We start from the raw sequence: 71,416 nt of genomic DNA on the forward strand, positions 1-71,416 counted from the left end.
TAATCGGAAAATAAATCGCAATTTGAACACAATTTCCAAATCTCAGAGGCTATAAGTCCCAATATTGGTGAAAACCTTTCATCAGACTCAAACTCAGTAAATCCTGCACACTGACATCTATTTTTTTTCCCCACCAAAATCACTTTTCTTTAAACAATTTAAAAGTTCTAAGAAAGTTATGAAAGAAAAACTTGTGATGATATGAATGGCAGCTTAGATCGCAATTGCAATATTCTGTCAAATAACCGCAATTAGACTTTTTCTCCACATCTTTCAGCCCTAATCACAGGGCCGCTCGGACATTAAAAGACTCCAGACTTCACATTATGTTAAAGTTCCTTTCACAGGCCAAACAAAGGGACGAAATGAGTGGAGCTTTTAGTCTTTAACTCAGCGTGGGCCTGTAATAAAAATGAGTTGAGGCATGTTCCTGCTCTAACTAGAGGGCAAAGAGCATTCAAAGAGTCCAGAAAGTGCTGATAGCTGGTCTGTCTTTGGACTCCAGCTTCAGTCACAGGCCTGGGAATGCATCAAACATCTTTATTAGCACCAGAGAGGCCGGTGGATTTTGGCGGTCTAAGAGAAGACTTCCTCTTTATCGCCGTGATGAAAAGGCCATGTGGTCGAAAAACGTTTGGTGGAATAAATTAACCACGAAACTAAAAGGAAAGAGAGAGAAAAGAGACTTTAATTTTCTTTGTAGGTCTAAGAGAAGGCCAACAAGCTGCCAACTACTATTTTCTTGCGTGATTTTGAAAATCTTACAACACCGGACTGTACAGAACGGGTCTCACATAGCGGTTCAAGAGTCTGCAGGTTTTCATTGAAACTGAACGCTACAGCAGCTGATTTCCCTGATCAGTTCCTCCTCTCTCTCTGGGTGAAGGTGGTTAATCAGTAAAAAAAATCACCTGGTGAGTGTGGGAAATTAAAACCTGCAGACTCTTGGGCCTCCATGGTACATGAGAGAGAAGCACTGGCCTAGGAAAAGTCGTGGAGGGACATTTTGAAAGCTGATATATATTTCAATTTCAAGATGCATAACAGCAGTCAGTTGACAGCAGCTTGGCTTTTCTAATGTTAAAGCAACTTCAAGCAGAATGGAAGCAAAGGTAGATTTAAAACTGGTACCAAAAGGTCTAAATCATGAATGTTGTACGTCAGAAAGTTGTTTTCTAGCTGTGATCTTGAAAAGCTTGAGAATTGGAAAGTTGTTGAAAGTGGAAAGTGAACGAGAAACTCTGTCTGCTCCCTCAACAACTTGAGCAGTGAAGCTCCCACATGTGAACTGTTGGTCCAGGATCAATTCAATATCTTAAAGAAAACTAAATATCTAGGACTTTTCAATGCAATATGGTTTTAATAGGATAAAAACTTGGTAAGAGCATCATGAGTTTGATTCCTATAATCAGTTTCAACTTCAATAAATTCAATCATTCCATACAAATTCAGAAAACAGAATTTAAATTCAGTCGTCCGCTGGAACAAATCTCATCACTTTCAATCTAAGTCATTTACACAAACACAAGATCTCAAGTCAAGACTTTAGAAACCTTTTCAAGTCATCAAAGTACAAGTCAGAGTCGAGTCCCAAGTCACCAGAACCCAAGTCAAGTCAAGTCTCAAGTCTTCTCTTCATGCATCAAGTCAAGTCTCAAGCAATTAAAACTGGGACTCGAGTCCAAGTCATGTGACTGGAGTCTCCACTTCTGATGCTCAATCGAAATAAAGAAATCTTGACTGTCGAGCGACTTTGCATCCAACCGTTTGTGAGTGTGCGAGGAAAAAACAACATGAAAAGCCACTAAGACCAGTACGACCTGCTAAACTGAACGCTCTCAATCCCCGAGACGGATGTAAACAAAAAGTCAGCTGAAGGCCAGCGCAGTTGAAGTCGAATTAACTTGCCAATCATAAGTAAGCAGGAGGCCGCAAATCTCATCTACAGCTTTAAAAGGAGCCAGGAAATGAGAGGGGAGAGCGACCCCCCCCCCCCCCCCCCTCTCCTCCCCACCTTCCCAAGGTACCAGTCTTTATATTTTCCTTTGTTATCAGTTCGGCGGGGAGCCAAGGCGTGTGTGTTTGATGTGGAGGGATCTCTTTGTTGGCGCTGGCGTAATCCAAGCATCCTGGGGGGTCGAACGCAGTGGAAAAGAGGGTTTCGTGTTTTTTCTGCTGAGGGAAGCAGCGGCGCTCAGGGAGGGATGGGAAGGTAAGGAGGGCCGAGGGGAAATGAAGTCATCGACAGGTCGGGTCTGGCTCCCAACGTGTCCCACCCCCCCGCCCCCCCCGAGGCTAACATCCCTCCGCCTGTCATCGTCAGCTTTATCTCACAGGCCTCCCGATCCCTCCGTCTCCTCACAGTAAAGGTTAACAGGCCAAGGTAATGAGCGCCGAGTCAAAGATAATAATACCTGCTCTCGTAAAGCTCTCTGACAGACTGGCACACCATTATGCCGCTTAGCTTAAATCTCAGGCAATTATACAGCGAGGCTCGCCGTATCGTGGATTTTGGAGATTTATGCCAATCGTAAGGGTAAAGTACCGGAGACGGATTAAGTTAGACACTTGATAATCTATTAACAGATAACCTATTAATGCCTAGGCTCCTACCAGAAATTCAAAAGACTGTCAATTAAAATTCTGAAGATACTTAAAGTAATAATCTGTGACATTTTCATATAAATAAATGTCCATTTTGCTCCTCTCTATAGCCGAATAATATATCCCAACAGTGATCCAACCTCTATCCAGTTCATAAATCTTCTCCTCTGTCTGTTCTAAACAGCCGGTGTCTGGTCGCTCTTTCCTGGGAAAAATCCTCTGCTGCACAGGAAGTGATGCGTTTTACGTTTCCGGTTTGTTTGGAACAAACAGAAGAAGAAGAAGAACTGGGTAGTTAGCATGAGCAGTGATAGCCACCATGGCTGAACAGACAAAGAAAAGAGAAACTCAAACTGCAGCAACAGAAAATCCAAGCTCCGCCCCCACACTGTTTGATTGACAGGTGATCTGTGGGAAGTGCAGTGCAGAAACACCACAGTCAGGCTGAGTGACAAAGATGGAGACTAAATATAAAAAAATGCAGATTTTGTGAATTATAGTTTAACTCCTGACATTTCCTATAGTTTCCTTCACTTTATTCATCAATAATCCAGACAGTCATGACCATGAGCTCCCAACAGCAGAAGGTAGAGAGAGGAGGACTGACTAATTGATTGATTGATTGATTTTACTTGATAAAATTAATCTAAAAGAAGCACATAAGTACAGAGACAAGTCTAACACAATGAAGCCTTATTTCTATTGTGGGAGGGTAAACAGGGCGATGTGGGTAGAACCGAGGCAACAGCGTGATAGTCCCCCCCCCCCCACACACACACACACACACACCCTCCACCCCCCCCTGGATCCTGCCAGCACTCTTCAACACCGTGACATCTGATTGGACCAGGGAGCCGGTGAAGAGCCACGGGATCCTTCATGTCAGATCAGAGGCTTCTCACGCTGGATCCAGCGGTCCCAGCTCTGCACGGAGAGGCGTGATGAAAAACATCCACTGAGAAACACACACTGGTTCTCAACCTGGGGGTCGGGGCCTCCCAGGGGGGCCACGGTGAGGGGAGGCAGGTGGGGAGGTGGGTCGCAAGATGATTTATGGAATTTGGACTAATACTGCTGATATATGAATGTTTTCTTTAACCTTTATTTTTCCAGGAAATATCGAGCATGTTTGCCCTTTTGCAGCATCGCCCGGCTTCATTTTCACACAGTATCTGCCCAGTGAAACCAGTGTCTCCCACTGTTCTCCCACTGCAGCAGCTGGGGGTTCGCTGCCTTGCTCAGGGGCACAGCAGCAGTGGTTGTTGAATTGAGGGAAGAGCGCTACTGCTTCACTTCCTCCACCCACACTTTCCCTGCCAGTCCGGGGATTTAAATCGTCAACCTTCTGCTCACAAGCCGCCCACACATGTATAAATACAGCACACAGTATACAATGTATTGTCACGTCTTTAAGCTTGAATCCTAACCCTGAAATACTGAATACTTACAGACTGTAGGCTTCTTCTAGTAATAAATCAACTAAATTGGCCAGAAAAGCGAAATAAAAATCTTTATTTGGTGTCAAAATTAAAAATTCTGATCATTTAAGCCTGCGAGTATAGGCATCGTTTTTAGATTACTGTCGTGTTTTACCCACATGACCAGAAAACACTTAATTCATGTCTTCTTGTGACATTAATTTAGCTTTTAGTTCAATTTATTCCACATATAAATTATAAAACAAAGAACAATGAAGAAGATGAAAAAGCCCTTATGGTGCAGAAGAGCTAAAGAGACTCTAAAGGGTTTATTAAAACATTTAAACCTCAAAAGAATAGAAAACCACATGCCAAACAAGGAAAATTGGATATTTTTTTACACCCACTGTTGGAATATTGGATGATGCTCCACTGATTAAAATTGTGAACTTTCTGGTAATCTTTATAATATAATAAATACAGATTGCCAAATTTTATTGCCAATAAAAGTTAAAAAAAAAAAAAAAAAGAAGTGTTAATAATAGTCAAGTTAATATGACTCATTTAAAAATATATATATATATTTCTCATGGTGTTTCTTTGACAAATGAATGAGATTTCAGCTTTTACAACCAAACACTGAGAATCTAAATCAGAAAATATCTCCAAAGAGAAAACTCCCTCGTGTTTCTCTCCCTCTTCATATATTCTGTTTCAGCTGTTTGAATTCCTTCATTCCCTTTCTGCAGAAGATTGTGCTTTTAATTTTTCTTCAGTAATTTTTTAAGCAGCTGTCCCTGAAGATGCTCTCCTTCCTCCCGCTGCATGCAGGAGAAACAACAGGAGGGGAAAGTCAGTTTTATTTAGTAGGAGGAACAAAGTCTCCTGGATGGACGGCAGGTTTGGGATCTGCAGCATGTGGAAACACGGCCGTCTGAGCCGCCGGGGACAAAAGGCCTGGCTTAGTTTAATGCTGCTCTGTCTAAACACTTGTAGCTCGACGGCCTGAAGGCACAGACGGAGAGAAAAAGTAGAGCAAGAAAGCAAACCAGGGCTCGGAGGCGAATTCTGGTATTTACAGATAAGAGGCAAACCGGCTTGAATGGAGAGCCGGGAATCAAACACTGCGAATGAGCTGGGGAGACAAAGGCCGGCGACCTCGCAGACCTTCAGCGATGAAACTGTCAAAGCCACCACCGGATGGGGGAGGGGGGGCGGGGGGTAATGAGAAAGGGGAGCGGCTAGCTTGTTTGTTTGCCCATTAGCCGAGCGGCTGGGTGTTTGCCAAAGGTTGCACCGCTCCACCCCGGTCCTCTGCAGCCCGGCCCGTCTGCGTGGAGCTTAGTTCCGGTCGAGGAAGCATGGCAAGCGCTCGTTTGAGCGTGGGACGGACCCAAGCAGCGGTTCTCAACCTGGGGATCAGGACCCTCCAAGGGGTCATTGAAAAAATAGGTATATTTCCAATGGACAAATTTATTAGCATGTTTTTAATGTTTTTAATCAATTATTTTTTCTTGTTAAATATCAATTTATGCAAGTTCTAGACGTCCTCCGATATCCAAAATGCCTTCACCAACACTGAAAACCAGTTTAAATAAAATGGGACCTAAATATCTTTCTGATATCAGTTCAGAACAGTTTCCAAAGCTGATTTCAGATGACTTTTTACCATGCCATAATATCATATTGTGAAACTTTTGTGCTTGTTTGCGTTGATGCTGAACTTGACCACCTCCTTCACACCGCTGTCCATTAAATCCTTACTAGGTAACCGAGTAAATTGGGCTGAGAAGAGAAAATAAAAGTCAAAGTCCACAACTGTGTGCGTACGTCCTGCAGCATGTTGCAGGGTTTGCTTCTTTCGGGAGTAACAAGCCAAAAATAGTTGAGAGCCGCCGCTCTTAACTAACACGCTCTGGTCTAATGCGGCAGAGTGTATCGGCGTTCTGTCTCATTTACGGAGAACGTGTCATGCAGTCTTGTTCCCTGATTAAAGTTTAAGAGTCTTGCCTGAAGGTTTAAAGCCACTGATTGAGCCAGCTCATGCCTGAGGAGCGTGCTGCTGCGAGCGAGGGGAAAACGTTGCGTTCCTTTAAAGGTTAATGAGTGAAAAAAAGTGAGTAGTTAAGCAGACAGGAAGGTTTTGTGTTCAACCTCAGACTGATTATAAGGTCACTGTTTCCAGGTCAGCATGTTCCTAACGGCCAAGAGTTGACCTGAGAGTGACTTTACCACCAAGGAAGACACTTCTTTACACGTTAAGCATCAATGCAATCACCTCCAAGTCTGAAGAATCAACAAAGTCACACAGAATTTTGTGAAATGAGCACAAACTCTGACATGCAAATGACAGAGATTGTTGTGGGCAACAATAATGTTTCAGATTACGTTCCTTCACTAAATGATTATATAACAATACCAGGAATGAGACACGTTTTCACCTGTTCATCATGTGAAAGGGTTAGCTAATAGTCAAGTTTAGGCAAGTTAAACAACTTTAGTTAAGGTTTGGGTTTTGGTTAAATAAGAAAAACTTACTGAAAATAGTAGAAAAGTTGTTTCATTTTTGCACATAAGCATCAATGCAGTCACCTCCATGTCTGCTGCACACAGTAATGCTGGATGTCGTAGAATCAACTCACAAAATTTAGTGAAATGAGCACAAACTCTGAAATCCAGATTGTTGTGGGCAACAATAATGTGAAGATTACCTTTCTCTACCATGAAGGGATTATGTGATAATAACATGAATTGCACACATTTTCACGTGTTCGTCATGTGAAAAGTTAGCTAACAGTTAAATTTAGGCAACTAAAACAACTTGGGATAAGGTTAGGGTTTGGGTCATGGTTAAATAAGAAAAACATCAAATGAAACCTCCCAGTAAAGTAAAGTTGTTGAGTTGGGAATTGAACAGAAGTCGTCGGAGTTGAAGATAAACGTATTCGCCCGTCCACTGCGCTACTTCAGTGTCAAACTACTTCCTGTTTCCAGCCGTGTCTCCTCCATGTCGTCCCTTCCTGGTGGGGAAACGTTTCTCTCTCACTTTTCGTGCACGGAGCTCGTTATTTTGCGATTTAAGACATCGTGCTCATTTCACGAAATTTCATGCAATCAGGCTGCACAGGATTCAAACCTGTAGCATCCGGAGCTCGCTTTGAACTTTTCTGTTTGCCAACTAAAGGAAAACAGGATGAACAGAACAAACGGAGAACTGCAGCTCTGCCTCAAAAGTCTGGAGGAATTCGAGATGCAAGAAGCAGTTTAGCTTTAAAAGCGTCTTGAAAAGAGCAGCGACTGTCGGCACTTCACAGCCCCGGGCCGCTTAATAATTCAGATGTGGGAGAGCCACAAATGGCGAATGTCCTCGAATGATCTATTTCTGTGTCCCGGGCCGCAGCGTTTCTGAACAGACTCTCGTCCTGACGTTAGTGCAGGGGGGGAGGGGGAGGGGCGCTCGCTTCGTTATGTCCCGAACTAAACTGAGGGCCACCGAGCTTTCAAGAAGTTAATTCAGACTCAGAGAAATCAGGATTCAGGACTATTTGGATCGAACAAATGAGGCTTCCCGCTGAGCCGAGTGGGAAGAAAAGTTCAGTTTTTGGGGTTTGTTTCCGTGACTTGACTGGAACAGCAGCGGTGGGCGGAGATTCGGCACAGCTTGTCCCGGCCTGAACTTCACTTTGTGCTCGAAGCTGTTTTTGGATGTTGATGCTAAGTACCAAAACAACTTCCAGCTGAGTAGAAATGATGGAGTTTCATGGCATGGAAACGATACAATGCAGGTATTTAGTTCATTGGGTCTCAATATGGGGGCTGAGACCCCCTTAGGGCTCACAAAATGCTGTTGGGGGGGGGGGGGGGGGGGGTCCAAAGATGATTTATGGAATTCAAAATAAGAGTTTTTTAAAATACAAATCTAGTATCATTCTTCACCTACATGCCTTTTTTCTTGTCATATACTGGATATTTGCAGCCCTGATGTTTCTGGAAATAATTAATGACTTAAAGTGATAATCTGTGATATATTCATATAAATAAATGTCTGTGTCAATAAATCAACCGATATCCAGTTCATGAAAGCTTTTCCATTTCTTGCTCTAAACCTCTGGTGTCTGGTAGCTTTTTCCTGGGAAAAAAAATCCTCTGCCGTAGAAGAAGTGATGCTGGGAAGTGCGGTGCAAAAAAAACACCACAGCAATCATCGCTTCTGTCAAATAAAAAGAAAAATACAAGGATCTCGCACATTTCCACTTTAAGATAAAGCCTGAAACGGTAAATAAAATCATCGGTCGGTGTCAAAGTTCAGCGTTTTCAACTGAAAAGGTTAGGAACCAACTGATCCAAGTTGTCAAAGTCAGAAGTGTATCCAGGAGTCTGCAGTCGTCATCCGCTCCCTTGCTGACTCCAGGTGATTCTACCTGTCTGGACTCACTGATCAGACGGAGAGGGGAAAACGCTGACTGTGGTCTCACAGGACCGGGGTGAAGCTCGGTCGCTGCTGTCTGCTTCTCTCTGGACTTTGTTTTGTCCCTCACTGTCCTTCCTCATTTCATGTCCTTTAGCTTTTTTTTTTATTCCTCTCTCTCTTTTCTGTTTTTCTGTTTCCCCCTCACTGCTTTCTCCCAGCGTCTCTACTTAGCCATGTCCTCCTTTTCTGCGTTTTTTTCTCCTTTCCGCTCCCTCCCACAGCCTTGAAGTGTGCCCGCGGCGCATGTCTTATCCCTCTGGGGGACGCGAGGTCTGATCTGGCTTTTCCTCTGATCACATGGGCGGCATTGAGCCACGGGAAGGCCGCAGCGTGAACACCAGTCGGCGGCGACCGGGTCGTCACAGGGGAATTATCAGCAGGGCTTTAGCGTTAATCCGGCGAGGGGCCGTGGAAAAGGCAGTTTCCTCTAATATACATATTCTGTCCAACAGCCGTCAGATCCTATTAGCGCTTTTAATGTCACTATACTTCAGCGCCAAACCCCGCTGGGCACGGTGTCGATGGATATGAATCCCGGTGCTAAGTTTCCCTTGGCATACGGGAAGACAGCGATGCGCTCTTTTGAATGAGCTTACTCGCCTTTTAATCTGGTTTTCATGTGAGTTTGAGCTGAAGTTGTCATCAAACCCGAGCTGCAAAGCGTGTCGGGCAACAACAGCAGTCACAGTTACTGCTGAGATTGTTTCTCTGCGACTGGAATTTACAGCCTGTAAAACCGCTCAGGATATTTCCCTGAGAGATCACCTCGGTGCGCCGCAATCATCTGAATCTGTGATGCCTTCAAGTTGCTGCAAATTATATGTAGAGTGTTATACGAGGAACCGACGGCTCAAAGGTACTGAGATGAAGCTGGTCAGGCGTGGTTATTAATTTTACCGTTAACAACATAATTTTTCATTGCAACTTTGATTCGAAAACCGGCATGGTACAAACAAAAAAATGGAGCAAAACAACAGTTTGGTTTAGTTTGCGCTCATACAGTCAATGCATAAGAAGAAGAAATAAATCGAACACATGCAACACTTAGATCTCAACCAAGCGGCCAAAACCTCGGGTGAATTTTGAAGCCGATCCTGAAGTGCACTAAGGTCCGCTAGAGTCCGGCTCCAAAAAGACTCCAAACCGCCCGACTCCATGAAGTCAATGGACCACAACCCAACTTCTGATAAATATATAAAGTCAATACATTTTTTCCACAAGAGGTTTTGGCCTCAGTAGCTAATTTCAGTTCTTATAATGTGTGTCCTTATGGCGATTTTCAAAATAATTGTGTCATTAACCCAAACTCCGTCCTTCGCCTCTCTTTGGCTGCTCCGGCTCCAAAAAATGTCAACATGGCGGCGACCGTAAACACAATCTCCAGGCTTCAAAACGTCCCTTGTGGGTGACGTCACACTCACTACGTCCATCTGTTTTTACACTATGATCTCAACACCACGCATCTGTCGCTGAAAGATGCAGCAGCAACAAATGTGATCCGTAATGAACGAACCGATCCTGATGGAGGGGTCTGGATTGGTCCCGACAGACACCGTGACACCGTGTCTCTCAGCCTCAGCTCGGCGCACCTCAGCTAAACTCTTTGTTAAATCCTCTCGGTGTTCCCGTCCGGCCCTCTGTCCCGATGCTGCGGTTCTCTAGATGCCCTACATTTTGATCACTACGGGGATTTGTGACTTGCAATGCCAGGAATTCGAGCCTTGAGGCGCGGGTGATATATTTGGACATGGTGCTGCATGTTGCCGTGCGCTGCTGTCCGTCACTCCGGGCTATATGATGAGTTTCAGCAGCATGTCGCCGGGCGCTGTGTAGATCTGAACGCAGCATACGTTACCCACGACTAGAGCCGGGCGATATATCGTACAAGATCGATATCATGATAAGAGACTAGATATCGTCTGGGATTTTCGTAATATTGTGAAATAACTTATATCTTTACAGTGTTACAGTAAAGTGATGCGACTTATCAGCATGTTCTGGCTGGAGTAAAATGAACAACGATTGGCTTCACCTGCTCATCATCATGTCTCATAGTAGCCTATGTGGGCATTTTTATGTTGTGCAACTTTTATGTCTACTACTTGAAGGGCAGGTTTGTAAAAATGAGCATTATGTAGCCTATGCAATAATCAAATATTGTTATAGGTCCCCAGCAGTCGGAGCTCTAAGGTCATATAGTCGGTCATTTAGTAATGTTTATGCTGTTAGGTCTACAGTAAGCTGTATGGCTGCACTGAGCACCACTCTGCCTCTAATGCACAATTGTCTTGATATGTTTCGGAACATTTTCCCTCCACACCGACTCGCGGGAACACCGACCGCTTGGTGTTTCCGGGACCTCATCATTTACAAATTAAGCACTGGCTGGCAGGATGGAGATGTTTCAGACGACCTCAGGGTAACATCATTAAAGACCTGCGTCCGCCCAGGAGACACACACACACACACACACTCCTCTCCCAAGGCCTGATCTGACTCATCGGGTTACGAGGCTGCAGGTGGGAGACTAAATGATTCAGTGAAGACGCGGAGGGAGCGGCGGCCGAACACGATCTCTCGAGGCCTCGGCGGCTCGTCGGTCCGGACTCGGCCGAGGAGCGGTCTGAACTCCAGCAGCCGTTCGCTCTCTGTACGCTCCTCTGTGGGGAGACGGAGAGGGTTTGCTCATCTCTCTCTCTGTCTCTCACTCTCCAGCCTCCATCTCATCTCACAACATGTAAAAGCAACTAGGCATCGATCAATATGGATTTTTTTTCAAGGCCGATGCAAATATTTTAGTAGTGAAGCTGCGGAGATGTTGTTTTGTGTCAATATTCAACAAGGATTCAAGGTTTACCCCCCAAATTTGATTCTTGGCAGGGTGGAAACAGCATTTATACCATCAAGTGACAGTAAAACTCTCCATTAAAACCCATATTAAAGAAGTGGTTTTAGGTGGTTAGCAGCTTCTCAAAAGAAAATAAAGAAAAGAAAATTGTATTCCAGGTATTACAGATTATCTATGGCTGTTGTCAGGGAGGAACCTCCATCATATTGATGCTGGACGTCATGACTGGTCGATATTCGATATTCATAAAATGCCAATATCAGCCCAATATATTTGTCTAACCCAAAAAGTGACTGATTCTTTGTCCAGGGTTCCTACACAGGACTGGAAGTGCATGGGAAAAGAATTTGGTCATTTACAGGTCTTGAAAAGTTTGGAAATTGCACAAAAAAGTTTGGAAAAGTATGGAAACTTTTACTTTTACAGTCCAAATATACATACAACTACATATTTTCTGTGGTTTTAGACCTCCATCATCCGACACATATCACTGTGAAGAATAATCTTCATCCACAGAGCCGGTAGGGGCAAGACGACTGGTGACGTAAATCATCCCCGAACGCCAAAATCTTCAAATCAAATCGAGACAAATGAAGGAATGGAAAAAGTCTTTGAAATTGAACCTGTGCAGGAAGCCACTTTGTTCTTCTTTGATTGTTTTCCCTGCAAAAAGCAACGACCAGAGACCTGAACGAGTCCTGAGGGCTTCCATTGTGACTTACACTTTAATCTGTGTGTGTGTGTGTGTGTTTTTTTCCTGTGTTCCCACCTCCCGACCACTCCAGGTGTTGGTGGAGGGAGGGGGTGGGGGGGGGGGTGGGGTGGAGGTCTTCACTTTGAACTCCAGGAGGGCCCCTTCCCTTCCCCGACTGTGTTCGAACACGCTGGGGCCTCCCACCTGTCTCCCTGCCTCCCTCCTCCACTTCCCACAACCCCCCTCTCTCTCTTTCTCTCTCTCTCCTCCACCACTCCCACCTTCACCTGAAACACCGCCTGAACCGTTCCCGTCTTTTACTTCCCCCGCTCCAACGATTATCCGCCCTGATGCGGGCCTTCAAAGCAAAAAAAAGGGGGAAACGTAACGATGGCGGCGTTTCACAAGAGGTCTGTTCCCGTGCGTTTACAGTCGTGTGTGTGTGTGTGTGTGTGTGTGTGTGTGTTAGCGCTCGCTGTTCTGAGCTTTACTGTAATTACACAGCTAGATAACACAGCAGCACAGGAGCAGGAATTTGTCATTATTCGCCTTCGAAGCTGCCTGGGAACCACAGCTCTTCCCCCGAGAACCGTCTTCAAGGCTTTTAGGAGCGATTACCAGTTGTTCCCCGAGACAGAAGTGGTGTTTTTCTAGTGGTTTTTGCATAGCAGCGCAATTCATTACCTTTTACTAGGGTTCGACCGATACGGGGGGTTTGAAGGCCGATACTGAAGCCTCTGAAACATCATTCAGACCATCATGGGACACTAAAACTCTCCACTGAAACCCAGACTGATGAAATTCTTTTAGTGTCAGCAGCTCTTTAAGGCAGAGAGACATCACACCTGTTCAATGGTAGAGAAACTCTGGGAGACATTACTGCCTTTAAATGAAGAATTAAATTACAAAAACACATAATTGAACAGTTAAATGAATTAATAAAACGTCATTGCAGGTTTTCCAGACTGTTTTTCTGTAGCTGTGGTCAGGAGGAACCTCCATTATATCAGAGTCGGATGACATAACTGGCCAATTTACGATATTTAATAAAACGCCCAATATCGGCAAACTGATATATCAATCTAACTCTATCTTTTGACAGCTGTGAAGTTCAAAGTAGCAAATGTGTGTAAATTCAACCAGAGTTTCAAATCACACCCTCTGTGGAGAAACAACACCACATCTCGTCTGTCGTCGCCTCGAGCCGAACTCGACGACTTTAAAAGCTAAAATGAGTTGCGGGGCGAGACGTGAAGACGCAGCATCAGGTTCTGAAGAAGATAAAACAACAGACAACATCTTAAAAGCGAAGCCCTGGGTGTCGGCCGAGCCCCAGCAGAACAACAGGAACAGAGACCATCACAGACTCGCGTCTCACTTTTAAGCAGAGCGCGTAACCCTTCTGCCGAGTCGCGGCGACCGCCTTCCAGCCGAGCCTCATCATACTCTCTCATCGCCATTATCATCCGCAAAGTCAGCGGCCGGCATGCATTATTGATGAGACGCATCTTCTCGGCTACGTCTCAGACAACAGAGGATGTGCGGCAATCCCCCCATTGATAACTCGCCCGCCTTTTACCTCCTATCTCTGCCTGCACACACACACACACACACACACACACACACACACACACACACCTCATGACTTCAGACCTTCAGACGTACTAACTTGGTAATGTCCCCCGTGAATAATACATGAGCAAATACCCATCAGGCTTTGCAAACGGACTCAACATCCTAATTCCGTGGGCGGGTGGGATGATCCGAGTGAAAACTTTAACCAGTGATATTAGAGCGGTAAAATAGGATGAGAAGAGGGGGGGGGGTGTACCTACCGCATACAGCGATCCCTGGTAGACGCAAGCTCCTGGGATGATGAAGAGATGGGGGAGGGGGGGAGGGGGGGTGGAGAGAGAGAAAAGGGGGGGTTAGGGTCATTAGCATCAGCAAGTCCAGTCATGATCACACGGTTGTACTGACATGTTATGAAACCGTTATTTGCCCGGGATTATGCAAATCTGTCGTTGCCATTCCCGGAGACGCTCGGGTCAAGCTGCAGATCAGACTCGTGCATGATGGGAAATCGATTTCCCTTTTCCTACTGTCAAACTCCGTAAGCGCTCGATTCGTCCGTCTGCCCCGCCGGGACGGATTCCTGCGTTTGACGAAATAAAATGATTCTGATTCCTGACAGGGGGAATAATCCAGGGACCAAATCTTCAAAACCCGCCCCGACTCAAAGCTGAAGCATTACACTTTAAAGGAATTCAGATTTCCCTCCGTTTATATGCATATATGATCAAAGATGTTTAATGAAGACTTTGTTAAAATTTGATTTTGTTTGAGTGGTTAAAATTAAAGTTGTTGCATTTTTAAAAATCCACTCTTTTAATCCCAGGCAGTTTCAGACTAACTCCAGTAAACACATCACAGCTGGACTTGGTCCTGATTGGCTGACTCACTACAGAATGACTGAAATAGGATTACTGAATTAGAGGAGTTGCTGCTGTCGGCCAATCAGGGCCCAGTATTGTAACGACTTAGTCTTCACATTGATTCAGTTTAACTAATTCAAATCAACTTTTAATTACATATTGTCATTCATTTGATTAATTTGCATTCATTTTCAAAGCATCATGAAGAACATTCTCATTCTTATTCATTCTTATTCTTATCCTGAGCCTTTCTATATGTGAAAACAAAGTCATGAAAACTGAATAATATGGCACCTTTAAATGTAAACGACAGGGTGCTGATGATTATCTCTGCTCAGTTTGGAGGCTAAATGTTAAGAAAACAGACTGAGACTGACGGACAGATGCCTCGGCGAGCCTGAGGTCGGATTCTCACAAAAGAGGGCTGGAGAAACCCGATACGCCTCTGGGGAAAGTGTACGAAGAGCTAAACAGATTTACTATAATGGCCCAAATGGGAATACAAGAGTACAGTTACAGTTGTGCTAATATACAAGATGCCTGAGAGCGAGTCTGTTTATCCCACTGCTTCATATTGGAGCAACTTAACTCCGAGTCCTGCTGTCGTCTCGTTCTCTCTTTGCACAGGAGAGAGAGAGTCGGGTCAAACTGCATAACAGAACCCGGGGGTTTAATCAGTTCAGGGCAATTCAACAAAATGGTAGAATTCAAATTGCAGAAAATTATTTAAAAAACAATGAAGTGCTCTGATTTTAGATATTTATTAAGATCATGTTAAGAGTCTCTCTAAGTCCAAGGCATTATTTGAGATAGTAATAAGTAAAATATATACAAAATCAACGACCAAACACCTAAATTTCAGTTGGTAAGTGATTAAATGTGCATGTAATTTCATCAAATTTCATCAGATTTTACAGCAAGAAAGATTTAATTTAAAATTTAATAAGGTGAATGCATTTTTTATTTCACATATGACACATTTTGGAAAAGGAAAGCAATTCCAGAAAATTCTGAAAATAAAATTTGAAATTTGACTGTACGTTTAGTAGATATGTGAGCCACAGATATGGTGTAACATATGTATGGTCAAATATTGGGGAGAATAGAATACAAATTTCAACTTTTTTCCAATTTGAACCATTTCAGTAGAATCACCCTTCATGCTGCCTTGCTCAGTCTTCACACCTCGCAGAATCTGACTCAAGACTTTTTCCAAATTGTTAAAGTCCTCTCCTCATTTCAGCAAACATCCAGTCCAACAAGCAGCACTTCTGTCAATACAGCGTAAAACTTTTAGAACTATTTCGCTCTGCTTGCCAATGCCCCCGCACCGCACTGCCTTTTGGTGGGAGAAGGTCAAGGAGCAACTCTCAAACCAGTTTTAAAAGTTTGAAATTTATTGAAGTTGGTGCTGCTGGGTGGATTGGAAGTAAACCGAGATGAGGAGAGGATGCTAATGACTGGGAAAACGTGAAGTTGTGTTCTGCTGCGTACATACAGGATCTCTGCAAGGCAACTTTAAACCGACTGACTTCAACATGCAGCTTGACTTCTCTCCCATACAGTGAGAGAAAGGGGGATACGTACAACTTTAATTTCAATGTCCCTGAGTTTGAGTTTGATATCACGAATGAAGTAAAATCTTGATCGGATCAGTTCAGTAATAGGTGCAGAACCTGCTTTATTCCTGTACCTGACAAAGTTTTGCATTATAAGTCTTTTGATGGGAATAAGTGCGCATAGGTAGATCTTCTTAGATTTGATGTTTGCAGATATTTACATGCATGCAAGCTACAGGCTGCAAGAGATTCACAGATTTTTTAGATATTTAAGAAAGATAAAGTTAAAGTTAAAATGGACAACATGCCAGATTGAGACTGTCTGACTCAGTCAAGTCGACAACAAGTTTTAAATTCCTTATAGTCTACTAAGAACAGCAGACCTAATTTTGACCCAGTTGTGGCTGTAAGCATTTGTGCAATTACAGATGGAGCAGAATTGTCCTTCACCAAACCAGATTACAGGCTCACCTTGGGATTATTGCTGGTTGGTGAATAATGACATCCTGAAAACTCAATTTAATAGTCAGTGCCTCACTGTTGAGTCAAGTACATGATGAACTTATTTCAGCCTCGCTGTTCTTTCAATCAATAAGTCCCCAGCAAAAAAATGAATAGTTGAATTGCACTTTTATGTCAATCCCTAGAAGTTAACACAGTGAGAGAATGTATAAATCTGACTACTGTCCCCTTAACTACAGCATAAACCGTTAGATAAGTCTCTACTAAACCTTTTCTAACAACAAAAATCCTCTCAGATGGATGATCCTCAGACAAAATCCAGTCAGACATGGCTCTGATGTGGATCAATTTGGGGATCCTTGCTTTAAATCTTGCCACTTCTCTTTTTAGGCAAATCCTGCAAACACTATAGCTGGAATCACGCACATTTCTCACTTAAAGTCACTTCTGGACACTGGTCAGTTTTCTTTGCTTGTAACCCTGGGAAACAGTAACCCACATCAGTGGTTCTCAAAGTGGGGTCCTGGGCCCTCCAGGAGTCCTGCAGAGGGTTCCAGGAGGTCCTCAGCAACATGAGGAATAGTTTGATTCCACTGTAACTTAGTTCAGTGGAAATTATCCCAATTAGAGAATGCATAAGACTATTTTAATCTCAGGTTTCACTCCCACCACTTCTCTCTCCCTGTGTTCAGTGTAGATAGTTTTACATTTCAATACTAAATCAGTTCCCATATGGGTTCCTGGGACTAAATCTGATCAAAAGGGGGTCCGTGGCCCTGATGTGAGTCTATCTGGGGGTCCAGGACATGAAACCGTTTGAGAGCCACTGACCTACATAACAACCTGAACAACTGGCTTGTCTAAGAGACCAAAAATACCAACCATGTATCCCACGGGGGACGGTGAGGATCCCGGCCAGAGCGCCGACAAATATCCACCAGCCGCCCATGGTGACAGGCAGCAGAGGCTTTAAATCCAACAGAAGGAAAACGCGGTGTGTCTCTCTAGCTCAAATCAAAGCAGTTCTCACATCGCATTATTGATTTCCCGATGTGCCAAAAAAAACATCAATAAACAACCAGGGGAACGTCCGGGGTGTTTGATGAAAATGACGCGCAGGAGAGCGGACTGGGCGGCGGGAGCGCACCGGCTCCGACGCGCTGCGCTCCGGCAGGAATGCGGTCCAGAAAAACCCCCTAAAAAAAGTGTCCCGTTCTCCGCGGTGACGGGCACCAAAACTCTTCCAGGAGCAGACGCAAGGTGGTTTTCTCCTCTCTCCAGCCCCCGGACGGCGGATTTAACAGCCGTAAAGCATGACGACAAGAGGAAACCGTGTAATTACAGTCCAACTTCAGAGCGCTCCCGGAGTTCAACGCTGCGGTGTTTGAAGTGACTTCTGGCGGTGCGGTCTTGTTCCTCCCCAAGCCCCACTTCTTCGTCTTCTTCTTCTTCTCCGTCTCCAGGAGGACGTCCCACCTCTCCACCCCCACCCCCCTCCCTCCGTCCCTCCCTCTCCTCCCTGCCCGGCTCTCACCTCACTCTCCGGGTGTGAATCCCTGGTTATGTATAATTATCTGAGATGATGAGGACGCTGTTCCTGAGGGATTAAAACATTAGGAGTGAATTATAGTTTTGGGGAAGAGATTGGTGGTGAATGTCAAGGAGGAGAGGATTGAAATATGTTGGAAGCAGCAGTTCAAACACGCTTACAGCTGGAGATGTGTGTTTTGCCAACAGGGAAACACAGTTCTGCTCACTGAGACACTAAAATAGATAAAACAGGTTATTCCTATAGAGGCTCACCGTGTGTCTCTGCTGCTTTATTTTATTTCTATCTCCTATGATACTGCTATAGTATTCCTATAGTGTACTATATGTACTTTATGCTATCTATTTTTTCCCTCCACAGTCTCTCTATAATATTCCTATAGTATTCCTATAGGGACTTATAGTATTTCTTGAGGTCAATAGTACATTTATAGTTACCTTATTATACTTTCTTTGGTATTTTTTCCTATGAATAATCCTAATATTCCTATAAGAGCTTATAGTGTCTGTTGTGCTCAATAGTGAATTTATAGTGACTTTATCACAGTTTGTATCCCCTTTGATAACACTATAATATTCCTATAATATCTCTATAATATTCCTATAGTATTCCTATAGCCTATAGCATATATTTCTATATGTGTAGAAGAGTATATATAGTGTATAAGATCTTATAATGTGTCTGTTGTAGTGACTTTATAGTGACTTTATCACACTATTTGTATCCCCTATGATAACACTATAATATTCCTATAGTGTGTCTGTGGTAATCAATAGTGACTTTATCATACTTAATGGTATTTTTATTGCCTATGGTATCACTTTAATATTCTTATAATATCCCTATAGGGACTTGTTGCGTGACCTATGGTACTCAATAGTGAGTTTATTGTAGGCTACTTTATGGCATTTCTACATTTTCTATGGTATCCCTATAATATTCCTATAATATTCCTATAGGGACTGTGTCTGTTGTAGTCAATAGTGAGTTTATAGTGACTTTATTGTATGGTATTTTTAGTATGATAGCCTACATTTTATTTCTATCTCCTATAGTATCACTATAATATCATGTAGGGACTTTGTGGCTCTCAGTAGTGAGTTTATAGTGACCTTATCATACTTCATGGTATTTTTATCTCCTGTAGTATTACTATAGGATTTCCAGGGGATCATATTTTATCAATAGTAGCTGCATGATATGTAAAGCACTGCTGTGATATTTGCATAGTCTCCCTCTATAAATGTATTATAGGATTACTACAGCTCTTTATATATAGCTCTTTTTCTGATTGTAATGTTAAATGAATAGGAACGCAGCGGCTGAGATTCCTCAGTGTCACATGGCAGCAACCTGATCTCCACTCAGCCCTTTTGTCCTCTGCCAGAAACAGGGATCAGAAACAGTTTTGCCTTTGAACAAGCTGCCCGCAAAGCTTTCTGCTGGAAACACTCCTGACCGGTGACACAGCGCCGAATAAAACTGTGGCTGGACTGACCTCTGACCTCCGCCTGTGATTATCATGAGGTATCAGGGCATCAGGTTATGCTTTTCCCCTTTAACCTACAGCAATTTAATGCCAAATTCCTGTGGAGTGAACCATGAATATCAGTCAAAATATTTATTTCAGCCTAAAAAGGAGAGTAAACTCTATTATGCAAATAAGAAAGTGGGTTCATCCCTGGTTACAGCCTTAGACAGGGACTCTAAAAACTTTTTGATGTCAGTAATAATAGTAAGAATAATAATAATCTGATACTTTATTAATCCCCAGTGGGAAATCCCCCAGTCAGTTGAGAAACATCAGGAGTTTTTTATAAGTATAATGTAAAGTGATACTTAATCGAAATTCCCCATTCTGTCCTAAGGAAGCCCATCAGACAGGAGTTTTTCTGTTAGATGTAACATAATACAGTTATAACTGTCTTTACTGAAGGTGGGTGTTAACCACAGTGAGAGGAGGGAAGAATACGATCAAAATAATCATCAATACGTTCTCTAATTGTGCTTATTGCCTATAAATTAGTCGAATTGAACTATTCCTCATTATGTTTGGGGACCCTGGAACCATCTCAAGGACCCCCGGAGGCCCCAGAACCTCAGATTGAGAACCACTGGCCTAAGAGTCAGTATGTTAATATAATGGACTACTTTTTGAAGCTGAACAGAAAACTCACTGAGGATAATTTATTGTTTCTACTGTTCTCGTTGCATTGTTTTTATATTCTATTTGCGTGCCTGTATTCTGTTTTCTTTCCCGCTGCTGAATCCTCTTCCTACTAATTTCCCCACAGGAATCAATAAAGTTTCACCTCATCTTAACCTTCCAGCCTGCTGGAATATCAACCCACCCAACATTATAGAGAAAGCATGGATTTATTACATTATTAATTCTGCACACACTCTTAAAAAAAAATGATTTCAACACATCGGTCTGTCTGGTTTTAGACAGCATGCACTGACAGCAGGGCTTCATACACTGGAATAATCATAATGTCGTGTTGAAAATGTGGAATCCCAAACAAAATGTGTTGAAAATGACTCAGCCCTTTTTTTCGTGAGTGGTGAAACAAAGTTGCGTCGGCTTGTTTGAGAGGAAAGGTTGAACTCTGAGGGTGTGGAGAGAATCTGCAATGGGTTTAAACTACTGAAAACACCAAGACATTAGAAACAAGTTTGAATTAAAGCAACAACAAGCCGGCTGTAGCTCCAGGATCCAACAGTGAAATAGAGGAACAACAGGTAGAGGAACCAAGTGCAGGGTTCCCACACTCACTTTGGACACATTTAAGGACTTTTCAATGGCTTTAAAGGTCGTTTGGTGAAATTCAAAGACTCAAAATTGTCATATTTTGGGGTAAGACATCATAGAAGTCAAGAAATCCTGGTGAAATCCATTTTAAAACTGCTGCTGCTGTATCAAAACACAAACCTCCATCAGGGTTTTCCTCAGGATGTGAAGTGTCGATCCAGAGAGCTGAGGCATACTGATGGATTCGGGTGTTCAATTTTAATTTTAAAGAAAAAAAAATTAATAAAAAGTATCTTCAAGGCCATCCATGCATTTGTCAAAAACTTGTAAGGACTCATTTGATCTAACTTTCAATGCCCATAGGAAGCAAGTAGAGACGATCACAAGTTGGCTTACGGAATATGAAAAACTAAATTTCTAACTTACAAATCAATAAACATGTAAATCTTTGGAATGAATACCAATTTTCTCATTAAATTTGTATGAAATGAATGAAAGTATATGAAATCAGAGTATTTGTAGCCTCCAGGCTTCTGACAATCATTATTCAAGTAAAGTTAAAAAGTAAAAAAAATGGGAAAATAAAACTTTTCATTTGGTGTCAGAGACAGACAGGCATCAATTCATTTCAAGGGGGGGGTCACAGTGATCTGAGCTGTGTCCACACTGCCACCTGCTGTTCAGAGGGTGTTGCTGCACCCGAGGAGGAAAACTTCACAACACTCAGGAGCGGCTGTAACTAATGAACCATGAAGGTGAAGGTGAAGTAGTGTGACTAGGAAGCAGCAACACATGAGTAGGCATCAGGATGGGGAAACTGCAAACTGTCAATTTAGATTAGAAGTTAAATTATGAAGTCTGTCTGCTCTACCAGCCGCTCTGCCATCATTCTCATGCAGGTGAACTGAAGACTCTTAAATCGTCAATAGGCTTGAGCACGTTTGTGTGTAGTACAGTATGATGTAGTGTATGTGTATGTAGTATGTATATGGTATGTTAAGCCTTTTGAGACACGCTTGTGATGAACATAAAATGACTTGACAGCTGGCACAATGTTTCATAAAGTCGAATATAAGAGTTTTTAAAATGCGAGTTACACCTGAATACAAGACCAACATTGTCTCTAGAACAATATTGATTCACAGCAGAAACACAGCAGACACAGAAACAAGGACATTTTTAAGACTAAAACTGAATTCAAGCCTGTTTTCAGCAGTATTCAAGGACTTTTGAGGCTTTATATTAAAGACATTTTGCAGGTTATCTGCAGGTTTCAGAAAGCTTTTTCAAGACCTTTTCCATGCTGCCTGGAATAGAACTGAAGATCAATTTAAAAAACCAAAAGTAAAGAATCAAAGCGGTCGAAACCAGCCTGTTTCTGACTGAACAGCTAATCAAACTTCTCAATCTATAAATGGGCAGAATAAGAAAAAGAACAGCAAATTAATTAAGTGACATGAAGTCCAACTGTGTTTAGTAAAGCTGACAGGATGCAGATTGTTCTACTAACCTGTCTGACTGTATGCATCTAAGCAACCCGTCATTACACAGTGAATAAAATAAGACCTCTAATAGATTTAAGACATTTAATTTTTCATTTAATTTGATTTAATTCATCCTCCTTTTACACTGATAGGAAACTCTGCTCAGAAGAACTCAAACCAAACTCGGTACAATATTTTATTCAACACGGCGATTATATACATGAACACATCTTCAATATGAAAGTGTGAGCTCATTCTTCCTTCTCCTCCTCTGGTTTGGACAAAACTTCTTCGCTTTTGAACCACAGAGATTCACTGGTCTGACTGGAGATGACGGCCCGCTCGATGAAATGACCTGAGGTGGAGGAAGAGGAGGAGGAGGAGGAGGGAGAGAAGGAGGAGGAGGAGGAGGAGGAAGAGAAGGAGAAACAGAATAGTCAGTAACATCCAGATAAGTTTAGTAAACATACAGTATCTTCACATAATTTCAGTGACTGTGATGAAATTTGACCCGTACAAATCTATCATACCATCATAACATTAATATGGGTGCTGACTGACTGAATTTGATGATTAAATACAAAGGAATTGGTTTAAAACAGTATTTCTACCTATTCAAAATCTCACGCTTTTATTTTGAAGGCTAAACGGCCAAACCGGAAGTCTTGTTTCTGCTAATTGGAGCTAATCGAGGCCGGGGTGCTGCACACGTGACATATTTTGAAATAACAGTGTTGATTTCAGCTAAATAATGGTGTAAATGTCTTTTCAAGTCACTTTGGGATCTGTTGGCTTCCAGAGACTTGGATTATCCTGTGAGAGCTGCATGGAGACATTTTATGGTTATTTCCCGTTATTTTTTTGAAGTCTGAAGACAGGTCTCCAGCTACTTCAGTTGTTTTGGAGAAGACTGCTACAGACTTCAGCTGCAGTATGGACTAAGAAACTTTACCCGATTTTCTACTGGCATGGGGTTGAGTAGATAACGACTGAATTTTCATTTTTGGGTGAACTATTCCTTTAAGGCAGAGTGACCCACCACCCCAATTCAATGGTACAGAAACTCTGGGAGACATTACTGCCTTTAAATCAAGAATTAATTTACAAAAAAAAGAAAAAACTTTACCGAACAATTAAACGAAGAAATAAAACAAGCAAAGAAAAAAAATGTCATTGCAGTTTTCATGTAGCTGTGTTCAGGGAGGAACCTGCATCATGTCGGAGGTGGAAAACACTGACTGATCAATATCCGATATTCAATAAAAGGCCAATTATCTCCCTGATACATCAGTCTCAGCCGAGCAGAAACCTGATCTCTATACAAGCCTGACTGTCTGCAGGAACTGATGTTAAACAGCAGTTCTCTCCCTGCATCTGGACTATTTTAATTTATTCCATTTCCCCTACTTATTATTTTACTTCCCTTAATGACTTATTCATGCATATTGTTATTTTGGTTTCATTCTCCTTGTCGTCATTTGGTTTCTGTTGCCTGTTTCTCCATCGTCTCTATTTGTCAGCGTTTTTCCTTCTTTTTCTTTTGGCATGAAAACTTCTCATAAGCCCCCCAGGGTTTCTTCTCCTTCTTCTTCTTCTTCTTCTTCTCACCCACACAGAATGCTCTTCCACTCTTTTTCTTTTCCTCCAGTTTTTAGCATTAGTATGTGCAAAGTTTCCTCTCATTCTGCCCATTCTGCAGCCATTAACTTCTGCTGAAAACGCATTACTGTGACTGAACAGAAAAACGTGTCAAGGACGTTCAAACGACTCCCGCTGCGACACCAAACCCCTTAACTTGATCCCTGAAATGCCCTTAATTACATAAACATTAAATTATCCATTGAAAATAACATCGTTTTAAGAAAGTAAAGTTCGTGTCATGGGTTTTTAAGGGATTTATTCATGGGTGGATTTACAGAGACACTAGTAATTAAGGGATTTTTCATGCCTTTTATGCAGGTTTACAGGTTATTAATGAGTTATTAAGGGAAAGTTTCTCTCTGCCTGAATTTTACATTAAATTAGAAAGTAAGGAGTCTGATTTTTCATGAATTAAAGGGTGAATTAATGTAAATGTAAGGTTATTTTAAGGGATTACTGAGTCCTGCTTTTCACGCAGCGAATTCAAGCAAACACAAAGTATTCCAGATATTCAGCTCATCTGATCTGAGGTAATTAAATCATCTCTCTGGCGTTGGGAGTCGACCCGCCGCGTGACGCTCGCTGGCACCGGATCAGAGGCGGCTCTTTGCTGACAGAGTTCAGAAACGCCCGGGTGGCTTCGCCGCCGAATCCCGAGCGAGGGACGGAGCGAGCCGCTTCAAACGAACAGCCGCCGCGGCGTGAAGGACGTCCTGCGGCGCTGAGCGGGCCGAGCGCGGCGTCGACACCTCCGGGGTCAGAGGTCACGCTCCCACCGGGGGGCGTCCGCGCTAAAAATGTACGTGGTGCTGTAAGCGCTCAGTATGAGAGCGATGACACACACAGTTGGTTTTCTTTGGTCCAAACCAGAGTTGAAAAGTTCACGTTACATTTTTGTATTTGGTTCGTTTAGGTTCACACTGACCGATTACAGGCGAACCAGAGCTTGTAATCTAAAGTCACATGACTCACAAGTCGCTCGTTTATTGGACAGAGGTTTGGTCGCCTGTCATCCTGCAGGTTAAAGATTTTGGCGGCAGGGAGGAAGTTAAGTTTATCTAATATGATGGACTTGTCTGTCTCTTCTTCTGTGGTGTTCATACCAGTTAAGAACACATGAAGAAGCAGCTGAATATGAGCATCAGTCCAGACTTCATTTTGTTCTGCTCGGCTTTCCAAGCATGAGGAACCTGCATCCGTCTCCTTCTACCCATAATCCCTTGCGTTTTGGGGTGGTTTCCTGTAGTTGGTTGGATTAACGAACCGCACCGCAGTTCTCTTGTTAGAGGACTGAGACTCTCTCGTTATTCGGTGCCACCAGAGTTCAAAGGTCACTGTTCTCACCTGGTGAACTGAACTAAAGGAGGAAACACTGCAGAGTTTGACTAACTGTTCAGAACCTGCTTGATGTGAACGCAGCCTAAATGAGCGTCTCCCACAGGTTTGCAGTTTACTTCAGCGGTGACATTTCATTTAGCGAGCTCAGTATCAATTACTTTTTCAGTTGCTCAAGTCTCTCACTCGGGTGTAACCTAATGAGGCTACATTAGCTCACCATTACACCCCCATCCTGTTATCGCCTGTGTTGTGAAGCAAATGTAATTTACAGCTGATTACAAACAGTTCACCTCCTCAACACATAGCGGAGGCTACGCTTCTCACTTTGCCTCCGTTCAGTTTGCGTCGGCACAGGAAGAAGCAACGATCGTCTGACCGAAACCATCCGCTGCCAATGATGATAGCACAGTTTCATTCAGTGTTTGAATGCATTAAAGCTTGTTTTTTGAAAGCTACACTGACGAGAAAGGCCCGGGAATTGAAGGCCAGTTTCATGCATCACAGCACCAAAATGAATCTGAAACCAAAATTTACTTGGGCAGCTGTTAATTTACCGGACGGGGTAATAACTGCATCCCCTCCTGCCCATGTCAGTCACTTCTTACCCCTTCTCTTCAGCAACATTTGGATGAGAACATGGGGGGTTTTTCAGTCAATAACCTCTGATAAAATTCCCAAATCTGGAACTACATGAACCTGCTGGCTGAGGATCAAATCCCAAACGCTTTCTCTCCTGCGTTTCCCCTATTCTGTCTCCTCTCTGCTCTTCTGTCTAAACACATAACAATACTAAAACCAGGAAGGGAAATTAAAACCAGCCATCAGACAAATGCTGGCAAATCTTAAAAGCTTTTCCTCTCTAACAGCCACTTTGGCAAATAAACAACTATTAACAAACAGTGTGCTCCTCTATGCTAAAAAGCTTATTTAGCTGGTAAAACTGTCAAAGAGGATATTTGGCAATCCATCAAAAAAAACTTCCTGCTCTGAGCTCAACCAATGAGAAACCATGAAAAGTCTGTTCTCTCTCCTTTTTATTAGCCTAGACAAGACATTTCAGACAGTTTAGCTACAAACATCTTTTATATTTCAACTGAAGTGTAATTATGTTAACTGCACAGTCCCTGTCAAATAAACTACTAAATAAATAAATAGATAGTGTGTAGGACGAACCCATGCTGGCGGGCCGGTGGGAGCACACGTCCGTCACGACAGTCTGCAGGTTGGCGAAGATGTTTTCATTCGGCATGTCGAGCTGAAGAGAGACAAGACAACCATCAGTCACAGTCACATCAAATCCTACAGACAAATCATTTATTTTAATGCTATAATAAAATATCTTTTGTCCCTCCAGATTCATTTGTGTCACCTCTATAGATTCTTTTATCCGCTTTTTTCATCATTTAAACAAATAACACCTCGAACTTCCGAAATTGGCCAGCGGTCATAACGACCGAAAAAATTGCAGTGAGGCAAAAATATTTTCTATTGATTTTGCATAATAGTTGGGAGCACTCTGTCGATATTATGCAGCTACAATAATTCAAAGTGCAGATTAAGCTGCGCAGAGCATTTCAGAAAGTGTGACTAGGCACCTTTTATATTATGAATATGCTTTGGTGCAGACAGCCAATACAGTTCAATGGTGTAAACATTTCATTCCCCTAAAGGAGCCTCTGATCTGACACTGTGCTGCAGTGCTTTGAGATGAGAGAGCGTCCTGTAAGCAGAAGGCCACAGGTTTGATCTCCACATCAGTCACAACATCTGTCAACGTTACACACTCCACATCAGCAACACATGCAACAACGCAAAGGTGTGTTTCTCGTGTTCTTGCATAGTAAAATGTGTCAGCCAACATTTGTAAGAAACTGGGAGAGATAACGAGATTTATTTTATGTTCTATTGTCCGGCAGATGTTGATCTAAGAAATGTGTTGTATAGCAAAATGACTGTTTTTATGAATTTCCTTTGGCTACATGATTATGAAAAACTTGTGTTTTACAAAGGGCAGCTTCCATATTGCTCACTTGCTCACAGGGAAAAACGGCAGGATATTTTGTTTGTGTGATATCTGAGTTTCCTCAATCTTCTTCCTTTATTATGTTGAACACCCATGTAACTAAGTGATAGTGTCATGTCAGTCCATGTGGGCCGGGCAGCTTGTGTGCATGACACTTCAATAAACTAATCAATCATGTAACACTATGGCGATGGAGACATATCACTGATCCACTGAATGTAACTGTACTTAACATTGCACATTCGGTATCTGTACATGACGCACTGCACACATTTTTTATTTTTTTTATTATTGTATATATTCTTTACATTTTTCTTATTATTATTAGATTTTATGTTGACACCTGCACCGAGAGAAATTCCTTGTGCATTGTACTTGGCGAGTAAAAAAAAGTTCTGATTCTGAGAATGTATAAAAGTAAATGCAGCGTTACCTCGGACAGAGCTTTATGAAGCTGCTGGACGTGTGTGTGTGTGTGTGTGTGTGTGTGTGTGTGTGTGTGCTATGTAAGCAGACCGCTGTTACAGGTCAAGAACTTGCGTTAGCGTATGTATGCGTTGTGTGGAGTATGTGTATGGTATGTGTGGAGTATGGTCTAAGGTTTTCTTGAGCAAAACACTTAACATTTAACCGCTCCTGGCTGCCCCTCCACTGCAACAACCTCTGGTGAAATGTGAAGATGTTCTGGTGTATCAGAGAAGGATGTGAAGAAACTCATTAATCTGTAACTCCCTTGTGTGTAGAAAGGCGACTGAGGGCTCCCAATTTTAAAATAAAAACGTTCCTCATCCTCAGGCTGTCATGTGTTTGGACAAAACTCAGGAAAGCAGCGGCTGTTAAAGTGAGGTCACACACGCCTGTCGGGTATAAGGATCATGATTGGACGAATACATCAGGGACCGGCGACGGACTGAAGCCATCACCGGTGGAAATTCCCTTGATGATTTTTGCCGATTTAAAATGACCTTGATCTTCGGCAATGTGAAATGTCACCTACGATGCTCAAGTTGATTTAAAATGTTTAAAACACAACCGACGTTTCCCAGAGTTTCCCTCAGACTCTGCTGGTTTTGTCCCGTTTGACCGTCTTGTGTTATCGCTTCCTTTTGGGAACGCGCCGCCGCCTCGTACTGCTTCATCAGTTTGTTTTCTTCACTGTAAAGACTTGTACTCAAACTTCACACGTCAAAATGCCTCTTCCTTGTGCATTTAAAAGCTACATTCAATCGGTTTGGTTGACAGGAGGATGTATTGTACACTGTCGGACGCTGCCTGACGTACCGTGGCTATTTGGGTTCGGATGTAGCAGTCGCTCTCCACCAGGTACTCATGACCCGTCGTAAACAACTGAAGCATCTTGGGAATGTTCACACCGACCGAACCTGTGAGAGAGGGAGAGAGAGAGAGACAGAGTGTGAGAGAGAGAGAGAGAGACAGCACTGATGTCTTTAGTCATGAATAAATTTATGTTTTAAGCATTTACGGTGTTTGTCATCCTGAACGACTTCCATTGAGTGCAACAGTAGAATAGACATCAGTTGCTAGATCACCAATATTACAGGCGATCAATACTAATGATGGAAACAGTCAAAGCCGCAGCACCTTGACAGCAGATGCAACTAAATGTTCCTGTGACCCTACAGTGATCATGCAAGATACAAAAATGCTAGAAAATAAAATAAGAGAAACAGTTAACTTTGCGCAGATTGCTATAACACAATAATGATTTTATATTTGTGAATGAAACTGGGTTTTGATTCATAACAACGCTTCACAATTTGAGCTGATTTATCCTTTAATCCTCTTCAAGAAGAGCTGCAGATGAAAGGGAGATTAGGATGAGGAGAAGAGGATGCACCCTAAAAAGTAAAAGGGCTTTGAGGAAAATTTTAGGGTTTTTCACATTCCAACCACTGGGGAACCCCAGAAGGTTCCTCGAGGAACTTCTTCACAACAACATGTTCATGAACCATGAAGGCACTTCCACAAACCTCTAACATATGCAGGTTCTTCAAGGAAGCCTACAGGAATATTGTTTCTAGACAGGAACCCTAAGGTGCTCTTTTTTTTTTTGTATATACTATATGTATATACAGTATATGTGTGTGTATTTGTACAATTTGTACTGTTGTCCTATGTTTAAGTTTTGTTTTTATGTGAAGCACATTGAGTTTCCCTGTGTGGAAATGTGCTATATAAATAAACTTTTACTTAATAACTTTTACTTATTGGCTTCCCTTAGATCCAAGATGAAGCCCCAGATTTTTGAGTGTATAGTTTGGACTTTTCCTGAGGTTTGTGTCATGCATCCATGTGTTATACACATGCGTATCATCACTAATTAACTCCTAGTTTTTCAGAGTGTTTTTTAGAGTGTCAGTTTAATCTGGGGCAAACACAGTAGCTGACAAACAAAAAGGGACAGGGCCTTCAGCTTACCTCTCTTGCTCTTGGGAAACTTCTTCCTCAGTTTGTTTTTCAGAGGCACGAGTTTAGGAAGCATATCTGGCACCGCCACATAGAAGTCTGCTGATATCTCATCATCTAAGATCTGGAGTAGAAGAGATCAGATCAGATTAAACTTTCATGATTCCTGTGGGGAACTGGGTCGTCACAGCAGCAGAGAATGAGCTGCAGATAAGAATTAGACAGAGACAGAGAGCACTGGAGATGATACAAGTAGTTATAACAACTGAACATACAGTATTGAAGATTTACAGAGTGAAAACATGCACAGGCAAAGGGCGAAATTATAGAAACTAGAAGGCACTCAGAGCACAAACGTCCACCGATGCTGAACAATTCTCCAACTTGCAAAGCTGCAGCCTCCATTGATGTTTGTTTATCGTTTGTCTTTGATTTTCCCACAAAATAGTATGCGAGTGCAGTTCTGTTTAGCAGCCGACTTGGAAGTCCCAGATGTCGGACCTTCCCACCAGCATGTGAACGCAGCATAACAGTTATAACTAAAAACATTAATTGTCTAATGGTGGAAATCCCAGATCAGCACCAAATCCATTTACCCACAGTTTGCTGTCTTGAACTTGATAAGGCTCTACAGGTGTGATGATGTTGAGTGTTTGGTGCAAATACAACTCAAGCCAACCTTTCATACATTTCAATAAACAAAAACAGAACTTTGCAAATTCAAGCAAAATCTAAATAAATGTTACGACACGGCTGAGAACTGTGTCTCTTCTACTACGATCTCTCCTGATTCCATTAGTTGCATTTATCCTATTAACTGTCTTGGGTAACACAGGCAGCCACTGGGTGGCACCATTCATTATGCTTAAAATTTACAGAAAGACAAAGCAAACAGACAACTGGCTCGAACACTAATGGGTAGAGTCATGGAGAGAGTCGCAGAGCCAATTAATTCAAACTCAAAATCTGGACGCTCTCCTCTGCCTCAACACCAAACAAGCTCTTCAAGTTACTTTTTTATGGTTTGGCTTTTAACTGATTTTACATTTGTGAATTTGTTTTTGTCTGTTTTTCTTTGTAAAGCACTTTGTAAACTGCTTTTTGAAAAGTGCTATATAAATAAAGCTTATATCACCAAGGTGTCTTAGAACAAGGCATTTAAAGCCCCCAAATATATGTGTTGTATGTACTTCTGCATATGGTGATATGGTGTGTATAGTGTATATTTGTATAATTGTATAGATTGACATGCAGTATTTTATCCAGGGAGTAGCCAGAGCACAAGTGTTTCATTGCATTGGAATGTTTTTAATGCATATGACAATAAACTACTTGAACTTGAACTGCACCACCAGCATCAGACTGTGTTGTACTGGGCAGCTCCCAGTCTGAATGTGTTCAACTGTGTGAATTTGAAGCAGGGTGATGCTGAGAAACAGCATGCACTCTCAGCAAATCTTCCCTGGAAAAATAAATGTTGGGGGGAAAAAAGTAAACTTCCTAACCGCAGTGTAACTTGGTTCAGCAGCTCACCTTCTGTACGAGTTCCGCTCCTCCGACAAACACGGCCCCGTTCTCCTGGGCGACTTGAGCTTGATTAGCATTCTGCAGAGAAAAGCAGAGACGACGTTACTCATTTAGGTCTGATGGGGGCGTGTCAAGAGTCCGGCAGACCCAACCGGTGTCGTTCATTACGGTTGTTAACGTGCAGGTGTGAGTTACGGCCCGTGACCCGCACCGCTCGGCAGGAATTTTAAGCAGAATCTGCCGGTACGTCTCCGTGATGAAGACAGATACTGACTGACAAGCTGACAAATAAAAGGTGTCGGCGTTGCACATCTGCAAGACGTCCAGACGTAATTAAAACAATGCATCAACAAACCGACAATCAATTGGCTATGAAATTAAAATTCAGTGATGCCGACAGGGAGGGAAGGTGAGGTAAAAAAAACAAGATTACCTCGGTGAAAACTAAAACTTTGTTCAGCTCTGTCTTGAAGGGGTGCAGCAGGTGCACCGTGCTGACGAACGGGTCCACTCTTTTCTGCAAGGGGAGAAGCCAGTTATCAATAAACAGCAGACAAAAGAGAACAGATTTGGGTGGAAAAAAATAAAAAATAAAGAATGAAGATATAAAAAAAAACAAAAAAACACATCCACAATCTTAGGCATGTCACTCATACATGGCTAGACCGAGCTCGTTTAATCAAGTATTAAATTTATTCCGCCACCGGTTTAATTTTTCATTTCCCAGGAGTGTTCTTAATTCATTATGCATCGCAACATCGGTTTTGCATACTGAGCATGGAGGCACGGCGGTGTGTTCTGCACACACAGCGGAGAGAGAGAGACCGGTCTGGGAGGCGAGCCGGTCTCTCTCATGTGGAACGTGCGGCTGTCAGAGGAACGCTGTGATCCGAGCTCGGGAAACAAACCGGCTGCTGAGGTTTTTATTCTTTGCTGCTGTATTTAGCCAATTAATCAAAACTGCTCATGTTGAAATGCAAAGTAGCAAAATATCCCGCAGGTTTGCAGAGGCGAGGTGTGATGTGATGGTTACAGCCAGGGTGGGAAATTACCATCAGCCAACTGCTGCCAAATGATAACTGTTAAGCAAGTTTGACTGGTAACTGACTCTCCACCAGACACTTTGGCAGCTGATCAGCTTTTATCAGGACGTCCTGTCCTATTCTGAGAGTCTAGCCGGCTGCTAAATAGTGACAGTGGCTGGTGATTTTCAAGACGCACAAGTGGTTACAGCCCCCATTTTGGTGAGCGAGACCTGTTTTCCCCTCAGTCGAGTTCAAATCTCCTCCCTGAGTTCTGCTTACAGCGCTGTGATCCAGAATTTAGGAAGAAAAACTTTTCCACCCACTGGACAGCGGCTGGTCCATCCTAAACTCACCAGACAGTTTAACCAGCCAATCATGATGTTTAGAAGAGAATGAGGCCTCCCAGTGACGGCTGGCTACCTGCCAAACTACCAGCCTATTTCACCCATTGTTCAAAATGGAGAATGGATTCATCTACAAGCAAATAAATATTTTACCATCCAGAATATTGTTTGAGAGCAGAACCAACAAAGGTTGACAATTAACGACCAAAATGGCCAAAAACACTTGACAACGTACTTTTTTATCTGTCAGCATTTAACCGGTGTTCATTTCGCACCCAGAATTTCGAAGCCATCCTCTTCTAGTCAAAGCTGCTAAAACATGTCGTCCCCTGAGAATGATGCAGACCGCCTCTGGGCCAATCAGTGACAAGTACATCACCTTTGTTTTGTAGCGCCCCCCCCCCCCCCCCCCTTGGGCCAATCAGTGTAATTTTGAAAATGCTGGAACAGAGCGGTGAGATACGCTGCGTCCCAGAGTTTTTGTCAAAATGGGATGACTGGAGTCTGAGATATTGCGTGACACATGGAGGGATGAAAGAACGATGTGGCATCATTCCCCCAACTTTCATCAAAACTTTTTATCAAAACTCGAACAGCGTGAGATATTGTGTGAACGAAAGAACGAACACACGGAGACCGATTCAAAATTAAATTCAGGGTGGGTGGAGTAAAGTCCAGAGTCCAGTTTTAACCACATATGGCTTCCACGGATAACAAGCATCACCTCAAATTTCTTTAGCTGGAGAACTACAGCTCTGTGGCGTTGATGCGATTACCTTCTTCTCCAGCTTCATGTCCAGCCTCAGGTCGATGTAGACGGGCTGATGGAGGGGAGTGAAGTCCAGCGCCTGGAAGCTCTTCAGCAGCTCGATGGCGTCCGCCGCGCCGTACGTCGTCCTGGGATAGAACCGCCTGACGTACACGTCGTCCACCGGCGCCCAGGCCGTCTTGCCGTAGGGCTTGTGTCTGTCTTTGTCATCGATGACCCTCCTCTCTCTCTTCACCTCCTTCGGCGCTTCCTCTTTCTTGTCTTTCTTCTGCGCCCTGACAGCGGGGGGAAACGACAAGGGAAAAGTTTAACTGAGAAAAACAGATGATTACGATGATCCTCATGATCGTAGGGCTGGGCGATATGTGAGAAATCAATATCTCACGTATGCAAAATCACATGTTTAACAATCAAATCAATGTTCATCCGATTAAACCGAAACTTTTCAAGTTTTCAAACAATATTCCTACTATACCTCATTTTGTGAGAGTTTTTAAATAAAATTAGCTTGTCATCATCAGTTCAGACAGCAGAATTGTGTGTCTTGATATCCCAAAATCACCAACTCATCACGATACGATTCCACTGAAAGACGATAAACGATAATATGGAATTATCGCCCAGCCCTATATGATCGTGATGCTGATTTCAACCGTATCGCCCAGCTCTAGCTTTAGTAAACGGAGGCTTGGTCAACTCACTTGACGGCTGCAAAGGTCCTGACAGGCAGATTCCTGGGCACAGCACCAGCGTTCAGTAGCTGCCTCTGACAGCCTAACACTGGAGGAGGGGGTGGGGGGTGGGGGGGGGGTTGAATATGAAATGAAAACAAACAGACACAGGATAAGGATGACGACCACACTGACAGATGCTGTTCTCTCTTTCTGCAGGAGAGAACATCAAACATCAAACTGCATGCCAAAACTTCAGACTTTTTCCACACTTCAATTTAGCATAAATCCAATCCACCAAGAAGTACCTGTTTATTCCACCAAAAGATGCTGTGAGAGGTGGTAGCAAACATTGTGAAGCAGTTTTAACCTGATTTAAATAAGCGCTGATTGGTGGATTGGACTTAGAGTGACCATAATGATTTAGAGACAGACTTATGCATGTTTTACAGTGAAGTAAACATTAAATTGCCAGATTTCTGCATGGTGTTTAACATTATGTTCTCTCCCATACAGAGAGCAGCATGTTTTGGAGCTGATCCCTACCTAACTGTAGCAGATTGCAGTGAACGTTTGGCCTATTTGCAAAAGATTTGACTAATTTGCTCATGTTTGCCTATGGAGGCAAATCTGCTGCAAGCCTTCAAGCCTGTGTCAATGTTAACTTATCCAATTTGTCATTTAATTACCTGTCAGTTGGGTAACTTCTATTGTGTGTGAGAATGTGTGTGTGTGGAATACATGCATAGAACATGACTTAAAACCTTTTCTAAATCATTATTTGCCACTCTTCAAATCGGCATACAAATGATCCACCAAGCAATACTTTATTTACATCAAATGCCAACCTTTAAGAGCTCGTTCACGCTGTTCGCCACCGCCCACCACGGTGTATTTTGTTTGAAGGCGACTGGGGGAACCGATCGTAAAAAGTGACATTTTATTTAAGTACCAGCTGCTTAGTATATGGGATCTTTGCCGAATTAAAGAGTGGGTCCTAGCATTTCAGAAAAGGTCTTAAGTCTTGTTGCCCCAGGTGTGCAATTTGTCAATAAGAAAGGCAACATTAAACTGACAGATTTAACAACGGAGTTTGGCGTGTGACACTGTTACCATACAAGAGAGCTTGCTGAGGCACAGCTAGCCAGCTAACCGGCTCTACCGTTAATTTAACCGTTTCGTCGTGTCTGACAAGCAGAGTAGAAGCCACGAAGCGCCGACATGCACGTCTCTTAGCAACGATGTGACCTGCATCTTTACTGTCACTCTGAAGAAAATAAATTAGACAAAATGGGACTGACCTTTCAACACAGTCCTCGTGCAAGTTGCCATGTTTGCAAATTAATACCGTTGGTCCGTGTGAAAACAACGAAAGGTAAAAACAGTTCCGCCTGAAATCAGGGTCTCTTGTATGGAGAGAACATTACGCTACATTTCACTAAAAAACAGTCAATCTAATGTGGCCTTGCTTATCGGCAAACGTACAAATATCGTATAACAATGCTTAAGAATGTAAGGAATTGTTAGGGTCCACTCTTCAATTCGGCATACATCCCATACACCAAGCAGTAGTTATTTCGGTAAAAGTTCAACTTTTAGAAATGGTTCGCCCGTTATTTCCACAATCTTATTCCAGCAAAATACACAGTGCGGGCGGCAGCGAGCAGTATCAGCCAATTCAAAAAGTTGAGATTTTGTTGAAATAAAAAGCTACTTGGTGGATCAGTTGTATGCCGAATTTTTCAGTGGATCCGAGCTATTCTGAAAAATTATAAAATGATGTTGTTCGGTGTAGGCATCTTTGTCGATATGCAAGGAAATATAAATTGTTTATACTTTTGAATGGCGTCACGTTCCAACAAAATAAACAGTAGCTAAGTGAGATTCAAAGAAGGAATTATTCACACTTAGGACAGTGAATGTTTAGTCAGTGTCAAAGTCAGTGCGGTACAACGAATTGTTAGGTTTAGAGAGAGAACACAAATCCCTATGAAAATCAAGGAAACAATGCAAACAAGCTTAATAAGTTACTTAGGGATATTAAAATGCAATTTGTATTCTAACCTACGTGTTTATATGTAAAGATCTCATTTGATGACGTGACGTTATGTTTTGAAATATTTAAGTTTAGTTTAGTTGCACAGTAATAAAACAACTGACAAGTGATAAAATATGACGATAAAAAAAAAAGAAAGATGACATGCAAATTTGCGTAAAATTATTAGGGCCACGCGCGAACAATGTATTCGAGTTTGTGTTTTAATTAACGTTAAAAATCATTTGATAAAACTTTGGGGTGACGTGCGCGCGGGGAGGGAGGAGGGAGGGGAGCGTGTAGACGGACACGAGCGGAAGCCATGTTTGTTGTTCTTCCTTCTGTTTCCGAGACGTTCAGGGTCTAAACGGGTTCAACAGCCGTGTCTGCATGTCTCTACTAATTCCGTCACCAAATCTTCTTCTACCGCCCCCGAATGCAGGTAACGTGATTTTTGAGCTTGTGTCCGTGCTGGGGAGTGGTTGTCCCGGTTGTCTTGGGTTAAATTTCCGTGTTAAATCCGCCTGCTTTAGTCCCCCCCCCCGAGCCGTCCGACACGGCGAGCCCAGACGGCGTGCGCTCTGCAGCCGCTAGCCAAACAAATCCAGCCCCGTGCCTGGCTCGAGCCCGCCGGACCGTTAACCGGCCAATACCTTTTCGGCGTGGTTTTAAACGCCGAAACTTGCTTTAAACATCTACCGGATAGTGATATATGTGTGCGGGGTCACATTTACCTCGCTGTCAGGTGTGACAGCTGGCGAGAGGCGGGCCAAACTTCCTCTGGACGGGCCCTTATAACGTTACGTGGTTGTCACTTTTGACATTATAGCTAGCTATGTTTGGATATTTGCCTCTCAGCTGCTCAGTTGCCATTGCTACCAACCTTTTTGCAAAACTCCTGCCATGCAAATCAGCTCTTACCCTTCCAAGGCGCTAGAACTGGGATTTACTAAAATATTCCTAAGTGGGTTATCAGTGGGAACTGCTGTGTAAATTTCGATACCATATCATGCAGTGTTATCCCGCTGGAAGTCGGCGTTGCCACTTTAGTCTCATGTCTTCGTGTGCCGGGTAACCGAGGCCAGAAGGCCGTATGTCTGCCTGGAGCCGCTATTGCCACTTACTTGTGACCCAGTAGACTGTAAACAGGTTATGCAAGTATGCTCCAAACTGTCTCCTGTTGTTATGCATTAATCGGATAATGACACAGTCATGCAATATTTGCGCTTTATAACTGTTATTGCTGTGTTTTCCACCGGGCACTAAGCATGTTTTCCTGACCTGTTTGGACACCAGACTGCTGACAGCAGGGAGTATAAACACGGAGCTAATCGGTGCTGTAGACAGAGCCTCCTGCAAGCAGAAATAAGCTGCTCCAACATCCTTTTCAAGTGTCATTAGTATACTCTAAAGCAGAGGTTTGCATGGTTGGTAGAAAGGCTGCAGTCAAGACCACCTTAGCTGAGTCTGAGTCAAATCCAAGACCAGATCCAAAGTGGTGGAGAGAGCGATATTGACAAAATCAAATATTACAATATTTCTTACCCAATTTCTCGATTTTGATAGTATCACAATATTTTGGGGACTGTTGGTGCTTTCAGAAGATATTTACACATGAGAACATTTTGAGAAACGAGCATGAGTAGGCTAATGTGGACATGATGGAGAAGCAGGTCGAGGCATTCATTGTTCATTTCACTCTAAAACGCTAGAACAGTCAGATAAGTTCAGAAAATTGTATAACTGTAAAAGATAACTGTAACACAGCCTTTAAGACCAGGAGAAGACAACATTTAAGGATGAACAGAGATGTAGATCTGTCTGCAGTGTGAGGACCATTGCATATGCATGTTGAAATCCCCTAAATTTACTGTAGTGCTGGGGGAAAACAAACCAAGCATCAATAAAATTACCCTTCTTTTTAAAGTTGAGTCAACATCCAATAGTGGCCGAGAGACCAAGACAAGTCCGAGTCAAAATAAAGTGGACTGGAAACTGGACTCAAGACATTTGTAGTTTTTCTATCAAGTTTTGAGGTGAGATCACATGTGAGTAATGTGATCTCTGACTGATTATCACATGGGAAACAAGCTTTTTGGGTGTGAGTTTGACTGATGTGTTTAATTACCATTGACTCTGTTCTGCTCTAAAAACAACGTTGGCTGCTCAGATAGTGAAAGTGGAGGCAGCATTTCGAAATCCATCAGCTACTGCAGCCCGCAGACCAGTGATGTGGTTTCCTGCCCTCGTCACAAAACCAGTTGTTCTGTTTCTAATTCATCAGGATCTCACTTGAAAAAACCAAAGTGAATTCCTTGTATCACACGCACGACACCGACATACTCCTACAACAGGAGTCTGTATGAGTGACATGAGCGCCCCAGCCTCTAGACAGATGCCAGTTTTTTTATTCCAACTTGTCAGAATTAGCCTTGAGGTTCTTCTTTTGTGGGTTTTTTTGTGGCGTAGGCTGCGACATGCTTGAGGCTTTGTGTTGTTGTTGTCAGGGTGGTTGTTCTCAGTGCTGCTAAATGCTGGCTGTGGTTTTTTTCGAAATCAAGTTGGGTGAGAAAATATTTTGCTGGTGCGTTTTGGGACTTGCCAGCCACCGTACTCTGGAGGCACGATTCAGCATCTTTGACATGCCCAGCTGTTTTCAGTTTGACTTGCTGGTAACGACCAGTCAGAGCAGAAATTTTGGTTCCTTTTTTCTGTTTTTTGGAAACGCACACCTGATGACTGTCTTTGTAAGAACTCAGAAGTATTTCATGATGAAGGATTACGAACTTAAACAGATAACACCAAGCATTACCAGGGAATAACTTCCTAACATCAAGAATTCATTACAATAAGGGTAGGAGACTTTTATTTTTGGTTGATTTACAAAATTTAGCTGCCCTTTTCACTATTTTGCCAGCCAAATAGATTATATTTTGAGAATACAACCGTGAAACAAGTTTTTTTTCCCCCACGAAAGTAATGTGTCTTTTTATTTGTGAGTGTTTTGTTTGTATGTGGACCGCAGGAGGAATGGGGAATCTGAATTTAAGCCTAAATCTCACTGGTCTTGCTCTCTTTTCAGATTAACAGGTATGCCAAAGGAAAAATATGATCCTCCAGATCCCCGTAGATGTTACACCATCATGTCAGCAGAGGAGGCGGCCAGCGGGAAGAAGTCCCACTGGGCTGAGCTCGAGATTTCTGGTCAGTCTAACTCCTTCTGGCTCCGCTTTCCCAAAGACAACTTAGCAGGAGGAAAGTTGGGGATATTTAGATTTATTCAGGGCTGCTGCAATGTGTCATTTCCACTTGCTGTTTGTTCCATTTGTCATTTGTGTCCCAGTCAGTCTGTAGTCCAGACCTCCTTAGTTGAGTTCATGTCAGGATCAGATCCAAAGGGGGTTGAGACCAAGATCAGAGCAAATCAAGTCCTATTCAAGTCTAGCCCAAAATAAACAATAAACAGTCTACCCAAATATAAATGAAGAGTTTTGTTCCAAAATGAGATATCCACTATGGCTGCAAGTAACCATTATTTTCATTATTTCATTATTTTCTTTTTATTAATCTATCGATTATTCTTTCGATTAACCATTTAGTCTATAAAATATCAAAAACATGACACATGCCCATCACAAGTTACCAGAGTCCAAAGTTATTCTTAAAATTGCTTATTTACTCTGACCAGCAGCCCAAAAAAAAACAAAGTATTCATTTTCTAATGATATGAAACAGAGAAAAACAGGCAAATCTTAGCATTTGTGAAGCTGTAACCAGCAAACGTTTGGTATTTTTACTTGAAAACGATCAATTGATTATCAAAATTATCTCTGTCGATCAACTAACCGATAAATCGCCCATTTATATGTGGATACAAACAAACAAAAAGCCAAGCTGTAGTCTCGCTCCGCTGGTTTTCCTGCCAAGATGTTTTTGGTTAAAGGAGCCGTGGTTAAGACAGCAAAGATCTGTTGGCCCATGGCTTGTTAAAACACATCATTATGTTTTTTGACCCAGAAACCCTGAGATTAATTAATAATTGTATAAAGTGTCACAGTGTTTCTCATGTCCCAAACATTAATTTCTGAATGAGTGTGATGTGGCTAAATAAAGGTTAATAATTAACGTACAATCAGGTACAATGCATGTTTGTCAGATTCCCCTTTCATTTGTCAGATATCACATGATAATTAGCCTATGATTGAATGATAAATCTATCAGAGTTACAGTCAGGGTGGAAATTTCCCAGGGGTAGACGGATATATCAGGCCGATACTGGGCTTTTATTAAATATCTGATATCAGGCAGTCAGTGTCAGACTTTTTTCTTTCCACATTTAATTTATTCATTTAATTTGTTCGATAATCATTTTTGTCAATTAACTTTCCATTTACAAGCAGTAATGTTTCCCAGAGTTTCTCTACCACTGAACAGGTGTGGTGGGTCACTCTGCCTTAAAGAGCTGCTGACACCAAAAGAATTTCATCAGTCTGGTTTCAGTGGAGAGTTTTAGTGTCCCATGATGCTCTGAATGCTGTTTCAGAGGCTTTTACACCCTGATGAGAAGAAAACTCTGGGGGAAACCACTGAATACTTGTATTGTTTTGGCATTAAAATGGTCTGAAGATCAAAGATTTACAGATAACGGATACTGGGTTTTGGCAGCGTCACTACAAAAATATTGGCTTTCAAAAAACCCATATTGGTTGAAGCCTATAATTACCGCCAGCTAAATGCAGATTAATTTTGTCTGCGGCTGGTAAGATTGTCTACTCTACCAGTCACTTTGACAGGTCTAACCATCATTTGCAGGTCCTATTCTGTTGTAAAAAAACAAAAACAAAAAAAAAACCTCTAGTTAGTCTAGTTCTGCGGCAGCTGCTTTGACTGAATCACAAATGGCGGATATGGAATCTGTATTCATCAGTCCATCAATACATCATTCTTTATATATGCATATGTACATATAGAGGGGGTAGACCAGGACACACATAACGGGACAGACAGGACTTAAAGGAATAAGACAAACAACACCAAATATGATTACTTCATGCTTAACTATTGTTTTGTGGGTATGTTAGTTTTTAGTATTAAGGACGAGTTGTGGAAAGAGTAGAAAGGAAGCTCCATTTGGTTCCATTGTAAAGACGAGCTGGTGCGTCCTGTTGGTTTGCTGCAGGCCGGGTGAGGAGTCTGAGCAGCTCGTTGTGGACGCTCACCCACCTGACGGCGCTGCACATCAACGACAACAACCTGAGCCGCATCCCGCCGGACATCGCCAAGCTGCCCCACCTGGTCTACCTGAACCTGTCCTCCAATAAGCTCCGCAGCCTGCCCGCCGAGCTGGGCAACATGGTCTCTCTCAGGTAGGCTGCCCGCCGCCAAATATAGTATTATTAGTGCTGCTCAGAAACATCCCTACATGTCAGTGTTTTAACTCACAACCCCCAGAAATGAAGCGTGGTGTGTTCACAGCCTCACTTTTGCAGGCAGAAATGTCCAAACGGGTCAACTTTTTTTTTAATCTTTCAATTATCTTTATTTGAGCAATTTAACAGCAATTTAATTTATTTTATAACAGATAAACATATACGTAAGTACACTGGAAATACATTTTAAAGAAATACATACATATGAATATAGAAATAAACACATAAGTAAAAAACAAACAAACAAAACAAAACAATAAATAAATAAAACCCACAGAACAATGGCAAACTGGTGAACTTTGACACCAAATGATGTGTTTTATTTTTGCCTATCAGTCACTTTTACTTGATTAATTGTTGGAAGATTTGTTTTGTTTTATTTATATATATAATTCATTTGTAGTCCCTGGCCAGTTGTTAAAAATGTAATAAAAGTATTATATGCATATAGTTACAGTTGCATGCAGTTACATGCATACATGTGACTTTATACCAACCATCAAGTAAGACATTATGTACATCTTTCAGGCACCAAAAAATACAATCTAAAAAAGAAAGATAAAATAGATACGCAGAAATAGAGGCAACAAACATTTCAGCATTTCACAGGAAGAAGTAACTTATCACAAAAGAGCACATTAGTCAAGTCCAAGTCAATCCCAAGAGCCGGTCCGGTCGAGTTCAAGCCAAGACTGAGACCAGAACAAATAGAGTCCTGTTCAAGACCAAAACCAAAACAGACAATGAACCGAGTACATTTCTTTCCAAATGCAAAAAATAATGCTTAAGGCGTTTCTTAAGGATGAACAGAGATGCGGGTCTGTCTACAGCAGCTCTGTACTAAACCCTTCAACACCCACCTGATCAAAGCAGAGGATTTGGACTAATCAATGCATAGAGGTTTGAGGATTGTTTATCACTGTACACAGGTGCAATCCCTTAAAGGGTTTGTATTGGTGGAGAGAAAGTAAACAAAAGTGGACCAGGCGGAGAAAACATCTTGTCTGATATTGTGGTGAACAGCCACAAAAAACACTTTTGTTGGAAACACTGGACTAAAAGTTGAAATGTCTAGGAGTCATCTTTGAGATTCATTGTCTCTGCTTTGTTTCAAAAGGTGTGTGTGTGTGTGTGTGTGTGTGTGTGTGTGTGTGCCATATATCTATTGGAAACCGGCAGCCTGTAAACTAACCAATCCAGTTCCATATTTGCTGACTTGTGGCATATTTGTCGTCTTGTTTGAGGTTTATACAAAGGATTGAATGTTGCTAATGAGTTTGTTTGGGCAATTTCAGGAGCTGAGTCACTGTCCTCACACAACAGTGCATATATTGTTCTAAAAAATCACTTCAATTCAAAGAAAAATCAAGATGACAAGCAAAGACACAATTAGATTGGATAACTGAATCTAAATGACAAAACAACATGGTGGAAGAAACAAAAAGTTCTGCTGCCAGAAATTATATGTTTTCTCTGTGTGTGTGTGTGTGTGTGTGTGTGAGAGAGAGAGAGAAAATTTGTATTTTGACACAGATACTCTCTCCCATTTCTGCAGGGAATTGCTTTTAAACAACAATCTTTTACGAGTTCTGCCTTATGAACTTGGGAGGCTTTTCCAGCTACAAACCCTGGGGCTAAAAGGCAAGTGTTTTTGTTTTTGTTTAGATTTTTCCTTCTTTTTTTTAAACCAATAAAGCAATTAAATATTAATTAAATGAATTTATGTTTTTCAGTATGTAATTTCTGTCACATAAAATGTTTTTTTTTTGTCTACGTAAGCAAGTAAGCAGCCATCATTCGGAGGTCATTTTCTAATGTAAAACTTAAAAATAGTGAAAGTGACTGGTGAATTACGAGACAAAAAATTGAGTGTCTAGTGTATAGTTAACTGGTTTTGAATGTGTGTTTGCCAGGCAACCCTTTGTCCCAAGACATCCTCAATCTCTACCAGGAGCCGGACGGAACCAGAAAGCTTTTGAACTACATGCTCGACAATCTAGCAGGTAAATGGCGCCGGCGCTTCGCCTTACCACGCGACCATTTATCGCGACTCATGCATATTTAACCGACCGTTTAGTGTAAACCTGAGCGCCGCAGGTATATCGTCCCATTGTGTTTGTCCCGGTCAAACGAGCGCTAATCCCTTATTTCCCTTTGCCCTGTTTTCAGTGCACCCAGAACAGCTGCCCCAAAGACCTTGGATCACTCTGAAAGAGCGAGACCAAATGATTCCCACAGGTACGTGAGCATGAAACAAATGAACCGTTTCACCTTCAGCTTTAAGCTCTGCTGCTGCAGCTGGAGCAGGACTTGTTGATGCTCAGGTGAATTGCGAGTCTGATTCAGTAACAAAGACATTCTAGTCCCATTCATGTTTTGTTTTTTTAACTTCAAGCTGCACAAGGCAAGATTTTTTATGTAAAAATCTACCTGTCTTATCTGCATAATTCACAAAGCGGAGCTGCAACAGAGAAGAGCGTTTTGAAGGGTTTTGAAGTTCAAAGTATTCAGTTATCTCACACTCACCAGTATGCAAAGTTGCCCAGTGAAGCTTTGATGTTAGCTGCTGGTTTGCACAGTGGTAAAAAATTAGAGTAATATGAGAATACAATAATACAATACAATACAAATAATAAACACAGAAAGAAGAGGAAAAAAAGCCAAATCTGTGCAGGTGACATTTAAAAAACACCAAGGAACTTGAGTCTCACCTGAAAACGAAAGAAAGAAAGAAAGAAAGAAAGAGCTGTTAAACCAGTCACAACACTAAAGTAACACTTGTAGGCCGATTGATGCACTGATCTAAGCATTTGTAGGGATTGACATGGTTTTTTAGGTAATTTACCAAGTAGAATGAAACCCACTATGCCTTATTTGGTCTGTTTAGGTGCACACAACTCAACTGAAACAACTATAGTGAAATCAGTGAATGGGGATGAGAGGTGTCTTATTTGAAATTCAAGTCAGGTTTCCTCCAAAGTACAAAAAGTAGAGCAAGATGCAGTGCAGCAGACGTTTCAGTCAAGCGTCCATCTTAAAGTTAGACATTCTCATATAAACAAATGTCCGTCTTGCCATTCTGTATTGCTGATTGATATAACACAACAGTGATTCAACCTGTAGCCAGTTCATTAAAGCTTCTCCACTGTCTGTTCTAAACAGCCGGTGTCTGGTAGCTCTGTGCTGGGAAAAATCCTCTGCCGCACAGGAAGTGATGCGTTTTACGTTTCCGGTTTGTTTAGAATAAACAGCAGAAGAAGAACTGGGTAGTTAGCATGAGCAGTGATAGCCACCATGGCTGAACAAGAAAGAAAAGAGAAACTCGAACTGCATCAACAGAAAATCCAAGGAAAAAAGACGTGACAGTACTAGACACAGCAATGAGCGCTTAGCAACAAAGATGGAGACTAAATAAAAACAACACTCCCCCCGAACTCTGTTGTTAGTTTAAAGCTCTTCTCCTTTATCCCGCCTCTCTCTCCTGTGCAGCCATGTTCACGGTCATGTGCTACAACGTGCTGTGCGACAAGTACGCCACGCGGCAGCTGTACGGCTACTGCCCGTCCTGGGCCCTCAACTGGGAGTACAGGAAGAAAGGCATCATGGAGGAAATCACCAGCTGCGACGCTGACATCATCAGCCTGCAGGTAAGAGAGTCTGCTTTGTTGGCGTTCGTTTACGTGCTAGAAGTGTGATTTCCCGACCTGTTCCTCCATACAATGACAGTGAATGGAAAGAGAAAAAATCCAATCCAATTTCATCACAGTTTACAGCACTTGAGAACATAATTTTCCACAAATCATGTCTGTTATTTTAGATAGCAGTTTACTTAAAGCTGCAGTAGGTAACTTTTAAGTCAATCACTTGGAGGAGTGGGGGGGGGGGGGGGGGGGGCGTGTCGTTCCTCGTGTCAGTTTGAATTTCCAGACATTTGATCTCTTCCCTCCCAAACTTACCTAACAACAGCTTTAATATAAGAAAGTAGAAGTTTATTATCATGAAATCTTCACACCTTTGCTGCAGTTTTTTTGTGATTTTTTTTTTTTTTGTGTTGTTTTTTTCTCACTCCACAATCCTCTTCCCATATTCAGAATGAATTACTCTGTATTTTTGGGATGAATACTTTTGGAAATTCAAGAAATCCAAGAGTATACACATCTCAAAAATACATTGTATACATATATACAAGGGTTGTGAACTGTGACCAAAAAGTCCAACGTTTTTGGTCACAGTTCACAACCTTCTCTCACCTGGATTATAGCTTTAATTTTCCCTTCTATGTGTTTTGAAATCGGTTTTAGCTTGCTAAAACAGAATCTGTACTTGTTTACTAGTTTTTCAGAATAGAGGAGAGACTAGTTGGCTGCCTGTCTGGTAGTCTGGTGTCTGGAGCAGGAAAACATATCGGTCGTGGCGTTTGGCGGAACAAGGACACTTCCATAAGACGCATGGCGGCTGATGGATTCGGTGACTGCGGCAGGGTTTGAACTTGTGACCTTTTGGTTAGAGGAAGGCCTCTCTCACCGCCACCAGCTGTCCATTGACTTCTAATAGAATACTCAGGGTGATTTACTCTTGACACAGTGTCAGTTTTAGCAGAGTGTAAGGTTTATTGATGCGTTCAGTTTGTTCAGTGCAGTAGTTACCGAGCTGTACTCCGTTCACTTCCATTCACAAGCAAGTCAGCATGTACTGTATTGAAATAGATGCGAGATATAAAGAAATTATCCAACCGCTCACTGTGAGACTTTGCTGAAAATGTAATCACATCTTTATTTTTCTTACAGCATTTGCAAATAGGCTTATAAAAAGGAGCGAACAACGCGTTCCGCTTGTTGCTTCCTCAGGTTCGCTTGTTGTAGATACTGAGATCTTGAGGTAGATATTACTGATTAACCGTCATCAATTTACATGTTCCTCCACCAGAATGCATTTTTAACGCATTCATTGCATTACATGATGGTTTTCAGCCCAACTGTAGATTTACAGCTGTATCCTATAGCTCACAGACGAGCTCCAGCTTAGTTATGGAAAAGTCATGGAATTTTGCTCCGGCAACACGGTGGGAACCCCGTTTTTAATATGAAATATTAAAAAGTTAACGATTGTTGGTTACCGACCAAAGTGGCTGGTAGTGCTGTTGTTAAACTTAAAAAAAGGAAGAAGAAATTCAGCTACTGTGGAGGCTGATGGATGTCCTGAAAAGCGTCTTTTATTGGTACAGAAAGAGAAATTTGTTCCAGCAGAAAGCCTTCATCAAGGTAGCATGACAAAGAGACGGTGGATCTTTATTGACAATGAAGGATTTCTGCCGAACACGCTGGTTTTTCTGTACCAAGAAAGACCATCCATCGGCCTCCCACAGCAGCTGAATTTGTTCTTGCTGTCTACTGTTTTCAGTTCATACACCTCGGTTAAAAGGGAAGATCGAGATAGTTTTGTTTTTCATGCCAGCCGCAATCAAAAATTTCCCAGCATTTGGCCTCATCAGCACTGTGATCAGCACGACACTACAGACACGCATCAGCTTCAGTCTGAGAGAATGTAGTTGGTCAAAAAATGTTGTGTTGATATTTTCCTGCAGCCTGCAATATACTGTACATCACTTAGTAAGAATAGTGTTTGGTTTGTGTTTTTATTGAACTGTTTTCTGACATGACAGCCTGGGTGGGAAAATTCCACCAGCCAAATGAGGGATAATTTACAGCGAGCGTACAGTATCCGATTTGTGTTGAGGTCTTGCAATAATGACCGACTCCATGCACACTATCAGCTGCCTATGCGTTATCCTGTTTTATTACAAGGCTATTAATCAAAAATTTCCCAGCATTTGGCCGGGGGCTGGTGGTAACTTCCCACTCTGGCCTCAACCTCTTACACTGACATCTTCACACATATTTAGCTGAATTGCTCTGTAAAGTATCTTGCCCTGCGTGTCTGCAGGAGGTGGAAACGGAGCAGTACTACACCCTCTTCCTGGAAACACTAAAGGAGCGCGGCTACGACGGCTACTTCTGCCCAAAGTCTCGTGCCAAACTGGTGTCCGAACAGGAGAGGAAGCACGTGGACGGCTGCGCTGTGTTCTTTAAGACCGAGAAGTGAGTTCAATTCAAACTTTATTCAAGACTCGTCTTAAAAAATAGACGTCTATACCAGGTAAAAACTATACAATTACAGACAATTACACATAAAAAGAATAGAAAAGGTAATTTCTACAGATGTAACCACTGTAGAAACCCCACCTTTTACTCCACGCTTTACTAAATATATTTGTGTATTTGTAGGTTTGTTTCTTTGGCTATTTCTTAGTTCATATATGAAAGCTGCATGTCCATGAATGTTTCAGGTAGGATTGGACGATAGTGTACCTCCAACCAGTTGTTATTACATATATAGCTGACCCCCAATGTTCTCACCCATGTCGGGGGGAGGTGCACTATTTATTTTTTGACTAGTCGCTTTGAAGTTGTCCATGTCCAGTGAGCGACTGAGATGACTTGAATTGAATCGTAGCTTTTTAAAATTTCATTTTTACATTTTACATTATAGTATACGTTTTCAAAGTCAAGAAAACATTTAACAAGTGTCAGGTGGCGGTGCATTCCCAGTAGAAAGCAGTAACACAAGACACTCAAATGGAACAAAACCAGCTGACTCTTAGGAAAGCTCTGGGAAATGATGGCTGTTTTTAGGCTCTAAATACATTTAAAATTTAAACTTGAGCATAATTGCCCCTTTGTGCTTCACCATTTGAGTGAGTGAGTCTTGGACTAGGCGACATTTAAAATTGCCAGAGATCAAGGTAATTTAAATGGGCAAAAAATCAGGAAATTTCAACGATTCCCAATGTATTCATCCAATCAGCCAACTCTAGTTCACGGTTGTGTTTTATCTGTTGAACCATCTTACTCTTTTATTGTTTTTTTTTTACCATTTTCAGAATAACCAATAATCACTACTGCTGCTGTTGTTGGTTTGTTTTCTGCAGGTTCACTCTGGTCCAGAAACACACTGTGGAGTTCAACCAGGTGGCCATGGCCAACTCTGAGGGGTCAGAGGTCATGCTGAACAGAGTGATGACCAAAGACAACATCGGGGTGGCCGTTCTGCTGGAGGTCGACAAAGACATGTTCTCCGGCGGTAAGGAACCTGCAGTAGTTCCTGCTGATCAGCCGGTCTGGACTACGTTTATGTGTGAAACATCTTGCCCACACACCTCTTACTTGCAGTTAAACATTTAATAAGAAGATACACAAGACATGTTCGGGTCTTGTTCAGACCTGTTTTAAAAGAGCTGTACAATTATTCATGCATCATAATGTCTTTAAATTTGCAAGAAGATTACAAGCTAAAGCCTCTGAAACATGATCTAAATGCTGGGGATCATGGGACATGATGCGACGCTAAAACTCTCCACCTAAACCCATACTTAAATAAATGAATGGTTGGGTTAGCTGCAATTTAAGGCAGGGTGACCCACTTCACCTATTCAGTGGTAGAGGAAAGTGTGGTTTGCTGCCTTTTTTAAAATGAAGAATTAATTTAAAAAACACACAATTTAACAATTAAATGAAGATGTGCAAAGAATCCAGGCAAAACGATATATTGCTCTAAACCTAATCAGGAACACACACACACACACACAAAAATAAAGAAATCCTGACTCCTATTCCTGATAAGAAGAGTGAAGAAGAACTGATGAGGCTGAGCAGTTTGAGTGATGGAAAAGTCAATTAATCGGTGAAAACAGCAGAAGAGAGCAGAGATCAGTGTTGGCCCTGAGGGGGATTCCTGCACATTCATATGTACCGTGCTCATTTATTGCATGTGCAAGTGAAATTAATCCATTCATTACAGTTAATCCATTCATTTCATAATTTATTCAGCATGAATTACACAGTACTTAATGAATTTTTCAGCAGCAGTCGGAGGGTGTAATGACATCCTAAACGGTCAACATGCAAACATACAAACTGCTTTCGGCACCGTCTTGTTGCTCATCAGCGCTGTGATCAGTATCAGCTTCAGTCTGAGAGAACGTAGTTGGTCAAAAAATGTCGTGTTGATATTTTCCCGCACGCTGCAGCCTGCAACACACATCAGTTAGTAAGAATAGTGTTTGGTTTATGTTTGTACTGAGCTGTTTTCTGACATGACAGCCTGGGTGGGGAATTTCCACCAGCCAAATGAGGGATAATTTACAGCGAGCGTTCAGTATGCGACTTGTGTTGAGGTCTTGAATTTTTGCAATAATGACCGACTCCATGCACACTATCAGCTGCCTATACATTATCCTGCTTATTACAAGGCTATTCACCAAAGACATTCAGCATATCACACAAAATATGAATTCAAAATGATTTGATTACAAGCTAAAGCAATTTACTCGCTTCGGCCAAAAAAACAGTTCAGCAGAACTGTAACCATAGCAACGTCTGTAGCTAGAATCCCTGGGCGACATTGTAACAGAACTGTAACCATAGCAACGTAGACATCCCGTAAGATTCCTGGTTCAGCGTCTGACCAACAATCAAAAAGTTTTGTGCTCTCAGAATAAATTAGAAGTAAGATTGGAAAAAAAATGTCCCATGTTTCGTCTGCAGTAACTAAGCAGTAACGTCTTTTTACCACAAGGTGTCGCTAGTTAATTTGATTAGAAATCAACAAAATTGACCGGACTCCTTGACTGCAGAGTCGAGATGTGAGACTGTGAGTCTGTTATGAGAAACGACAGTCTGTTCAGTCTGGTATTCAGAAAGTACAGACCTCAGAATGCGTTCATTGGCCAATCAGAATTGAGTATTCAACAAAGCCGTGTAATAAACACTGGTAAATTATGACTGGATGGTACCGTATGTTTGAATACACCAGCCACTTTGGCAGGTAAACAACCATCAATTGGAGGTCCTATTCTGTTCTACAAAATCCAGTTGGCGAGTGAAAGTGGCTGCTGGATTTTGGATGTGTCAGACACGGTGGCTGATGGGTAAACAAAAGTTTGTTACCTGTTTCATAAACCTTCTCTGCTCTGTTTGGATCACATAACCAATATTTGCCAGTAGGTGGCAGTTCCTTCCTGAAGCTCTAAGTGACATGCATAGTCTTCCTTTTCACTCTTACTCTTCTTTCATTGTCTCTTCTGAAATGACATCACATCTCTCTGCTTGTCTGTAGCGACACAGAATAGTAAAGATGTTGTTTGTGTCTTATATTCTGGGCTGAAATGATTTTACAAGTCATCTGAAGTTTCTGTTTCGCACCTGTTAAGTTGATATTTCTTTCTTCCTTTTTAATTGTTTTATCAGTCACCCCCCCCCCCCCCCCCCCCCTCCCCCCGCATGAATAATCTGTCTATTCAGGTATTGGGTAATATAATTTTCACTCATTGCGTAAATCTCACCTCTTTTCACTCTTAATCATCCTTCACTGTCTTTATACTTGGGTTTTTTTAAATTATGTAACACCTGCCGCAGCTTCTCTACAGACGCAGACAGTAGTTTCATTTTCACAGATCTTGTGTGTCTTGCTTTTTGGTTTGAGATGCTTTATAAACGCTTTTGGGTTTCTTCATCTCACCTGCACAGTTTGTGTTTGTTTTTCTCTCTTTTATTAGCATTTTTACCTCTTTTTTACAATGTGCAATTAAACTAAACCTGGTTAAATCCCACCCTTCTGTTTTGCTCTCAGTTGTCCTTTTGTTGGCTAGATATGTGTGTTTTCTATAATTCCATCCAGTTTCTTGTGTTTCCAGGCATGAAGCCCCCTCAGGAGCGGCAGCTGATCCTGGTGGCCAACGCCCACATGCACTGGGACCCCGAGTACTCGGACGTCAAGTTGATCCAAACCATGATGTTCCTGTCGGAGCTGAAGAGCATCGCGGAGCGGGCCTCGGGCTCCGTGGCCACCGGCTCGCCCGCCTCCGACCCGTCCTCCATCCCCATCGTCCTGTGTGCTGACCTCAACTCGCTGCCCGACTCTGGTAGGACGGCCTGTAGAAACCTCTAGAAACCTCTGTCACGCTTCAGTCACGCTCGATCTCTAATGCGTTTATGTTGTTCAGAGTTCTACGCAAAGATCCTGAGGCTCAAACTGGAGAAAAATAGTTATTGATTAGTTTTACAATATGCATTTTCATGAAATCTATGTTTTACTAATGAAATACTTTTGTCAGACACTTGACAGAGAGCTGGCAAACAACAGAGTACAACAGCGTTTGGTTTAGTTCACTCATGCCTTGTCAACATGCTGCACATGTAACACCTGCATCACAATGCAATGATTCAGCAGCAACTGATTCTCCTGTTTAAAATGAATGAAGTTCAGTCAGAGAACAACACATTCAACACACTGATTGTGATCAGTGGGTTGCGAGGGTCTGGCACTGGAATACTGTTGATATCTAAGGATATGTATTTGTTAAAATGTAATGGGTACATGGCATGATGGGAAAATAACGGCAGCTACTAACCAACAGCTGGTAAATTCTACCTGTGACTGGTCTACTCCATCAACCACTCTATCAGGTAACCAGCCATTTTTTGGAGTTCCTGTTCTGTTATTGTGTGCTGGTTAAATAGTCAAAGTAGCTAGTGAATTTGGGAATTTACTAGCCAACTAGGCCTGCACACAGAAGAGGTAGTTGGTCTGGTAGTCTTGTAGCACCCACGGTTTCCCACAGGAAATGTGTTAGTCAAGGTGGTAGTGACTGACTAAACTAAGTGCCTCAATAAATGACGCACACACACACACAGTGTTTTCTATCGGTTGCGTTAGACTTTCTCGTTGTCCGTCATTTTGACGGACAGGGTCGTAAAAATTTCGTCATAATCTATTATTACCCGTCATTTTAATTTTCATTTTTTTTAATGATAATGAGACATAGCCTATTTAATAGAAATTTATTTTTCAAAAACAATCGATCACAATAACATTTATATATAGAAGAACAAACTTAGATTATGCATTTATCATAGGCTGCTATAAAGCAAGGAATCTCTGTCTGTCTGTATGTGTGTCCTTCGCATATCTCGAGAACCATTCATCCGATCTACTTCACACTTGGCGGGTGTATTGCTGGGGACCCAAGGACGTGCAGTGTCGGATTTGGTGCAATTTGGACACGCGACACGTTCATTATTAATAAACTTTGAACAAGCGAACAGCGCTCTGTGCAGCAGCGGCACGAACGGGCACTGCAGTAGTAAGAGAGAAAAGATGAACAAACGGAGACACCAACCGTCCTAAACAGGCAAATATGAACGATGCAATTTTATAGAATTAGACAATTACAATTAAAATATGAACAAACCATTTACAAGAAATTAAATTGAACTCCATTGACCTGCTGTAGCCTAGCCTGAACTCAAACCTTCCTCCTGGTCCGCATGGACTTAAACTGGGTGCTCGCTTGAGCGTAATCAAACGCATCAAAGGAGATTGCTGCAGAGGCGATTGTCATTAGGTTTTGCGTCTTTGCCTCGGAGAAGACGGCTCGTCATGGCCGTTTTAATTTTGTTCTGAAGGCTGAACCCGCGCTCTGCTGCCACACTGGAGACTGGAACTACCAGCGCCACTTCAGCCAGAGTTTTGAAGCCGGGGAACATTTCTCCCAGGGAAGTGATCAGAAGTCGGCAAGACTCTCTGAACGTGGGATTTCCCGATCCTGCAAGCACTCTCTTCACCAGGAGGAAATCCCGCAGCATGCGCTCCTTCTACAGTAAACAATAGCTAATTAATATGCACTCTCGCCACCAACTGGACAGGGGGGTCTACTACAGGTGGTCTACATGTGGTTATTGACAGTGTTGCATGTGAATTACTTAACGTTAGGGTAGATCGCCCTCAGTGTAATCTGTCAAAATGACGGATGGCCTGATTTTTCCGTCATTGTTAAAAAAATTCCATCAATGACGGGAAATATTCAGTTAACGCGACCCCTGGCTCATTGGTCACAATAATATGCTCACTGGTTGCAGTGTCACTTTTAGTCAGCAGATGTTGCAGTTGGATGCTGAGGTCATCATTTCCTTGGTCTCAGTGAAAATAAACACATAAATAATGGGATTTGGGAGGGCTTTACAATCAAGGCGGGGTGTTTCACTGCGGGAAACCCAGATTACCGTTCCCCTTGTGTCATCCAGGTGTGGTGGAATACCTGAGCAGTGGAGGTGTGGCCGAAAACCACAAGGACTTCAAGGAGCTGCGCTACAACGAATGTCTGACCAACTTCAGCTGCAACGGCAAGAACGGCAACTCAGACGGAAGCATCACCCACAACTTCCAGCTGAAGAGCGCCTATGAGAATAATCTGATGCCTTACACCAACTACACATATGACTTCAAGGTAAACTTCCTCTAAGTGCTGTGCAATCCCTAATAAATACTTTTGTGTTTGGGGCAATTTGAGAGTTGCGGGGGTTCAAACATCCGAAAGGGCTCAGGTACACTGCTGTGTTAAAATAGTGTCAAACTGCCTCTATATGCATTTGCATATAGTTTTGATTCTACTTTCTACTTTCTGCTTTCTGGGTAATCCAACGATTTGTTACACAGATGTGTCATTTCTAGGTTTTGTTTTTTATTTCCTTTTTTTTTTGCCAATTTGTACATCAGTAGAAATGGACTGCCTCTCCTCTTGACAGTGCATGATTAGCTACATCCTGAACCTTCAGCCCTAAAGGGTTCTATGGTTCCTTGAAGAACCTAAAGGGTTTGAAGCCTAAAGGGTTTTTCTACTGGGGATCAGAAGTTGCTTATTAGCTCCCTGTGGAACTTAGATGAACCCCCGGTGAAGCCCTAGAGAGTGTCTAGTTGGGATTTTCCTTGCAATCTCTGCCGTGTGCCATTAGTTATACAGATGCATCATTGCTGGAGGGTTTTGTACTTTTGCATGTTAGTAGAAACAAATAACCTTCTTGGGTGGCAGGGCGGCCTAACTGTTAGAGAAACTACCGTTCAATAGGACAACCTGGGTTCAAGCTCCCATGTCGGCAAGCATCTGCCCTGCCAAAGTGTCCTTGTGCAAGACACTGAGGTCCAGATTCACTAAGATTGCATTGTGAGGGCAGTGTGCACTTTTTTTGTGCTTCAGTTGCTTGAGCTAAGAGCGCAGATGTTTCATCTTATTCACTTACGAATTTATGGAAATCAAGTTGTGGTGCAAACAAGCCCTTGAACTGAGCACTGTGCAAGCAAATTGCTTTCCACATACAGTTGGTCAGCAGCATGGCATCCTGATTTGATCATTTTGGTGATGGAACTCGCACTCTTCTTGCACAAACCTTTAGTGAATATGGGCCTTTTTGGACATGATGTGTTCTCACAGTCAATCTTAGTGATTTCCATTTATTCTCATCGGCCAAGTCACCATCTGATACATCCTCGGTTCTCAAGTAAACTTCTCTGATCTTTATCCATCTTCGGTGCTCTTTTGTGTTGGAATCATACTTCTGCAGTTAGATATTACTTCAAAAGCATCATGGAAGACACAAGAATGCACAAAAACAAAAACTGAGAAAGACCCTGAGTTTCCCTACGGGGATCAATAAACTATCACACTACTTTGTAATGATCATCTCTCTCGCTCTCTCTCCTCTCTCTCTCTCTCTCTCTCTCTCTCTCTCTCTCTCTCTCTCTCTCTCTGTCGGCAGGGCGTGATCGACTACATCTTCTTCTCCAAGACCCACATGAGTGTTTTGGGCCTGCTGGGGCCGCTGGACAGCCAGTGGCTGAGTGACAACAACATCACCGGCTGCCCCCACCCCCACATCCCCTCGGACCACTTCTCCCTGCTGGCCCAGCTGGAGCTGCACCCCCCCCTGCCCCACCCACTCAACCCCCTCAACGGGCTGCACCTGCCGGTCCACAGGTAGTGCAGCCCGAGACCCCCAACCCCCCACCCTGCCACCCACCCACCCACATCCAAACACTCTCCTAAGACCCCCCCCACCCCTCCCCCAGTCCCGTCCCTCTCCCTATCCTCCTGCAGGACCCTGTACAGTCTACCGATCACATTTAAACTCAGACCGACCCCCCCCACCCTCCCGCAAGGAGTGAAGTATTCGCCCATTGTTGCTCCTTTTTGTGTTTTTGCACACTGTAATGTATTTTTTTCTTCCCTCCCCCCCCTTGAAAGGCTTGATACCAAATGGAGGGCTTGGGATGAAGTTGCTTTGGTAACCCCCATGTCTCGTGTTTTTGCCTTAGATATGATCATGACAGCTTGTAGATTCTGCTCCTACAATGGCAGTCCTTAACTAATATTATTTTTCTTTTTTTCTAGAGAATTCCACTACACTTCACATAAATTTCAAATTATCTGCATTTTATTTTTATTTGATTTTATTATTTTTTTTCTTTTTCATCACAAGCCTGTTGAATTCTGATCTTATTCGAGCAAGGTAACATAATTTTAACACTGCGTCACACTGTGTTAGTGTTAAAAGTATGGTAACATGATTGTAACACTACATCAGTATGTTCAGTAAGGAAATTAGAAATGATATATATATATATGAAATATGAAATGATCTGATGTCCCAGCTGTGGGCTTTGTAAACCTTCCCAGCCGCACTAATGTTGATTACGCATTGGTACAATCCTGTTTGGACATTACTATGCTGCTACTGCATTCACTCATGATTTTTTTCCCACTTTTTTTTTTCCTATTTTGCCAGTCTTTTACCTCTCAGCATCTCTCTCATGTTTGGTTTCACCCTGTTCATGCTCACTTTATTTTGAAAGATGAGTTTGCTGCAGCATTATAAAGTGTCCAAACAATCGTTTGACCCTAAAGAGTAGGCTCCTAACCTAAAATCCCAAATTATTATTAGCATTATAACCAAATTATTCCTCCTACTCATTGAGTTGCTTTGAAAGCAAAAAATGACATAATGGATGATTATATTTGCAACACACCCTGGCAATCACTAATATTATGCTTTAGGTCTTTAGCTTTTGAAGCAGTGCTTTTTAACACCTGCCGTCTTACTGGTGGTATCGTCCTGTTTCCCAGCACCTGACTGGCCAAAGAGTCTTCCCAGGATGAATGACACGCTCTGTCGTTGTGAGACTATATTTATTTATTGATATCGGAAACAATTGAGAGAGAACACTTTCTGAGGAGAATCACCTAGTGATTTCTGACCCAGAGCCGAATGTATTACCGAAGGCCCGCCATGAAATTGGTTGTGAAAGCCTTTTGGTGCCAGATTCCCGTGGTCTCTAAACTTAGTATATTTGTGTGTTACATGACTGACGTTAGTCTGACTAAAAGTGATAGCCCTTTATTTAAGTTGTAACTCAGGGCTATACTATGCATTCAGAAGTACCTCTCAAACGAAAGACTTTTAGAGTTGTGTCCTACGTGCAAAACCAAATAGGAAGCTATTGCTTTGAAAATACTTTATAAGCACAGGTCTGTCCAAGTGACTTGGATAATGTATGTATGTTACAGATGTAGTTGTTGTAGAAGTCCCATGTCTTACTGCATGTTTGCTAAAATTACTCCTGCACTTTTGCTCCATCCCCAAGAAGAATTGTTTGGAAAATTGAAGTTTGGCTCTTTTCAGCCGTCAGAAGGGACGAGGAACGGTCCGGTAGTCGCTGCAGTTGGTTTAGAGACACTAGAGTTTTGTTTTACAATGTTGTTATTTGGTTCTGCTGTATGACTTGTGAAGAAAGCCTTGTCTGCAGTATTAATGTGGGATGGACAGGAGAAACTCATGCAGCGGGACCTCGACAGCAGCTACCGCTGTACACATACACTTGTAGTATTCAACATATCTGGCACACGTTACTTTACACTGTAGTGCCTAGTTGGTGGATAATTAACTAAGCCCTGACTCTGAGACTGAATTAATGTATTATAAAACTTGGCGTTTGCTCTGTTCAGTATCTGAAAAAAAAAGCCATAATTTTTGGGTAAATGGTGTCAACACAACACGGCACAATGTAAACCCAGCTTTAAGCCGCAGTCAACCAACTTACCTGGCCTCGGCAGTATCGACTTTGCTTCATTTGCACATGATTTGACGCTACTGGGTAACAAGTATGCCTCCAGTTTCCATGGTGTTGATGAAGTCAGCCTTTGTGAGCATTTTGAGGCCTATACTTCACTCCTAAATTCATTTCATGGGGTATTCTGATTTGTATGACAGTTGTACATAAAGAAAAATTTAATTGTCTTTGGTGACTGGGCGTCCTTCACATCTGCGAGGGGAATGTACCATTCTCCGACAAAGGGGTGTTTTTTTGTCACAAATCAAAGATGTACGTGGTGTTGTACTTTTTTTGCCCAGTGCACTAAGCGGTCATATGTGAATACCCACCTTCCACTTGTCTCCAATATTCTTGTAGAGACCCAATGTCTCCGTCGAACTTTGTTTTTGAACTACGGGCATTTTCTGTCTCTAACTGAAATGCAGTCTTCAATTGGTACTTTGTACAATTCAGTATTACCAAGTTTTTGAAAAAAAAAAAAAAGAAAACAACAGATAAATGTTCTAGATTTAAAAGCAAATTGTCTTGATGGCTTTTATTTCTCCACCGCAAAATCGAAATATCCTCTCAAAGCTGCTCTCGCTCTGAGATGATCTTTAATCTAAATTCTGTTTTGGTTTGTTCGTCTTTCCAGCTGATGATGTTTTCCCTCTTGAGTTTTCCCCAAAAAGGATTCCCAGATCCCCTTCCACTTCCACATCTCTCCTCACACACATCTCATACAACATCCACAGCCAGTTCTCTTCCACGAGAACATCCGACTACCAGTATCTGCAGGCATTTGACCTTTGGGTTTTTTTTTTTGTAGAGCGCACCTCGCATACTTTTTCTACAAACAACGTGCCTAGTTTGTACAATTTCTCCAACAGCAGCACTGCCCATGAGACCAAGACGCTCAAGAGAGTAACCCAGCGCCGTCGTCCCTCCATCCCTCCATCCCTCCATCCATCCATCCATCTCTCCATCCTTCCCCAACCATCCCACCCTGAAACCAACCTTTGGGGATGAGATCATGAGGAATTGAACCTGGGGAATCGGACTCGAAGTTATCTCGTTCGCCTCAGAATGGGTTCCAATGAGCCTCGGTCACAGCTTCCTGTGAAACCAGCTTTTTTGTACCCTTAAGGTCAACGACAAATCATCCTCTGTTTGCCATATTTTCTATCAGCGAAGCTACCAGATCCACATCGATAGCTGAATGTCGGTGGGCGCACTACTGTGTAGCAAAGCATTGGCAAGAATGCGAACTCTCACCTGTGTAGTCGATTGTTTTCCACGGTGAGTTTTTGTAGTTTCCCCTGCAGAGTGCTCGCTATATCTTCCGCAGGATTACCATGACCACCATCGCATGCGATTTCTGAATGTAAAAAATCCTGTTGTTCAATTTTTTTTGGTTGTAGTTTTTTATGAGTTGTGCATTCAGGTGAACTCAGTAGACGCATTACAGCGAGGTGGTTGCTGCGTTAGCTTCTTAGCAAAGTCTTCGGTGGCAAACGAGACGCCAAGACACCTTAGGGGAATGTTGAGGTAAAGAAGAGGCTCATCTGTCAAAACGTTTTGTGTTTGCAGGTAGCCTCTTGTCAGGTGATCCTCCACCTGCTCTACCCGTGAATTCGACTGCCTCCGACCAGGCCAGGTTGCTGCTTCTACCCTAAGAAACATTAAATAAAGGACGCTGGGTAAAACTCAACAATGGCTTTATTCCAGTGTATTAACCTGTGTGTGTTATCATGAGGAAAAGCAGTGTACTCGAAAGTACATTAACTGTCTGGAAGATTTTCAGTGAGTCCTAGCACAGTATTTTTGTGCATTTACAATTCTTACAGGTTAACACACTGGTTAATTTGCTGGAATAAGGCCGTTATAAAGTAAACTGATAACCTACTATGAGCTTTGCCCTACAAAGGAGAAAGGCAGTAACTTCAGTTGTGATTCGTGACTGAGATTTTTCCGGGTTTTTTTTTTTTTTGTTTGTTAGTGTTGGACCATAGGAGAATAAAAGAATAACTTTTTACAAGTCAGTTGGCTGGGCAGTAAAAACAACCTTAAAGCCATTTTCCTCAGTTTCACTCTTGGAGCAGTTACTGCCTTTACTAAGTAGCACAGGAAGAGTGCTGCCTTGCCTTCAGAATTGTGTTTGGAGGATACTGCATCTGTACATTCAAAAAAGTAAAGAGGGCAAGTCTTCCTTGAATCCAAGGTTCTCAACTGCTGAAGAACTAAATCATTTATTTTTCTTGGTTAATTCCTAGAAAAATAGTTTCACATAGTTTTCAGTTGCTACCTTTTGCCTTTGTGCAGCAAAGCTGTTTGTTCATGTTCAGTAGCGGCAGTTTATCTGGGCGAGGATCCTCAGCCACCAGCAGTCACCAACAAAGGTGCTATATTTCTCCAGAGGTTTTGAAATAACTGCACTTAACCTGTATTTAAAAACCATGTCATACTTGTTGGCAGACTCTAGACCGGTGGCTCTCAACGATGTGTCATCGAGGCCCGAGAGTCTGCAGGTTTTCACTCCAACCAAACTCCACCGCGGCTGATTTTACTGAGTTGTACCTTCAACCACAGAGGAGGAAGCTAATCGGTGAAATCAGCTGCTGTAGTGTTTGGTTGGAGTGAAATCCTGCAGATTATTGGGCCTCGATGCCTCATGGTTGAGACTACTAACCTAGACAGAGCGGGCTTTGTACTGTGGAAGCCAAAGTGTGCATTTTTGACATTTAAATGTCAATGGTGCAAAACTGCGGCGACCCAAACGACGCCTGCGAGGAAGAGTGGAAGTGTGTCAACCGTAGGTGGCGGTGCTGACTTTGTTGTGTTCTTCAGACAAAAAAAATGCAGAAGTAGCCGCTGTAGAAGTCCCATTTTTTTTCTGTGTGTGGTTTCTTGGTGAGTCACTGCTGCACTACGGCTCAACGATTGGGGAAAAGTCAAGCTGTGCTCTCTTCAGCCGTCGAAGGCACGAGGAAGAGTTCCAACATATTTATTTGGTGGAAAGCGGTGGAAGAGGCGGGATAAATGCATGATGGGAGACTTCTGCAGTGGTTACCACTGTATTTGTTTTCTGAGCAGTTATTGTACACCTCAGTTGAAACCATACATGCTCAACAGCACTTGTATCATCTCTCCACACCCCCACTCTCCCACCTCCTGTAGGCAATAAAAATGTCATTTTTGAAGAGTCCTCTTGTTTGAGCTTTTATTTTCTTGTGCGATGACAAATCATGAATATGATACAGCGATTACAATACAATACAAATCATGGATACAGGGATTACAATACAAGTCATGTATGCAATACATGTATTCAACACATGGATAGAATTTGATGCATATTTGTGTAAAGTAAAAAAATTACTGGAAAGCATTCTTTAATTTGTGATTAATAGCTTTGTTAAAACAATCACTTGCAGTAGTCATTTGTATAATGTGACAGTACAAATACAGTTTGTAGTTTATAGCAATGAAATGGTAGCATAAAAAAATATAAACACTTTAAAATTGTCTTATTCCAGAGTATTAACCTGTGTAAAAGTATTAAGACCACAGTAATGCAGTGTAAGTACTTAATGAGAATCTCCCTAACACATTGTGTACTTGCAGGGTGAGGCACCACAGTGTTACGTGCATTATGTAAGTTTCTAATATATATGGAAGATTTTCATGAAGCACTAAGACAGTATATTATATACTTATGAAGCGTTTCCACAGGTTAACACTACAAAAGACAAGCGGCATCGAAGCAAGCCATCGACTGAAGGACGTAAATGTTAATTTTTGGACGTGTGGGCAGCAGTGGGTGTCACAGTGGATGAGCTGGTGGTGTTTTGACGGCTCCTGTACTAAAAAAAATACGAAATAAAGAAAGAAAAAAAGACAAGGAAAAAGTTAACAATCTTAACTCTGTGTGTGGCACCAAGGTGACTGCTATTCTCACTGGGGTTCTAGATAAAAAACAGTACAATCATTTATCAAAAGCAACAGAAAAACATTACCTCTGGGACAATCTGAGTAATTCTGGGAGCCATCCTGCATCTGGATCGATACAAACAACGAAGCCATTCCTCTTGGTGACTCTGTGGAGAGAAAGAGGGATTATATGTTGTGTTATAAGTGACTCACCACTGACTTTCTTAAAGCTCATATTCTTACACTGAAGCATTTAGCTAACACTCTCCTCCAGAACGACTGACTGTCAGAGTTACAGTGTTCTGACAATAGCTGTAAGGAAATATTCCCGTGACCCTAGAATCATCATGCATGATAGATACAGAGCAAGGAAAGGAAATTAGAGCTGAGGAGAGGAGACAGAAAGGATTTTTTTGACATTTGACTTTGCAGAGACATTCATTTGATGTAACAGTGAATGACTAATGCTCCCCATACTCTGTCTCTGTACATCTTAACTCTCCAGTCTCGCCCTCCTTACTTACATGATTTCATCCTGGCGACAGTGTCCTCCAGCAGGCATGAACTCCAATTTCTTGATGAGGCGTCGAGGGATGGGGGTGGAGGTCGTCCGTCTGCAGCGGCACCTCAGCTCCGAGGTGGAGGGAACCACTGGGAACAAGTTTCATTTAATGGTTTGGTGGTTAAGAACGGTCTAGCTTTGTTAAGCCTTCAAATGACAGCTCATTTTAAATCAGAATCGATTCAATAGAGTTGGCCTACTGCAAGATACTAAAATCAATATTTCAGTGTAGATGATGAATTGAAAAATATTTTTTGGGAAAAAAAAACAGCTGGTTTAGCTTATGCTTTTCTATGCAAACGATAACCTTTTTATGTTACAATTCATTTTAACTTTAGATGCGAAAATGACAAAAATACAAAAATGAGAGAAGAAAAGAAATACAAACTGTAAAAATAATCTAATAAAAAAAATCTAGTTTCAAAAGTTGATTTTGAAGCTAGATTGCTAAACAGGTCGTTATGGGATTAAACATCTTGAATATAAGATTAAAATATGTCACCATGTAGAAGGAGGATGCAGCAGACAGTCAGCGCAGCCAGCAGCTGTGGTTTGGTCGGCATCTTGATCGTTCGTTTGATGTTTCAGGACCAGTGAGGATGTGAGTCTGACACTGAATGGAGTAGATGCTGTTTATAAAGCTGCAAATAAGGAAGTGTGTGTAGGGGGAACCCTCCACCTCCCGCACTGACAGAAAAAAAAGAAAAAGAAAAACAAATGATGTGGCTTCTGGATTATTTTGTTTTTTTGGGGGGGGGGGATTCCTACTATATGAGTTAAAGTTGGATTTTCCTTTTAATGACCTATTTTTACTGTTTCATCTACTAGTCATTCTCATCACTCTATCAATCAGATGAATGATATGTATTGATTCATATCAGTTTTGGCGGCACAACTCTTGGTTTCTCCACTAGTGAGCGGGTTGTTTCAAGCCAGCAGGGTCAGTTAGCCTGTCGTTGTTGGGATGGATGGTGAGGAAATCATTGGGTGAGATGTTGTAGGCCAAGTGTAAGTCTAAAGTTCACACCAAACATGTCTGGAGAACTCTGGTTTGTCCAGGTGAGAACGAAGCCGTGTGAGCTCTGGTGGCACCAAATAACGGCACCAAGAGTCTCAGTCCTCTTAACAAGTGAACTGCAGTGCGGTAACGTAATCCAACCAACTACAGGAAACCATCCCAAAATGCAAGGGTTTATGGGTAGAAGGAGACGGATGCGGTTCCTCGTGCTTGGAAAGCCGAGCGGAACAAAATGAAGTCTGGACTGATGCTCATATTCAGCTACTTCTTCATGTGTTCTTAACTGGTATGAACACCAGAGAAGAAGAGACAGACAAGTCCATCATGCTTAGCTAAAGATTTTTTTTGACCCCACACCACCAAAATCTCTCACCTGGCAGGATGACTGTTTACTAAAACTCTTGTGACTTTTGTTTTCAAGCCCTGGTTCGCTTGTAATTGGGCGATGTGAACCTAAATGAACCAAATATAAAAATGTCAACTTTTCCACTGTGGTTCAGACTCAAGAATGGCAGGCATCCCCCGCCGAAGTTCATCAAGAGCGCCTACCAAGGGATGCAATGTCGAGTTCTCCATGAAGGATGCCCATCAGAGGCCTTTGAGGTTCTGACGGGTGCGGCAGGGATGTTTGCTCTCTCCCTTCCTCTTCTTCCTCTGCATAGACCGGACCATGAGCCAAGTAACCAACAACAGCAGAACCAACACACCAAAAACAAAAGTCATGAGAATCAACAAGAACAATGCACCAATAATCATGGATCATAATCAACTAGAGGAGGTAGACAGTTTTACATACCTTGGGAGCATAATTACTGTGGATGGAGGAACGGATGAAGATGTCAAAGCCAGAATAGGAAAAGCAAGACATCATCTTATATTCAACATCTTAAATAAAATCTGGAAAACTAAAAACCCATCACTTAAAACCAAACTGAAAATCTTTAATTCAAACTTTAAGTCAAATCCATTCTGTTGTGCGGATCTGAAACATGGAAAACTACCACCAACATACTCAATAAACTACAGACATTCATCGACCGCTGCCTCCGACGCCTCCTGGGCGTCTGCTGGCCGGACGCCATCACCAACGGCAACCCGTTGGAACTCACCAAGTAAGAACCATGAGAACTTCAAATCAGGAGGAGGAGGAAGTGGAGCTGGACGGGACGCACACTCAGAAGACACAATAAATCAATCACCAAACAGGAACCCACAAGGCAGGAGAAATAGAGGAAGACCTAGAACCGCCCTGGAGGAGAAGAAGCACAGAACAGGAGATGAAGGCTGAGGGGTTGTCATGGCAACGACTTGATCGAAGGGCACAAGACCGGAGAGGATGGAGGGTTTTTGTTGATGGCCTGCAAGGCGTGCAACTCTCAGGTTTTCACAGCTGGATGATATATTACAGTGTAAGAGTATCCGAGGGTGGATTCTCCTTTGATAGGCAGACCAGCTGGCTTGGAGGTCCTAGTCTCTTCTAACAAGCACAGATCCTGTACAGACCCACGGCGCGTGTTCAGTTCTCTGCACTGAAGCACTGCGACACGGTTAAGTCTCACTGAGTATACTTAAAGTATGCTGTAAGAATACATAGTTCACTCAAAAATGAAAATCCACTCATTATCTACTTAGTCCATAAAACACGCCCGGAGCTTCCCAGCACGAGTCCGTAGCAGCATTCTTCAAAACAACTGAAGTCTCTGGGGACCGATCTTTAGAGTTACAAAAAGAGCAAAAAAAGGACAAAAATGTCCATAAAATGACTCCATACAGCTCTTGCAGCATAATCCAAGTCTCCTGAAGCCAACGATCGCACAGTGAGTGGAAAAGACCGCAAATCTTCACTACAGCCTTTGTTTTTAAAAAAAAACGGTTACGCATGCACGCACCCAGACCTGGTGCAGTCAGGTCAATCTCCCCGACTTAGTGTTACTGGCATGAGGGTGAGTAGATAATCACTGAATTTGCATTTTTGGGGGAACTATTCCTTTAAATCACAACAAGTTACTGTACTTTAAGTATACTACTAGTATCATTAAAAGTATAAGCCCAAGTATACCATTCTCAGTCCGTTTTCGCAAAATTATGAAGCATTCAACAAGTCTAAAAGTTTAACTTTAAGCGTACCTCTTGCAAGTACAACAAAGTAAAATAAAAGTATGCTTTTAGTTTTTTTTAGTTTAAAATAAAGTATACTACAAGTGCACTGAAGTAAGCTTCTTTTTTCAACAGGTTGGTTCTACTGCATCACATCAGAAAGAACTGTCTGCAGTATTATCACAGGATAGATGCAGGATCAGAGCATGAAGCCCAAAGCAGACTCATGTTGTAAATTTGCTCCAGGACAGAATCAGTTTAATTGCAGCAGTTTGGGCTTAAGGTGCCAGAATCAGGAACAGAAAATGCTTGCTGGCACATTGGAGAGTACCAAGAAGCATGCTGCTAGTGGGCTTCTCAGTAGTTCTATATTTGCCCTGGAGGTCACCGCTGTGGACCACATCCTTTTCTCGTAAATAATTTAACGGGGGGACTATCACCCCTAATTTAGACCATAGTTCCCGTTCATGAAAAGTACCTGTATATTCTAAAGCTCTTTCTGTATATGATGAGATAACTAGGTCATATGCAGTAAATGCTCTACTACAATCCAGCACTTCTCACCCAATGATTTTGATGGATAGAGAGAGATAAGAGATTATATTACAACTTTATCATTATGTTTTAATCTCTGTGATACAAGCTGTTGCTGCCTCTAGCCTTATTCCAACAGTTACTCAAGCTTCAAAAGGGAAATGAAAGGGGCGTCCCGGTGGCTCAGGTGAACACACTGTCCTGAGTTAGAATCAGACCGGGACCTTTGACCCACATCGTCCCCCTCTCTCTCATTCATCTTACCCGTCACTCTCTTAAGTAAGCTACCCAATAAAAAGCCCAAATACCGGGGGTGTCCTGGTGGCTCAGTGGTCTAAGACCCAGGGCCTTTGTCGCATGTCATCACCCTCTCTCCATCTCTACTGTCGAATAAAGGCAAAAATGCCCCCGAAAACTAATATTAAGGTCATAGATTACTTAATGCTGCTTTAATCACCTCAGCAACGTGTTCTCACAACAACAGTCGAGCATATCTTGGTTCAGTGACCTTGATCATGCATAAGCAGGGTCAGGGTGAGGGTTCACTGAACCTGAATCATTTAATCTTCATTCACTGCTGGAAACTTTTCTGCATGAGTCAGGACTTGAACTCAGTTCCTGCAGAGTGAAAGGAAAGCACACACTGATTGACCTCCGCCTCCAGTTCCACTGGATTCCTACGAAATTACGTTGCTTCACTTTTTGTAACTATGGCTACGAAAAATATGGGCAGTAGACCAGAATGCACTGCAGTGCCGCCATCTTGGAACTAGCTGAGCCAGGGGCACGTTCAAAGTTTGCACGTTTTCTGGTTGAACGATATATTTGCTCATAAAACCTCCATGCGATCAACGCACTACCGTTTCCTTCCGTTACTTCCTGTTTGCTACATTTTGGGGTAATTGAATGCGTCACTCTCATGTTAATACAACACTTCTGATTGGTGGAGCTGACTACAGGCTCTTAGGACTGATGTGGCAGTGAAAAAACACTGAATTAACGATGAAAACTGCCTTCTGTTTGCACTTTAGGAACGAACAACAGAGACTGCGTCAATTTCTTATTCATATCACCGGTCTCGGTCTTAACAGGCTGAAGAGAAGCAGCACCAAGTTGAAACAGCACCAATAAATCAAGATGTTTGATTAATACCAAAATTGCGCTGCCTTAGTGTGAGTTTTCACTGTACATGTTCTGCATTTAGCTGACACTCTTATCCAGCGTGACATACAACGACCACAAGAGTAGAATACGTTTAAATGCCCAGATCAACAACATTATAACCAACCAGCAGTGAGGAGGTCAAAGGTCAGACACTAGATGCCTCTTGCTGTGAAGCATATTTGAGTATCTTGAAAAGCACTATACAAAATAAAATGTATTATTATTATTATTATTATTATTATAATAGATGCAATAAATATTACTGTGACCCTGGAATGATCATGTATGAGAAACTAACCCTACTTATTTCCTAAGGGAAACACACACACACGTACAGAAACGAACCTCAAGTCACCACTAAACAGGAAGCTGACATTCAGCAGGCTGTCAGAGGAAAGTAGAGCAGATGAGAACGCATGAAGCCGAGATTCTGTTTAAACTGGGATGGATGCAATGGAAACACCTGCTGCAGAACAGCACTGACAGTTAAAGAAGTGGCAAACTATCTTCTCATCTTCTCGAATTACAGTAAGAGCAAGTCGGAGGATGAAGAAGAGGAAGAGCGGGATGTGATATGAGGAACGACTCTGCTGTCCGGAGCATCCAGCAGAAATTCCTGTGACCCGAGAAATGATAAAAGCACAAGAAAAAGAAACCGGAACGGATTTTTTTTTTTTTATTCCTCCGTTTGCTGTTTAAGATAAGGTGAAACTTAATTGATCTCTGTGGGGAAACTGGACTGTTGCAGCAGATGAAGTGACAGCATGCAGCAGGGGGGGGAAAGAAAAACAGCATATAAACACAAAATAGAGTATACAATAAGCAATAAAGACAAAAAAAACAATATATATATATATATATAAGATGTTCTAACACTTGCATACATGGATTCACTTGCAGTTGTTAATTAAAGATGTTACTAATAGTCTTGATTGGGTTTTGTCTTTACTTTTATATAGCGGAAGGTGTTTTAGTGCTGTGTGGCATGTTAACAGTGTCTTTCTTTCTTTTTGAACATTTTCGGGTCACCCTTCTCTCCTCTGTGATCTTATCATCGTATTTTATCAGTTTTTTATCTCTTTGCTTCGCGGTTTTATCATTTTGCAATAGAACCAAGCTAAACTTAACCTGAAAAAGGAGAACACTCTTCTCAACTGGACTTCCCCATTTAAATCAAAGTGCTAATTAATCAAGTCTGAAAATCACCCTGAACACGAGCCGCTTCCTCATGACAGGCTGTACTGTCCGCACCAGATAAGCTCTACGTGCTATTATTAGCATGTTTGGGCTACTTTACCGGCCTCTAAGAGTGAAACAGTCTGGTGCCAACAAAGGAAACCACTGAATTTCAATTTCCCGACTGTCTGAATGAGAATAGAAAGCTGAGGCCTCCCACAGAGAAAGTCTTGAGCGAAGAGCGCGCTGAAAAACTGACTGCTTACATCAGCATGTTTGGATTCAGAGCGTTTGCATTTCATCATCTGTTGCAATCAAGTCAGACAGTCAGTTTAGTTTAGTTTAGTTTAGCATACTTGCACAAATGATATAAACACTGGAGAAAGAGAATAAGTGTGTAAACCTGACCCTAACATTAACCCAGATACTCAATATCTATAGACTATGTTTCATATCACCTGAAACTCTTTAGAGACACATTATTGTCTCTTGATAATAAATTGGGGTTATCAGCATCCGCATCAGATTATCCAAATAAAATGTGACAAATGAAAGAAGTGCAAACTGTGCAGGTGAGTCAAAGAAACCACTGGAGCTTTTTAAAGCATCTCACCCCATGAGACGGAGAAAATACAGTAAAAGATGGTGAAAAATGACACAAATGACATCAAAGCTCAACAAGGAGGAGAATGGTACAAAAGTAACAAAATGCATAAATAACAAATAAGGGAAAAATGAACTATTTATCATCCAACTTCATCTCTTTGTACGGAGGGTCACGGGAATATTTTTGGTTTATCTACTGTTGCTCTGCCTCTTGATTCGCTCACTTTGTTGCTTGTAATGTTGGTGATCAGGGAATCAAAGCTAATTCTACTGTTGCACTCATGTGGATGAGAGTATCCGCTAAATGTCTAAAATGTTAAAGTGTAAATGTTCATTTTGGGTTCTTCAAATACCTGAAGGGAGCTGATAAGCACCATGGTGTTCCTCACTAAATCTAACAGTTAAAGGTGGCTCGAAAAACCGGATGAGAGAAGTTTGTGGAAGTACTTTGTGTTCCTCAGGGGACCTACTGAGATAAAATCAGATATCAGCAATCAGATAAAACCCCTTAACGTTCCCCGAAGCCCTTATTTGTTTTAGAGTGTACTTTCCAACAAACTGGCTTCATGACCATAGACTGTAAAAAAAAAAAGATGGAGTAGTGAGTGTGACGTCACCCACAGGTTTCTGAAGGGCCAAAAGTTTGGGTCTACAAGCGCCACCATGTTGACATTTTTTTGGAGCCGGAGCAGCCGGAGTGAAGCCGGGGGTTTCCCACAGAGCCGCAGCTCCGCCTGCTATTGGTCCGTGATCGCTGACCTGCGCGATCTGACCTGTCAATCACTCAGCTGTCAGCCACTTCCTTATTGGGTTCAAAATTCACCCGTGGTTTTGGCAGCTTGTTCGTGACCAGAACAGGAAAGAAACGTTTTCATCCTCTTGCCACGTTCAGCGATGGGATTTCAAAACTCACCAGCTACTCCTTTTTTTTTTAACATTCAGATAGATTTACAGACCTTCAAATGATGGCTGGTCACTTGCCAAAGCTGCTGGTACAGTAGATAACCATAACTGGCACAAAATTGACAAGCATGTGGCTGGTGGTGAACTTCAGCCCGGTCAAAACTCTTCCAAAGCAAAGTTTTTTGAAGAGCATCGCATATAAAATGTCTCCTTTTCCCCAAGTACTTGCTGTCTAAAGCCACCAGACAAAAACCACTTACTCAAGAAACTTTTACTTTTATTCCACCAAAACCTTAGAGGAGCTGCTTTACTGCTTGATGTGGAAACTATTTGACATGTCTCCACCTCATGCCCACACTTCCCTGGTTATTACATTTCCTGCTCTTTCCATTGTTCCATTTTAACGCGTCTTTGACTGTTTCTGTATATTTTGCTTGTTATTGTGATTCTGCACTGTGTTGAACGCCTCGCTGCACAACACATTTTCCATATGGGACCATAAAGTCTTGAACGTGTTACTGTAAATTGCCTGCTTGTTGTCTAATTTCCGGTCTGAAACAAGTGGATCTTTTCATGCTCGCTCCTCCATCACTCGCTGCACGCTCAGCAGCCCCCAAAAGGTCACATGTCACATATTTCACCCCGCTAGCTTTCACACTTAATAATTCGTTTATCGTGTGCCGTTAAAGGAGGAATCTTGACTCATTAGATACGGGAAGGTCTTCTGTGCGGTCTTCTACCACATAGCCAAAACTCTCTGCTGTATACTTAGTGAAAAATGCAAAGCAATAATGCAAAGACAGCATCTTCTTATAAGGTGTGAACCGCAAGTCTCTCAGCAGAAGCAAACAGCGGTACAGTGTGAAACTGAGAGAAATTACTTACGTTTTTTTTTTTTGCTACCCAGCCAAATGATTTGTCAGAAAACACATTTCTGACCTCAGGTGACATTAGCGCCTTTGATCCTTAAAGGTTTCATTTTCATCATTATGCCATCACAATGGAAACCAACCTTCAGTGTTAGATTCACTGTTTACTTTAATCGTTATTGTCATGACGCCAACGCTCATCTCTTATCACGCTCTAAACACACACACACACACACACCCACACACACACAACATGGTCACACACACAAGCTACTGTCAGTTTCAGTCACACAGAAAACCCATCAAACCACACAGATAACATCACACACAATAATCACAGATTAACTTTTTATTGTTTAGAAGTCATTTCTGGAGAAATGCAAAAAAAAAAAAAAAAACATTATAGCAACTAAAGTGGTCACTGGAAGAACACAGTACAAGTCATTTCTCTATAAATTTATGTTACGCTAACTTTGTTACAATAGAATTATTTGTTAGATTTACTAATAGGAAAAAAAAAAAAAGTTAATTTCCGTGCGCGAGGTGGGCTGTGTGCGTAGCTTAAAACCCAGCTCCAAACAAAAAGAAAAAGAAAAAAAAAAATACATAAATAGATGTCGGGCTGCGGTGACGAACACCCGCTTCCACACTATATTATCAGTGGTTTATCCCAAAGTGTGAGAATAACTAACCCATGTGATTAATAAACACTAACTTTAACAAAATATAACGGAGTAGTAGTGTAAGAACAAGTGATTAATGTTATACAATGTGCTGAAGCAGAGACAGCGTAGTGTTGAAGGTCGATCCCTCTCAGCTCAAACGAGCGGGAAAACTGAAACTGGAACGTCCATCTGAACAAGCTGGCTGATGAAGAAACTGAGCCTTAAAATCTGAGTTTTCTTGTGTAAGTGAAAGAAAAAATCCACCAATGGGCTGAGATCATTTCATTTGTGTCCAATGCAGCTTCACTTGTTTGAAGGATTTTTCTAGACTCTAAATAAGTCGCATCACTCCACTAGCATCATGATAATTTCACCTGATTTGAGAGAATCTGTGAAACAAGATGCACTG

At 42.1% G+C, this 71,416-nt stretch overlaps 4 protein-coding genes across 5 annotated transcripts in view; 1 reads left to right on the forward strand and 3 right to left on the reverse strand.

Moving 5' to 3' along the window:
• fras1 (Fraser extracellular matrix complex subunit 1) overlaps positions 1–17,490 on the reverse strand; it is a 265,678-nt gene extending 248,188 nt beyond the window's left edge. The window contains exons 1-2 of the mRNA XM_071923837.2: positions 17,374–17,490; positions 13,871–13,902 (exon numbers count right to left, since the gene is read on the reverse strand). Coding sequence (XP_071779938.2) covers positions 13,871–13,902; positions 17,374–17,440 — 99 coding nt within the window. The 5' untranslated portion in view covers positions 17,441–17,490. The remainder of the gene's footprint in view (positions 1–13,870; positions 13,903–17,373) is intronic.
• Positions 17,491–22,458: 4,968 nt separating this feature from the next.
• mrpl1 (mitochondrial ribosomal protein L1) lies at positions 22,459–35,374 on the reverse strand. The gene is made up of 9 exons (XM_071923850.2): positions 35,343–35,374; positions 34,072–34,150; positions 33,378–33,645; positions 31,666–31,749; positions 31,239–31,310; positions 29,718–29,829; positions 28,560–28,660; positions 26,429–26,510; positions 22,459–22,631 (listed from the first exon to the last, which is right to left on the reverse strand). Exons 1-9 carry the CDS (start codon positions 35,371–35,373, stop codon positions 22,528–22,530), a joined length of 933 nt encoding a protein of 310 aa, XP_071779951.1. The 5' UTR covers position 35,374; the 3' UTR covers positions 22,459–22,527.
• A 3,784-nt stretch (positions 35,375–39,158) lies between these two features.
• Positions 39,159–55,376, forward strand: cnot6l (CCR4-NOT transcription complex, subunit 6-like). The gene is made up of 11 exons (XM_071923838.2): positions 39,159–39,280; positions 41,256–41,442; positions 43,061–43,146; positions 43,419–43,508; positions 43,675–43,743; positions 44,995–45,152; positions 47,449–47,603; positions 48,494–48,645; positions 51,257–51,484; positions 53,646–53,848; positions 55,155–55,376. Exons 1-11 carry the CDS (start codon positions 39,169–39,171, stop codon positions 55,374–55,376), a joined length of 1,662 nt encoding a protein of 553 aa, XP_071779939.2. The 5' UTR covers positions 39,159–39,168.
• Positions 55,377–60,828: 5,452 nt separating this feature from the next.
• cxcl13 (chemokine (C-X-C motif) ligand 13) lies at positions 60,829–62,547 on the reverse strand. Of its 2 annotated transcripts, none has more exons than XM_071923836.2 (4): positions 62,478–62,547; positions 61,938–62,064; positions 61,500–61,580; positions 60,829–61,341 (listed from the first exon to the last, which is right to left on the reverse strand). In XM_071923836.2, exons 1-4 carry the CDS (start codon positions 62,536–62,538, stop codon positions 61,275–61,277), a joined length of 336 nt encoding a protein of 111 aa, XP_071779937.2. In that variant the 5' UTR covers positions 62,539–62,547; the 3' UTR covers positions 60,829–61,274. The 2 variants fall into 2 exon arrangements, with proteins under 2 accessions (XP_071779937.2, XP_078141482.1); XM_078285356.1 differs by having other exon boundaries at positions 60,829–61,346.
• Between the last annotated feature and the right edge of the window lie 8,869 nt (positions 62,548–71,416).

Source organism: Centroberyx gerrardi, chromosome 8 (assembly GCF_048128805.1).
Source record: "Centroberyx gerrardi isolate f3 chromosome 8, fCenGer3.hap1.cur.20231027, whole genome shotgun sequence".
NCBI lineage: Eukaryota > Metazoa > Chordata > Actinopteri > Beryciformes > Berycidae > Centroberyx > Centroberyx gerrardi.

Bases quoted from the DNA above. Each gene is read 5' to 3' on its own strand.
- cxcl13 (XM_071923836.2), bottom strand. From the start codon at position 62,538: ATGCCGACCAAACCACAGCTGCTGGCTGCGCTGACTGTCTGCTGCATC. The intron at 62,065-62,477 runs GTGACATATTTT...ACTTGTTCCCAG, and splicing joins CTGCATCCTCCTTCTACATG to TGGTTCCCTCCACCTCGGAG. The intron at 61,581-61,937 runs GTAAGTAAGGAG...TTCTCTCCACAG, and splicing joins TGTCGCCAGGATGAAATCAT to AGTCACCAAGAGGAATGGCT.
- mrpl1 (XM_071923850.2), bottom strand. From the start codon at position 35,373: ATGGCAACTTGCACGAGGACTGTGTTGAAAG. The intron at 31,311-31,665 runs GTAATCTTGTTT...TTTTCTCTGCAG, and splicing joins AAGTTTTAGTTTTCACCGAG to AATGCTAATCAAGCTCAAGT. The intron at 28,661-29,717 runs GTAAGCTGAAGG...CCTCTCTCACAG, and splicing joins GTTTCCCAAGAGCAAGAGAG to GTTCGGTCGGTGTGAACATT.
- cnot6l (XM_071923838.2), top strand. From the start codon at position 39,169: ATGCCAAAGGAAAAATATGATCCTCCAGATCCCCGTAGATGTTACACC. The intron at 43,509-43,674 runs GTAAATGGCGCC...CCCTGTTTTCAG, and splicing joins CATGCTCGACAATCTAGCAG to TGCACCCAGAACAGCTGCCC. The intron at 51,485-53,645 runs GTAGGACGGCCT...TGTGTCATCCAG, and splicing joins CAACTCGCTGCCCGACTCTG to GTGTGGTGGAATACCTGAGC.